This window comes from Papaver somniferum, chromosome 5, assembly GCF_003573695.1.
Source record: "Papaver somniferum cultivar HN1 chromosome 5, ASM357369v1, whole genome shotgun sequence".
NCBI classification, from domain to species: Eukaryota; Viridiplantae; Streptophyta; class Magnoliopsida; order Ranunculales; family Papaveraceae; genus Papaver; species Papaver somniferum.
The window spans coordinates 131,712,548-131,784,636 of NC_039362.1; the positions used below are offsets into that span (position 1 = coordinate 131,712,548).

Below are 72,089 nucleotides of genomic sequence, written 5' to 3' on the forward strand. Positions count from 1 at the left end.
GATAGTAAAGTCTCGATAAACGCTTCACCATGATTTAACTCTGATCTTAGAGAAAGTTCTGAAGAGCTGGTTATTCTCCACAGGAAGTTGGATGAACAAATCCGGATCAATTCTGATTTTATTGCAGAAATTGCAAAGTATAAGGATTTGAAGCCTGCCAAAGTTCCTTCAATGGATTTGAATAACCCCTTTAATTCTTCTCTGAAGAATTGTCGCAAGTCAGTGGATAAGCGAGGTTTAAGCTTTGTGAAACCTGATGGGACTCAGAACTACTCAGATGAGATTAAAGATGTTGGTCCATGTATGTTCTGTGATTCTCAAAATCATTTTCAACATACATGTACATCTTTAAGGAAAAGTTTAAAGGTTGCGAGTAATCTTCATAAGAAAGCTGAACAACTGTTTACTTCTCTAAAAAGGTGTAGAAGTCTAACAAGAAATTCCAAACGGGATAGTATTGTTAGTATGGGAGCTTTTGCTCTAAAATCAACATCACCCTTTCAGTGGTTTTTTGATAGTGGATGTAGCTGACATATGTCTGGAGATTTTTCGTGGTTTGTGAGTTCAAACAACTTTGAAGGGGGTCCTGTAACATTGGAGTTGTTGCTATACATAAGCAAGAAGGGGACGATCAAACTTTCTGGCGTTCCTGAAATCCATGATGTACTATACGTTAAAGGTATGACTGCAAACCTTCTTTCAGTTAGTCAAATTTGTGACAAAGGCCATAAATTTGTCTTCAATGCGAATGGATGTGACATTGTAGACAAAACTGGAAAAGTAATTTTTCAGGGAACTCGTGGTAAAAATAATTGTTATCTTCTAGATACCCAGTTTAGTAATTGTCGCAATTTGACTAAGATGGAATCTACACATCTTTGGCATGAGCGTTTAGGTCACATCAATTGTCGCCTTCTAACTAAGATCATTAACAAAGAACTTGTTAGAGGCGTTCCCAAAATCAATGCAAAGATTGATGGTGTCTGTGGTGCCTGTCAAAAAGGTAAACAAACGAAAGTTCCACATAAATCATCTCGAGATTTTCTCACTAAAGATCCATTTGATTTAATTCATATGGATCTCTTCAATCCTATTCAACAACCTACGGTTGCTGGGAAGAAGTATGTTTTAGTTATGGTAGATGATTACACAAGATTCATTTGGGTGGCATTTTTAGCTCATAAGAATGAAATCCTTGGTGAATTCAAGATTATTGTTAAATAGAATCCAGAATGAACAAGGTCGCAAACTAAAGAAAATTAGAAGCGACCGTGGAACTGAATTCAAGGACACTAAGGTGTTTGAATTTTGTGACAAACTGGGGATTATTCAACAAAACTCACCACTCATTACTCCTCAAGCTAATGGAGTTGCATAAAGGAAGAATAAGAACATTCAGGAAATGGCCAGGGTAATGCTCCATAACAAAAACTTACCATTAAGGCTTTGGGGAGAAGCTGTTTTCACAGCATGTTATTTGATCAACCGTGTATACCTACGGCCGAAAACCCTACACACTCCTTATGAGTTGTGGTACGGTAGGAAGCCAACTTACATTATCTCAGAGTGTTTGGAAGTAAGTGCTACACTCTGAAAGATCGAGAACAGAAAGGGAAATTTGATTGTAAAAGCGATGAAGGTATCTTTCTTTTCTATGCTTCTGATAGTCGTGGTTTTCGAGTATTTAATCTCAGAACCCAAGTTATGATGGAATCTGCAAATTTCATCATTGATGATCTGAGCAATTTTCTTCATGATAACCCTCCTGCTGAATTGCCTCCAACTGAGACAATTGAGAAAGTCAAGAAAATCCCAGAATCAGTTGAAGTTGTTCCAACATTCATTGATCCTGATATTTCCAGTGACAAGGAGAAGAGCACTTATCAGGCTATTCATGTTGAACAAGAACGTGTTCCTCCATGACACCTCTGGGTTCAAAGGAATCATGATACTAACAGTACTATTGGAGGAAAAGATTATACAGCTAAGACAAGAGGAAAACTACAAAATACTTGCAATTTTGGTTGTTATCTTTCGCAAGTAGAACCCATAAATATTGATGAAGCTCTTAGCGATCCCTTTTGGGTGAATGCAATGCATGAAGAGTTAAATCAACTTCAAAGACAAGATGTATGGGAGCTCGTACCTTGTCCCTCAAATATCAATATTTTTGGTACCAAATGGATATTCAAGAATAAGTCTGATGAATTTGGCACCATTGTCAGAAACAAACCCAGACTTGTCGCTCAAGGATATTCACAGATTGAAGGTATTGACTTTGACGAAATCTTTGCTCCTGTGGCACGTCATGAGTCCATTCGATTACTATTAGATCATGCTTATTTTCTTAAGGTTAAGCTGTTTCAAATGGACATAAAATCCGCGTTCCTAAACGAAAATTTAAACGAAGAGATCTATGTTGCTCAACCAAAGGGATTTGAAAATCCTGACTTCCCATATCATGTCCTTAAGCTCAAAAAGGCATTATATGGGTTGAAACAAGCACCTCGTGCATGGTTCGAAAAAATAACTACTTTTATTCTTACGAAAGGTTTTTCGAGAGGTAGAGCTGATAAAACTTTTTTTTCCAAGTGGAGTGGGAAAGATGTTGTCATTGCTCAAGTTTATGTAGATGATATCATCTGTAGATCGATTTCAGAGAAACTTGCAAAACATTTTCAAGTCTCTCTTGGTAAGGAGTTTGAAATGAGAAATGTTGGTGAATTATAATGCTTTTTAGGATTACAGATTCAACAACATATGGATGAAATTTACTTATCTCAAGAAAAATATGCTAAGGATCTTGTGACAAGGTTCGATATTGATAAGTCAACTCCAAAACTGACATCTATGCCCACTACTGGTAAACTACATCGAGATGAGAAATGAGTAAATGTGGATCAAAAACTTTATCGATCTATCATTGGAAGCCTCTTATATCTTACAACTACTAGACCTGATATTGCTTTTAATGTTGGTTGTTGTGCTAGATTTCAGGCGAATCTAAAGGAATCTCATCTTGCAACCACAAAGTGGATCATGCGATATATCCAACACACTATCGGGTATGGTCTATCGTATATTTTTGATACTAGCACTGATCTTACTGCCTATTCAGACGCAGATTGGGCAGGATGTGTAGAATTCAGAAAGAGTACTTCATAGGGATTTTAATATGTTGGATTGAATCTTGTGGCATGGCATAGAAAGAAACAAAACTCATAATCTATGTCTACATGCGAAGCAGAATACATTGTTGTGGGTTCATGTTGTACTCAACTTCTATGGATGAAACAAATGTTTGCTGATTATGAAATTGATACTGGTGTAATGAAGATCTTTTGTGATAACTCAAGTGCGATTCGCATCACTAAGAATCCTGTTGAGCACTCAATAACTAAGCACATTGACATAAGGTATCATTTTATTAGATATCTCTATGAAAATGGTATCATCAATATGGAATTTGTGCCTTCAGAATAAAAATTGGCTGATATTCTCACCAAACCTTTAGATACTGCTACGTTCCAACACTTGCGACAGTCTATTGGTGTTATTTTGGTTCACTAGTTCTCCAACCTTTTGCCCCTGGACTCATTCATATCTTTTGGGCAATCAAGGCTTAGAACGTCAGTGTAGTGTTGTTTCAGTTTCGTATTTGTTTCTCCTTAGATAACAGTTCTGTTAGGAATCAAAGTATACTTTTAAATCCTTCTTTTCTTATAAAAGTAAGATCGCTCTTGTTGTTCTTTCGGGAATGAAATTTTATGGGGGAGAGTTCTTAATTGAACTTATGCTTAATTGCCAAATCTTTGTGGGGAGTGCGACTGTGGAATATTGTAGGAGTTTTCTTTGTATCTTTATTAACTCCTTGATAAATGCATTTAGTTTCGACTATATGATTGCATCTAAACAAAGTTGATATGTTTTCTTTTAGTCATGAAGTATCTCTATGAGAATTTCATTATGATCCCACTAGTTTTCGTATCTTTGCCAATTTATATTGACAAAAGGGGGGAGAATTATTGTGTAGTTCACACTAGAAATACATATGGTTTACAGATCATTATGTAAGGGGGAGTGGTTTTCATGTGAGATGAAGTATTGACTAAGGGGGAGTGATACATATCACCATAAAATTGTTGTCAAAGTTGTGATATAAGAACTTTGATGATGTGTAATAATACTATGACACCGTATAACAATGATTGAGAGCTACTGTTCTCTCATTGTTATAGCTACGGATCTTCAACAACTATGATGCTGAGTTGAACACGTTCAGAATCACTGAATTACTTGGAAGTGACGAAGATTTCGAGTAATGCTGAGGAACCAAGGAAATCAAGCATTGGGATGAGAAGCTACAAATTTTTTATTTTGTAATGCATATGTATTGATAGTTTTGTCACTAAAATTGACAAAGGCGGAGATTGTTAGAGCACTCGAACTCGCAAGCGTTGCTATCTCAAGCTTGTTTGTCAAGTTGTTTCCAAAACTATAAGACTTGATTTTTAGTCTACTTATAGCTAATTCTCGGATTAGGATAGTAAGTTTAGTTGAGAATTAGACTTCAAGACGTTCATCGATCGAAGATGAAGAACTACTAAGGAGAGCTTGTGGAACTTCATCAACAAAAGGTATGTGGAGACTTGAACTCATCTATCACTCAAAAGTCTATCTACTCTATCTCCTATTTGAGATAAAAGTCGTATAGCTATATAGACTTCAATTATACACATTTGATATTCCGAGATGAGTTTAACTCGTTTACATATTTCTCGAAATATGTGTTGGTAAGCTTTTACTTTAACCAAGTTCATCTTATATTCTTGACGAAAGTCAAAAGATGATCATGTGAAAATCGCCTTGTAACATCTTAAATGATTTGTGTAAGATAGTCATTTGATGTAGGATCTGAATGTTTCGTATTAATCATTCGATCACTTGAAAAGTGCTTTGAAGCTAATACTTTATGTGAGACAACTATTGTCGTCTTCTAATAATGTTTCAATGATTGAAATGTGAGTTAAGAACAAATAACCATGATTGGATATAGCAAAATATGCGTACTTGTATGCTAACTGTTGCAAGTTATTCCAAGTCCGAGAACCATAGTATGCGTACCCGTATGCGTACTGGTTGGTTAATGAAAGTCCGAGATTTTAGTATGCATACCGGTATGCGTACTGGCGTGAGTTTCAAGTTCCGGAAATTCAACTGAGTTTGGAAGGTATGCATACTCGTTCGCATACTGGCAAACCCAAACTTAGTCCGGCCACTTAGGTATGCGTACCCGTTTGCATACTTGGGTAGGTTATATTCTAAAATCGGTTTGTTCATGAACTAATACATTTATATATTAAGGAATGCAATCTTTTGCAAACTGTGATTATAATATTCATGAATTTATTCGAAAGAATCAAAATCGATTTTGCTTCAATTGTGTCTTGTATACTTCTATGAGAATATAAACAATTGAACAACTCTATAACTCGTCTCATTTGAGTCATTTGAATTAGTTATGGTTAAGATGGTTATGGTTGATATGAAAGTGTTCGTATGGCAACTCCGGTTAACTATTGCTGAGCCAACAAGGTGTACACGTTTAGGTACGGTTGCTCATATATAAATGAAGTCACTTTTCATTTGTGTGTAACAAGCTAAGTTCGATCTAACAGTTGAAAGATATTAACTTGATTCTAATCAGATTTTCATCTAACGATGAATATTGAATGCTTTGTTACCAAGGTAACATTGATTGCAAACCCTGATTAGAAGACTATAGAAAGGAGAACTCTAACAACTGGGAAACCTAATCCCCAAACCTCATGTGTGATACTAGTTGCGACTCGAGTCGATTCTCCTTTAACCTTAGGTTTTTTCCAAAACCCTGTAGGTTAAAGACTTGAAGACTTCATTGGGATTGTGAATCCAAACCCAACTCTTTTGTCTGTAGTTGCGTTGTTCTGATGTTGTTGTTTATATCGTGTTGAGTACTATCTTCTCTAAGATTTCTAGAGATTTAATCTCCGATAGGCAAGATAAAAGTAGTCACAAACATCTTCGTCTCATCATTTGTGATTCTACAATATCTTGTTTCGCTACCATACGACTAAGATTCTTGTGAGGTGATTGATATACTAGGTTATTCTTCGGGAATATAAGTCTGGTGTATCAGTTGGTTCATGTTCACCTTGATTTATCAAAAGACGGAACAAAACTCATAGGTATATCTGTGGGAGGCAGATTTATCTATTCATTGGACTTTTCTATGTGAGACAAATTGGTTTGTCAAGTCTTCGAATTTGGGTCGTAGCAACTCTTAGTTGTGGGTGAGATCAGCTAAGGGAATCAAGTGCGCAGAATCCGGCGTGGTTCTAGAGGCGTAATGAACGCGACTGTACCTTGATCAGTGTGAGATTGGTTAGGGCTCAACTACATTCCATTCCAAAGTTAACTTGGAGTAGGCTAGTGTATGTAGAAGCTTAATACTGTGTGGTGTTCAAATCTGGACTTGGTCCCGGGTTTTTTTTTTGCATTTGCGGTTTCCTTGTTAACAAAATTTCTGGTGTCTGTGTTATTTCTTTTCCGCATTATAATTTTTTAATTGTTTATATAATTGAAATATCAAAGGTTGTGCGTAAGTTCAATCAATTGTGAATCCAACCTTTGGTTGTTGATTAAATTGATTGACACTTGGATATTGGTTTTTGATACCGTCCAAGTTATTTCTTATATTCAATAGGGCTCGCAAATTCCTATTTGTTTGATTGCATATTGAATTAAGAAATTGAGATATAACTTTTGGATATACTTTTTTTAAGATTGAGTCTGATTGTATATTGGAGTTAGTCTATACAGATTGCTAAGCGAAATATTGGGTGTGGTTGTTAGACCCACGCTTTTTCACTTAGAACAAGTCTAAATGAATTTTGTGGTATTTTCAAATTTGACTTTTGATAGATAAGCGTTATACGCAGTCGAATTTTAGTTCTGTCAATATTCTATTTTAATCAATAATTCTTGAATGACCTTTTAGCAGAAGAGAAGGACCTATATAATAGATAAAAATTATATAACATATCAAATCAAGATACATGTCCCGTTGCTATCAAAAGAAGATGTGTAGTTCTACACGTGCTTAACAAATCTCCAAGTGAAGTTTTTCAAAGTCTCACCTTACTTCTCAAAGAACCTTCAATGTTGGTAGACAAACTTTACAACAAGATCCACAACGTGTAAGGGATTAAGATTTGGTCTTGCATGATGTCTTCAATATATAATAATTAATATCAAAGCTAGTTTGTTTTAAACGTAAGCTATGATTTTTCCAACCCAAGTAATTCTCAATGCCGTTTAATTTAAGTTTTATCCTTGGATACAAAAGGATTGTTTCTTTAGTTAGAACTTTACTTGCATCGTTTTTTTTCCCGAATTTTGAAGTGTTGAAACAATTACGAATGAAGCAATTACCATAGGTATAATACTTCCGAATATAACTTTAAACTGCTAAAGTTAGGCATGTGCATTCGAAGATACCACAATTGAGACTCAAACTTGTATCTCAAGTTTGATCAATTCTTGGAAAGAACAATAAAACTTTTCTCGTAAAAGAATTAGCTGAAAATAACAATTACTAAGAGTGATAAAAAAATTTACTTAGAAAACAAAGAAGGAAAGTACAACAATTATCAAAAAAAAAAAGTTTTTGGACGTTTTGTACCTTTAGGTTTACGAACCTAAGTTTTTATATTCATGAACTGAGTTAGAAAAATTGTCAGGAGAAGCTTTTCTAAGTAAGGTTCGGAAACTCAAAATTTAGATTCACGAACTTCAGTAAGTTTGGGTTCATGAACCTTTCTCTCTCCACTAGGTTCGCGAACTCAAAACATAGGTTCCCGAGTTTAAACCATTGCCAAGTTCAGGAAACTTTCTCCCTTTTCTAGGTTTACAAACTTAAAACATAGATTCACAACCCAATATGTATAAAATTAAAATTTCAAACAAAATTCTTAAATAGGTTTGCGAACCTATACTTTCAAAACTCATGAGATAATATTTACTTGATTTTAGTTTCGAAAAAACGATAAACTTGAGATTGACATCAAAATTTCACTAGATTTGGCCGAATAACTGATTTGTAACAAGAGCAATCTTTGCGATTCGATTATTTACCAAAGTCTTTGATTTTTCTGTGATAGATATATGGATAGATAGAAGAGATAAGAGACTGAAATGAAAATCAAACTTTGTTACTAAACTTTGATGAAGTTCTTTAAATGATGTCTTTGTGTGAACTTCAATATTTAATCTTCAAGAGTGAACCTAAGATTTTACTACCTAACATAATCTAAACCAAAGTTAACTTTAGTAGGTTATAAATTGAGAAATAATTTTGGCATCTAAATTTGATAACATACTTGTCATATCAATACCTGGAGATTCAACCAAGCATTCACTCTAACAATATCCCCTTTGTCAATTTAGTGACAAAACTTTTGAAATACATATGGACTTTTGAAAGTTTGACTTTCATTACAAATGCCATGATACTTTCTTGATTTCTTGAATATCTTCTACGGTTCTTTATGTATCCGTTGAGTACCTGTAATACAATATTTTTATGATTTTTGTGATAAACATTTTTAAAAAAGATTTTTCTCTACAATTTCAAATAATCCATATAAGAAACAAATATCAATTTGAAATGTTGATTATCTTCTACGAGACGACCCTGGTCCCGTGGGTTTTGATGGTTATATAGTGGTTACATCATTGTGATGTTGGTAATTCCACTAGATCCAAGTATTAGCCATTTTAGAGATCTAGAAATTTTAACGGGTTTTATCCAGTGGATTTCAAAGATTTCTCCAGTGTCAATTTCACTAGAGATATTGAGAATGTTGTTACTTAGAATCCTGCAGAAGATACAGAACACTGAGAATTGAGACGGAATACCACGATCCACAACATTTATTACAAAGCTATGGTTCAAGTATCACAATGAAAAAGTAAGGTCTTACAGATATTTGAGATTCTCCAACTGACCCAAATCTTCCGGGAGCTTCCCCGACATATGGTTGAACGACATGTCCCTATTAGATATATTAAGATAGAATTATAGGATCTGTTTTTACAAGGATGTAATAACTTAACAAAGCTTAATTCACATGAGAAACATAATTGCTTGTCTATAAATATAACTCACGGGATTTGGATATCCCTGAGATCACCAAATTTGGTTGGAATTGGACTATCAAGATGGTTGTTGCTTAAATTCCTATAAGTGAAAATGCACAAGTTAATCCTAAGTATTTTCCCTTGAAAAATACACAAGTTAGCTTCAGAGAAAGGTATTAAAACTAACAAGGTAAGCAGATGCTCTAGATCACCGAAAGAAGACGTAAATCGTCCAGAATAATTATTGTAGAAATATCCCTGCGAATCATTACATAAATATGTTAGGTAAGAGATACTTCGCAGGTGAGAAAAAACATCCTATCTTAATATTTTTCCAACTATAGTAAGGATCATTCCTCTTAAATGATTTGTGGAGAGATTTCTGCATATTACACAAACATACAGTATACTCAAGGAGACAAAAACACTGATTTTAAATAGAGACATATCAATATCTGGAGGTTCAACCAAGCATTCATTCTAACAATATCCTTTTTTTCAACTTAAGTGGCAAAACTTTTAAAATACATATCGACTTTTGCAAGTTTGTCTTTCATTACAAATGTCGTGACACTTTCTTGATTTCTTGAAATTTTAATTTTCATCTTCTACGTTTCTTCATGTAATAGAAGATTCAACAACAATAGATAAAAACTTTAACATCACCCTTCCATTTTAAAATTTGCATGGATGACTTTCATTCTGCACAAAGTTGTTATCCCGATGAATAGTATCGTTTGTCACTTTTAAGAACGATATACTTTTTCAAACATCACCTCCCCCACCCCCATCCCACTATTCTTTACATGTCTATTTTTGCTAGATAAAACGATGAGCACACATATTAATTGACTCTCATTTAAGATAATGCAACGAAAATCCATACGTCATTACAAGTAGACTATTAATTTTTCTCACCTTTTTGTCACAAAGTTGACAAAAGTGATGAGAATTGGGTTCCTCATGAATTAAGCCATTACGAGAACAATTGAGACTAAAAATTCAATCACATCGTTAATGATGATTCCACTAAGTTTCACAACTTATTTTCTTTCACCGTAAAAGGATTATTATACTTTTCTCTACTAAATTCCACAACCATATTCCCCGAAAGATGTCAATTAAGCGCAAGTTCAATTAAGAACACTCGTCCATCTGATGTCATTCTCAAAAGAGAACAACAAATACAATCCTTTTTACTAGAAAAATGATTTTCTCGGATTTTAACAAATCTCACAAGAAGATGTAAACCAAAGATCAATCGTCCAAACTATTCATCCTAAAATGTTCAAGGAAAATCATTAGTGATATTAGCATAACTTTTAAAGATTATCATGAGATCATTCATACCTAAACATCGTACTTACTTGTGATAGGTCACACCAGTCACTAGGATCGGTTACACCAATTACAAGGATCGGTTCCATCTACACATGATATATACTTGTGATCGGTCACACCAGTCACTAGGATCGGTTACACCAATTACAAGGATCAGCTACATAACACTTACGATCAGTCACACCAATAACTAGGATCGGTCACACCAATTATAAGGATCGATCATACCATCTCATGGTATTACTTAGGACACCAATTACCAGCACCAGTCATACCAAATCATAAGTCTAGGCATTGTGATCGGTTATACCAAGATACATAACATGAGTTAAGATCGGTTATACCAACTCACACATATTGGTCATCATGCAATGAATAACTGGACCAATAAACCTATTGATTTCCCTTTCGATTTATGAAAAAAGTTCATGAATATACTTCCTTTAAAAAAAATGTAAAACATTAATGTTTCCAAGGATGAAATCTTCACCATAATCATAAAAATATATATAGTATTATGTCGATGTTATATCTAAAAAGTTCAAAAGATAAGCGTTATACTTCGTAGTCTAATTCTTTAATACTATGATCAAACTATTATGATCATGTCACATCAATAGAGTATTATATACAATATGTACAGTATATACAGCTTCGTAGTTATGTTTTCAATATAACACGACTTGAAGGATACGTTAGGAATGAAATAGTTCAAATCAATATTACTAACCTCAAGTGGAAGGATGATGTAGTCGTTGTAGTTCGTTACTTCTTAACATTCTTCAGGTCTTCGGAGTAATACTTGTATGTCTCAACATTCCTAGACTTTCTAGTCTAACCTAAACGAAGTTGACTCTAGTATTTAATCAAGCGACCCAAGATGAGTTTTGATACTTAAATATGACAACCAAACTTGACATACCAACGCTTGGTGAGTTCAACCGAGTTATACTCTAACACCTTATGTTACTAACCATTGTTATTTTGTGGTAATAAAGGACACTTGCAATGGGGATGCAAAGTTCGTAAGATGCACTTTCTTTTGTGTCAAACGAGTTGGCTAAATTTGCTCCCCTAACAAACTCAGATCGTTATTATTCAAAGTTGAAAAGACGAAGGTACCCAAATACTTTTAAATATCAACCTATAAGTCGGATACCAAGTGTGATCGTCTATGGACAAAGTCGAGACAATGCGACAACTTAATATTCTCTAATTGATAATAGTTACGGTACGAAACCGATTTACTATAGGATCAATATCAACTGATTACGATTTAACGCACAAGTGTATTTACTTTATTATAATATATAAAACAATTATAATGCAGAAGTAAAGTAAATAACACAAAACAAGATTTTGTTAATGAGGAAACCGCAAATTCAAATACACTACAATCTTTTAAATATCAACCTATAAGTCTGATACCAAGTGTGATCGTCTATGGATAAAATAGAGACAATACAACAACTATGGTATACGCTTTGTGTGATCGTCTTTGGATACGAGATCGACACATACAACAACAAAGTGTTCACTTGATAATAAGTACGGTATAAAACCAAAACTCTATAGGATCAATATCAAGTGACTAGGATTAACATACAAGTGTTATTTACTTCAAATTATAATAAACGAATTATAACTACGGAATAATAAACTAAATAACACGGCAAGATTTTGTTAACGAGGAAACCGCAAATGCAGAAAAACCCCGGGACCTAGTCCACTTTTTAATACTCTCATAATTAAGCCACAATACAAAATATAATACCCACTTCGTATAGTTGAGACCAAGTAGACTGCCCCTAGCTACTTAGTTTCCTTAGTGTCCATGTGACTTCGACTTCTAGAGTCACACACGTGAATCACCAATCCTTTTGATCGTATTCCAAACAGTAAAGGATAAAGTTGTTTAATAACCACTATATTCAATCTTTGGTAATAAGATATTATGAGTCATTGACAAAGGCTCTTCCGTTTAATTTAATAAACTCCTTTTGTCTGGTTAGATCAATCTAAAAGTTTGATTACTAAAATAACCAAATTCTAGATTCGCAATCAATCAATAGAGAACTCAAAGAGTAACTATAAAGTGATGCCGATCTCAAGAAACTAGAGAATCAAGTCTATCAAAGATAGACACGGTTTTAGTTGGATCCCTGCTGATCAAGGTTTGTGCACTATATTCACAAGATGTAAAAACTAATAAGAAAATCTTCTTCGTCTTTAAATCTTCAATTGTCTTCTTAAAAACCTGCAAAACATAACTTGAATCCTCTTGTGATCAATCACACACAAAACGGATTCCGTTAACAATGGATTATCACAAGATGTCTTAAGATCCGTAAATGGTTCTAAAGATCCCGTCGATACTTTGTGAAAACGCAAGGGGTACCAAAATACACCTCCAACTTTTTTTGTAGGAAATTTGTATGGACAAACTTAAATATAATTCCGAGAGGTCAACTTAATGAATCTCAATATAAGAATAATATTCAGAGTTATATCTCTTTCTCTCACAATCAGAAAGTTTACAGAGACTAGTCCGTGAACCTGATTATGTGTGAGAGTACTTGGGTGATTCCAAAGGTCAATTTTCCAAGTAATCAATCAAGTCGTACCCAACAAACGAGGATGGATGTATCCACTTTGATTGACTAACGCACAACCTGTGATATTTTCAATTATAAAGATAAACAATATAATGCGGAAAAATTAATAACATAGACACCACAATTTTGTTTACAAGGAAACCACAAATGCAGAAATACCCCGGGACCTAATCCAGATTGAACACCAAACTGTATTAAGCCGCTACATACACTATCCTACTACCAATTAACTTCGTACTGGAATGTAGTTGAGACCGAATTAAACCCTCACACCAATTCAGTTACAGTCGCACTCCTTACTCCACTTGAATCCCAACAGGACTCTGCGCAATTGATTCCCTTAGCTGACGTCCTTTACAGCCTTACAGTTGCTTCAACTCAATTGAAGATTTTAAACCAATCTGTCTACCATAGATAAGGCTATATGTGTGACTTCCTTTTTGATCGTAGATCAAGGATATTGGAAATCGATAGAAATAGACAAAGTCTAGATAATCTCAAAATCCGGATTTATGCAACCCGAAGTGCGCAGCCTAAATTATTATTCACCTCACAAGTATTAAACTTGTGGAATCAATCAAAGTCTGAGATGAAGAAAACTTTGATAATTTTTGTATATCTTGTTCAAGTGAGAAGCTCAACAATCGAACAAGATCAGGATACTCGACCTATTAGATAAACAATAGCTGGACCTTGCTTCACGAATCCTATGAACTCTTTGTAGTCACTAAAACCTAAAAGATTTTTGGAGAGGAAGACTCTAGTTACAACTAGGACACAATAGGCTTGAGATAACAATACTTGTAAGTTCGACCGAGAAATGCTCTTACAATCTCCCCCTTTGTCAATTTTAGTGACAAAACTATCAATACATATGCAAAAAATATAAAGCTTTAAACACTCCTCGAGTATACCATGCTTGATTTCTTTGGTTTCTTCAACTCCTTGAAAGTTGCAATGATTCTGAACGTGTTCAACTCAGCATCGTTGTTGTTGAAGATCTGTGGAGATATCAACTTTGAAAACAAATATTCTCAATTGTCGTTATATATAAACATAGTATTATTATCTTCTTCAAAAGCTCAATTGTATCCCAACTTTGAAGTAATACTTTGGTGATATGTTTATCCCCCTTAATCGATACTTACATCTTTCTCATAATGGGTGAAACCTATATATTATTTATTTACTCCCCTCATATAATGATATGTGGAACCATATGTATTTAGTGCGAAAATACTAAATAATTCTCCCCCTTTTTTCAATAAAATTGGCAAACGTACGAAAATCGTGGGATCGTAATGAATACAACCAAAAGATACTTCAGGATTCCAAGGTGCTTACATATCAACTTTGTTTAAATGATTTCACATAGTAAGACATACTTTGCTCTCATCTAGGAGATTTAAGATACATCCCCTTTAATTTCCACAGCCACACACCCCACAAAGATATAACAATTAAGCACAAGTTCACTTAAGAACTCTCTCCCATTTGATGTCATTCCCAAGAGAACAACATGAGTGACTTTTCTTTGAAAAAGAAGGATTTTGTCAGATATTAACAAATCACATGGATTTGTTTCCTAAACATCGACATAAATTAATCTCAGCGCCAGTTACGAACAAGGAGATAATTTTAATTGGTATGACTCAACATAAGAAAATCTTACGGAGTGTATCATGCATTAATAACACAAAAGTGTGATCACAAGTAGATCGATACTGCGAGAAAATTCTCAAAGAGTTTGTTCTATTTTCAGTTTATAAAAACGTAACAGATTTAACTTCTGAGTATATATGAGATATCAGTTAAATTCACATAAAGTAAAGGACACATATATCTCATACGACATTGAGCAATATACAAGAATATCCATGAGGATTGAGTATTGTGATTATCTTCTAAGATACATACTTGTAAAGAAAATACAAGATTTGACTTACTCTTTGAAGGAAGATCCAATCTTTTCCGCTAGGATTTACACCAAGATTGGCTACCAAAAGCGTATAAAAAGATTTCCTTCACAAGGAAAAAAATGCCCATATATAAATATATAATTCGTTAAGAATCGTGCATCATTTAAGCAATAATAACCATGTTCAATAACCCTTAATGATCAAAAAAGATTTAATGATCAAAGTAGTCTTAGAAGTGTTTTTAAAGAGTTTTTTCTAATGCCAAACATATCGTAAAAATAGTTCGAGTGCATCTGAAAATTTCGGCAGGGATGGTATGCATACCGGGTACCTGTACCGACCCTATTCGTGAACTTTGGTATGTGTACTGGGTACATGTACCACAAATTAATTCACGAACTCAGAACCTTTTTGGTATCCATACTGGGTATGTGTACCAAACTTCGTTCCCGAACTCAGAACTTTCTTGGTATACGTACTGGGGTACGTGTACCGTCCCTGTTCCAGTATTTCAGTAGTAGTTCTATAGACTCTCTTCAATCGATTTGAAACATTCCCAAATGACATCCATGATGAATATCATCGCCCGGGCTATTTTCAAATGATTAATCTTGACTTGAAACTTGGTTTATAAACAATAAATTGTTCTTCACTATATTTGTCAAAAATATGAACAACAATTGCTTGTATTTCGAGATTTTAAACAAGATAAGCTTGAACTCAAAACTTCTTCTTTGCAATTCACCAAAAACATAAATTCATCGACATTGTTTGTTTCTTCAAAACTCGAGCATTTAAGAATCTTAAACACAAATCAAGTTAGGTAAACATGAACGTTACACAAAGTACATGGATCGTTAGCCGCATTGGTTTGTCTATAGTTAATACTTCACCTATGAACTATTAACTCTTAGCAAATGGCGAAAAAAATAAGAGTACAAAAACAAAAACATTTTTGATATCAATAGATCATGTCATCAAGCATATAATAATGAAATCATAAAACTTGCTCAAGTTTATAGATATACCTTTTAGATGAATCCACTCATGAATCCTACGACTTTATCAAATATTCAATGTCTTACCTAGCATAATATGTGTTCCCCAATTTTGTTGCTTCCCTCACCGTATTCATAATAGGGCATTTCTTGGTGAGCATGCACTTTCAACACAATCAAGTTGTGTTGGGGTGAACAGTGTCTTGCTCACCACAGGTGGTTGACAACAATCTTGATATAACAACACTTGTGAGTTCGACCGAGCGATGCTCTAACACACCTTATTAGTATCAATAATATAATCCTCATTATGATGATTTAATTTCCTCAGTGTCGATATTGAAAGTGAATTTATTTATTTTTTTTGCGAAATGATAATAACTGGGACGGTTAGGTACTTAGGTCACGATTTCGTATGGGGCAGAAAAGACAAAGTGAACTCGCAGGTACACTCGATCATCAGAGTTAGAGATGGAAATCAGTATTAAATAGGAAAATGGATAAGAAAACTAAGTCATTGTTGATTTCGAGCTTTTGGATTATGGGCCATCCACATGCAGACGCTTTGCTTTTTAGGTATCAAGGAACTTTCAGTAGTTTATTGAAAAAGATTATTTTAGCCACGTGTATATTACTGCTGACTCAGCTAATCGAGATATGAATGGAAAACTTGACGATGAGAGGAAAAGCTAATTCGAATTCTTTAGGGAGGTAATGAAAATTAACAATCTTTATCGGGGAGGAAATGCAAAATCCGCCAAAAAACTTCAAAACAATTGATTCATCCACCTACGGTCAAAACATATATACATGGTCAAATAGCTAAATGGGTATTTTAATTTATTTTATTTTATGTTTGATTTGGGCAGTTGAATGCTAAAGGATGGGGGGAAAATTATTCAAAATGAACCACGCGCATACAAAATACTATAGCGAAAACACACACTACCTTCAATATTACATCGACAAGAAAATAAAATAAAAGACTTCTCGACTCTTTTTTTTCGAAAATAAAAATTCACGACTCTTAGTTATGGCACACTACCACATATAAATACTACCCAATCAAATAATCAATTATCCTCATCAATAGTTATTATTTAATAAACCATATTCTCTTTTTTCTTATCATTTTTGTAATTTTTTGCGTATGAATGTTAATTTTAATCGTAAAACTGGACTCCTTATAAAAAATGTGAGTTGAGGTGGTATTATAGAGAATACATAACTTGAATAAAATGACTCCTTTTGATTCAACAACGAAGATTACAACTTATATCGTGGATTTCTTGTATTGCCAATGGCATGACTTAACTACTAAATATTTGCAACTATTGATTATCTTCTCTTACTACTACAATGTCATTTTATGATGGCAAGGTTATGGACTCAAAGCAAATTGGGCAAGGAGGATCCGATTTATCAACCTCCGATGTTTTCTTATCCAAACAGTCTCCATGATAAACATGTCCACAAACTAAAATTGCAACAACAGAAAGTTCATTAGATGATTCTGCTTCATCTTGGTAAGGCTTCTTTTTTAACAAGTTCAGACATATACCACATGATGCCTTAATTATATCATCAGTTGTTGTTGTTGCATTGGTCACTGAAGAACTAAATTTCATTCTTCCTGTCTTGTGAGAAATATTTCCAAAACCATCAGTGGTGCTTGGTTGACATCCAGGATGAGTATGCCACCTGTTAGCTAAATTGCAGAAGAATTTCTCGTCGAGTAACGAAATAGTGTTGTTGTTTAGCAAATTTATCGAATCTACATTGCTTCTCAACGCCTGATGAGAGTAGTGATTAATAGGGTGATGTCTTGCATGTCTTAACAATATTGAACGACCCATACCATTTTGGTATACTTGCGCAAGTGAAGCATGAGAATTAAGTCCTGTTGTCGAACTGTTGGATGAATATGGTTTCACAATATCTTCATTAACTGATTTCTGCAGCAGTATTAAATCATTAGAAAGACATATTGTTTACCTTACAAAACTAAACCTAGTGCAATTTTAAAGTGACGAGGAGAATCAAAAGTAAGATTTATCAACTAACCATCTCTGAAGAAATGTTCTTTCTGGAGGAGCATGGCCGTGGAGTATCTGGAAATTTAAAATGTAATGATTAGAATCATTATCCCACTTGTAAAAACTATCTAAAAAACACAGTTTCAGTGAAATAAAATGTAGAGATATCATTCACTTCTACAAGTATGACCGTGGGACCACGGTCTTATGAGCGACTTGCAAATCCTTATCATGAATTAACCAGTTGATATGATTAATGCTAATGTGCAATAACCTAATTTTGGTGTTGATGAGTTCGAACTCGGGTCATTGGTATCATCGCCAATAATTGTGTCATGGATTATATACAATGGCGTTGAAATATTTGGAAAACCATTGATTTGACTATTGCAGGGACATAACTAAACGAAGATTGGGGATAATTGTACCCCTAAAATTTCCGAAATTACGAATTCATGCTTAGAAAATACTACTCCTTCCGTACCACATATATAGGAGGAGGGACCAAATCTCTTATCTTAGATTAAGAAAATTATCTTGAATTCATCATTTTTCATATTTTTTCTTGTTTTACCCTTTATCTTATTACTAACACAAGTTTCCATGTACAATAAATAAGGGTATTTGTGAGAAAATTCATCTTGAAAATAGGACTATCTAGTGGGACAAAGAAAATTCAAAATTACGCCTATATAATAGGTACGGAGGGAGTATGAGTTTTTCACATAATTGGCCGCCTTTTAATTTTAAAAGTTGCTTACTATGTTTGGTATATAATTTACTTAAACATCATAGTAATTTATTCTGGAAACTACTAGTGATAGGCTCAGAACGTATATTAATTAGATGTGATAATCAGAATAATGACGAATTAAAAAAAAATTAAACACGACCATTAATTTAATCGTCTTATAATTGGTGTCTTCTTTTGAAAAAAATTGGGCGATTTTTGAGCTGTATATATTTTTTCCCACACAATAAATTATGGCTTCGTCCCCTAGTTGGTGTTTCTTGCAACATTTAATCAAAGCCATTTCCTTTGACATATGCCCAATATTACGAATAAATTACGAACCTAGAATTTTCAATTTATCTACACTTCAATAAAAAATAAGAGAAGAGAAATTATTTCCAAATGAAATTCAACTGAAACATACCTGAATAACAAAAGTGAGGCTTCTTTTGATATCTCCTTCTCTTTCCCATAACTACTATCGATTTTTCTTTAATTTTACAGTTAATAAAAATAAAAATAGAATACTAAACAATCCGAAATGTGGGATTTTAATTAAAAAAACCTTTATGGTGTAGCTATCTTGATGCAGTGAACAACGGTAATCCTCCATTGTTCCTACGGTTAAAAAAAGCAACAGGATTTTTGCTTTTTAATTTTTCTGTTTTTCATTTCTGATGGACCCTAATAATCTTCCTCAGATTAAAAAAGCCCATTAGTACACCATATCGACGGTCCTTAGAGTATATTCATCCTGAAAACGTGGCACGATCCTAATATTGCAGTATCAATTATTCTACACATGCGCAACATCAAAATTCTGGTTTATCTTCAAAAAATTATTCCCAAAATCCATACCCACAGAGAAATCATGGCTGCTTCATCTTCTTCGTCTTCCCTAATCCATTTCCCAAATCTCACCACAACACGTGTCAGTCATTCAAGTAGACATCTCTCCCTACAGTACAAACCACAATTATCATCATCAGCAGCAGGAGCCAGTAGTCTGAGTTACCAATCTAAAAGAACCTCAAGAAGAAATTTGAAAGCAATTGAAAAAGGAAAAGAAGAGAATTCAGCAACAACAAAATTTGAAAATGTTGAAGGAGGAGAAGAATTGAAGAAAGAAGCATTAGAAGCTGAAGATAAATTGGGTGCAGAAATTAGAGAAGCAATGAAGGTGAAGAAGGAGGAGGAGGAGAAAGAGAATGTGAATTACTGGGATGGAGTGATAGAAGAGATAAAAGAAATTGAATGGCCTGTATTCAGTAAAGTATTAGGAACTACTGGTGTAGTTATTGGTGTTATTGCTGGATCAAGTGTTGTGTTGCTTACTGTTAATGCGTTGTTAGCTGAATTTTCTGATCAGGTTTTTGCTGGTAGAGGTGTTCAAGATTTCTTTGGTTGAAATGCAATTCTCTAATCATCTATTTTTGTTATTGCCATTGTTCTTCTTCTTGCTATACATATTTGGAATTTTCATTCTTTGTTGCATTGTCTTGGAATTCATCAAAATGACAAAAATCTGAAACTAAGTGATGCAGTTTAGCATTAGCAATAGCATTCTCTTTTTTGTTCTCTCATTGTTCTTTATATCATTTTTCTGCACTTTTTTCACCAATTCTCCCCTAAATGTTAAGTACCTAAAAGGTATGACCACCTATCTTATATGCCCAATTTTCCAATAAACATGAGTCAGTCATAGGATGCACACACTTTCGGTTACACTATGTGCACTCTCCTACATGGACATCAAGATTACTTGTATTTGTCATGATGTTTAAGATGATGTTGGATGCTCATGTCATTAGGAGCTGCGGGTTTGAGGATTATGCAGGATTAGATATCAAACCATTCTCATGGGTCGGAGACATGTGTAAACATTCCTTACTAACCAGATACATAGATATGTAGATATCAACGCTTTGTCTCTCACCAGTCTCTACAGATTTTTGGTTAATTCCATGGTGGTAAGAACTAGCTGATTACTGTGTTAGTGAGTAATAAGCTCAACGCTAACTTATAAGCTTAAAAAGGAGTATTAAGCTCAGAGCTAAGTTATGTGCTTAAAAGATGTTCTGCAACACATTAAATGTATGGGCGTTGAGCCAAACAGGCTTTAAGGTTTCTGTGAAACAACATCTTCTTTCATGTTGCTTCAGGAGATTCTTCATTTCGTACTCATGTTTCATAGAATTTACACTGCAGACCATCCTCAAAACTGTAATCTGGATATTGACTCTCGGGTTACTTCCAAGAGAATACACTTTGCTGATAAGTTGTTGAAGAGTCTGGTCCTATATTGCCACTTGTAGTATTTGTTTACATGTTGCAGTAATCGTCACTATGTTCCAGGCTTCCAGCTTGGACACATCCAATTGAAGTGGCGTCTATTGGTATTTCCTCACTGGTAAGGTGTATCCCGTCATTTTTCTATTCTATGATGGTGTGTTCTTTTTCTTTAAGTTTTAGAGCAGTACCACAAGGTATTCAAATCAAGTTCTTGCACACTGCTGTCTTTTTTCTGCATAAGTACTACACGGAACTCTTGATGCAAACTGTCGTGCACACCGTTTCTTGTTTGTTACAGATTAGGGAACCCTTCAACGTTTTGTCCCTTGTAAAGAGCCAGCTGGATGATGGGATTCATGCTGACTGTCGTACTTCTCATTCCCAACTTGCTGGAGAAAATGGGTAAGATTATCATAAACTTAACTTGACTTTTCTCTCTTGTGCACCCAGAACACTCGTGATATCCTTCAAAGATGGCCTCTCTCGCGTCCGTAGCCATCTGTCTCAAATGTTTGGTTTTGATCTTGGTGTTTGTATCACATGTTAGCCTGTCAGTGTGGTGGGCTAGAAGCTGCCAGGGTCTCAGATAAATGGCAAATGTGATTGTGGTTCTGAGTTTATCTTACCAATTTAACAAATGGTTTAACAAATGGTCGTAGCAACCCCTTAAAATGTTTGTTACTCTTTAGTGTCATTTTCTAGATTCTGAAAGTATGATTAGATCTTAAGAAATGAGAAACCAAGAGGTTTTTCCTTGGCCAACTTATTATCCCAGAAGTGGTTGAGACCGCCGTAATAGACCCTTGCTGCAATCAACCTAAAATACATTGCTTATTTAAGCATTTTTAGTTTCTTCCCTTTATAGATGTCGTCTATGCACTTAAACCCCATTTAGCACAGCTTGTGGCAGTGCTAGGAGTGGGGATGTTGGGCTTATTTCTTTTTCTAATTTTGCAGGTAAAGATATTTGGTGGCCTTTTGCAGTTTTGCTAAAAGGCGAGCATATACCTATTCCTAGTACGATCATGTTATTAGTAAGTTCTCCTCCAAACTTGCAGGATGGAAAGGAATTTTCAATCCCATGCTGGTGGGACTTTTAGCTTCAATCTCTACTTCGCTTCTACCATTCAATCCCATGCTGGTAGGACTTTTAGCTTCAATCTCTGTCGGTCTGTCTACCCTATGGCTACTTCGCTTCTACCATAACCAGAAGAAGCTTCACTCCATTAGATCGGAGAAGTTTAACAAATCTAAATGCCATGGTGGTTTAGGCATCAGGGTCTCTTGAGTATATGAATAAGTCCATGATTGTAAGGTGGTTTGGAGGTTCTTAACAGGTGGAGATGCTCTTTGGGTCCACATCCTCAAAGCAAAACATCTGCATAATAGCAAAAGAAATAAAAAAATCAGGTTTGTTTTTATACGTCTGGCTTTGTTTTTTTAATGTGAAGCGCTATTCTCCTCATAAAAGTCAAAAAGTTACCCTTGAGTTTTAAGGATTAGCTACGGACCGTTAAGATCGTGGGATCTAAAGGCTCACATATTCCAGTACACTTATAAATATTCAAGTCAGCTGAATCAAATGTGAGAACCAAAGCAAAATGGACTACCTCACGTCTCTTGCTCTCATTCTTCCGGGCATTTTCATTTTTCATCTACTCTACAGACGATGTCGACCATCTTCCGGCAGCCTCCGCCTTCCACCATCACCACCAAAACTTCCAATCATCGGCCACCTCCACCTCGTCTCCGACATGCCACATCACTCGTTCTCTAAACTCGCTCAAAAACACGGTCCAATTATGTATCTCCAACTCGGACAAGTCCCAACTCTAGTCGTTTCATCAGCAAAACTAGCTCAAGAAATTCTTAAAACACACGATCATGTTTTCTCAAATCGGCCACAAATTATTGGAGCTCAGTATCTCTCTTTCGGTTGTACTGATATAACGTTCTCACGTTACGGTCCTTATTGGCGACAAGCAAGAAAAATATGTGTTACTGAGTTACTGAGTCCGAAACGAGTTAATTCATTTCATCTCATTCGCAACGAAGAAGTCGATATATTAATCAACTCGATATCGAAATTATCAGGATCAGAAGTAGACATGAGTGAGAAATTCTTTGTTGTAGCTAATGATGTTTTATGTCGAGTCGCATTTGGGAAGCGTTTCATTAGTGATGACGAGTCGAATCGGCTACCCAAAGTGTTGACTGTCTCACAAGAATTGTTTTCTGGGTTTAGTATTGCTGATTTCTATCCTGGGTTAGAATGGATTAACTCAGTCACCGGGTTAAAGAAAAAACTGTTAAAGAATTTGAGTGATTTAAGATCGGTTTGTGATGAAATAATATCAGAACACATGAATCGGGATAACAATCAGAATAAAACGGTCGGCGGTGGTGGTGATGGTATTATTCCGGCGCTGGATAGAGAAGATTTCGTTGATGTTTTATTGAGGGTGCAAAAAGCCGGCGACTTAGAAGTTCCAATTACGGATGATAATCTGAAAGCTCTTGTTCTGGTAATTAATTCTATCTTCTTCTCTAGTTTTTGTTTTTGTTCTTTAGGACAAGTGGTTTACATGCAACGTAAGATGACAAATGTTAGTCAAAAAAACTTTGACAACGTGCTGCCACAGGAGTTATTAGATTCTGTGAGAACGGAAAGTTGTCAATTCATCGGTAGACTTAATGACCAGGATTATTTTGTTTCATTACACATTGAATAACCAGTGTAATAGTAAGAGGTGTGTGAAGCAAAAGATGTTTCACACTTCATGTTAGACAATAACCGGACACACATTCCTAATTCAAAATTCATGACTGCCGGTTGGTTACATTTGACTGCCCGTTGGTTAGCATGATAAATGTAAATGATGGTAAGTCACAACTTTGCCCACCATGGACGGTGGACAAAGTTGCATCAAAATCATAGTCGTCGTATCTCATATATAAAGTAAATTCTGATATTCGATGCATTATATAAACATAAAATGTGCACGTATCTAACATGGTTCGAGTTTGATGTTTTTGTCTTCTACTATCCGATTAATATTTTTGCTCTTAATGATTGGACGTGAAACTGCCAGATCAAAAATATGAGAGCAGTGCGCGAGCAAAATAAAATTCCTTATCTGTTGCTAGAAAATAAGAGTGCTCTTTATCTGGTTACAGATCGTGCGTGCTAACATCGAGATATGTTGTGTGTTTAACAGGACATGTTTGTTGCTGGAACAGATACGACATCGGCAACACTAGAATGGACTTTTACCGAATTAAGCAGACATCCAGACATTATGAAGAAAGCACAAGAAGAAGTAAGAAATGCAGTTGGACCGAAAGGATTAGTTGCGCTCAACCATCTTCCGCAACTGAACTACATGAGAGCTGTTATGAAAGAAACCTTTCGCATACACCCACCGGTCCCTCTCTTGGTTCCTCGTGAGTCTATGGAGGATTGTAAGATTGATGGGTACGATATACCGGCAAAGACGCGTGTACTAATCAACACCTATGACATTGGTAGAGACCTGTCATCGTGGTCTAACCCGCTTGAGTTCAAGCCTGAGAGATTTATGGTTGAGAGCCGTGGCAGGGACATTGATGTCAAGGGCCATCAAGATTTTGATTTGCTTCCTTTTGGTGGTGGTAGGAGAGGTTGCCCCGGGTATTCTTTTGCCCTTGCAACAATTGAGCTCACTTTGGCCAGGTTGATGTATCATTTTGATTGGTCGATGCCCGTTGGGGTTCGAGCAGAAGATGTGAATCTTGATGAGATATTCGGATTAGCCACTAGGAAGAAAACTGCATTGGTTCTTGTACCCACCATTAATGAAGACTACATACGTGATATTCAAGGTCAAGGACAATGAATCACGTCGTTGGTTGGAGTGACATGTGTGTTGTATACTTGTATTATAATTTATTTATTTATTTATTCCTTTTTGGCTTCAATAATTTTCTATGAAGTTTCGTTTCTTTTTCTTTTTCTTTTTTTATGTATTTTTCCTCTTGGGCGTTTCAAGCCTTTTGCATTCCTTTTCCCATTAATAAATAGAATCTTTCTTTTATGACGCCAGTTCCTATGAACTTAACAAATCAAGGATTTGTTCATTCCCATTGTGGACTCAACAGAAAAGAAGAATGGCTGGACAAACGGGCAAATTTAACAGTTTGTCTACTGCAGTTTTTGAGCAGCTGTGCGTCCGCGCAGATCATCAGTAGTCGCCAGCGGTCTAACTTAATCCGCACGGCCCAATCAAACCCAATGGCGGCTCAAGTTAATTTCCGCAGGATCGTCCGTCGCCAACCGATAAATCTGATTTTGATCATTCAGTGGCTCTAATTCTTTTTCCTATAAATTCAACTCATTTCAACTTAAAATTCACACAATTTTTTATCTCTTCACTCACTATAATTTGTAGAATGATGTCTCGATCCTTGTTAGTTCCGTGAGAAGAAGATTTAGCTATTTGTAGAAACTATATGTTGTGATAAACTCAGCTTGCTGAAGCACACTATCCGGATGAGAATTTTTGGGCGGTTATTTACGAGAAGTTTTGTAGTGACACTTGTAACCCGAGTCGTCGTATTATATGCAACGTACAAAATCGTTTTCAGACAATTAAGAAAGAAGTAAGTGAGTTTATAGCTTTAACCATGATATATAATCAATCGATTTAGACTGAGGGGTGAAACCGATGCTGAGATGGTAAGAAGATCTTTCGATGAATGGAAACGATGGGAAAATATGGTTTTCCGTTTCCATGATTGTTTCGAAATATTTAGGCAGTTGAACACGTTCAATCCCTTCTTGTTAGATGTTGTTTCACCGAGTACATCTCAATGAAGATGGTCAATTACAAGTCTTTCGATTGGTTAATTGAGTTAGTGTTGTTTCACCGAGTATATCTCAATGAAGATAGTCAATTACATGTCTTTCGATTGGTTAATTGAGTTAATAAATGAAATGGTAGTTTCTAACTAGAAGTAATTGTAATACTTAACTTATACATATGTAATCTGATTTCAACAGAAAGCACTACTTTTCATCAATTAAAATTAGAGTTACATTAGTTGTAGAAATAAAAGTTACAACTCTTCTAATATTGATCATCAGTTCCTTCTTCACCTTGATTCCATTCTCCAATACCCGGAATACTCCCACTTTCCAACAAACTTGAGAATTGACCCATATCTCCGTAATTTGAGAAGACATAAGAGGGTGGTTGTAAACTTAAAGGTCCTACGAATGTAGAGGAAGTTGCTTGTAGTGGTGCAACATGATAATAAACCTCATTCGGGCTCCAGGGAGAGAATGATGTTGAAAGGCGTCTCAGATCTAGCGCGGTTCAGGGGGCACTTGAGTCGGTCGATGGCGCCCGGCTGCATCTTGACGCCTATCCAATTTTTGGGCCAATTCCCCCTTCGTACTACCAAAAATGAGATTCTTCTCATTTTGAATTACTTGATGTTGGGAAACGGGCACAACTTGGTTTTCTGTATCCGGAACTTGTGTTTCTTCCACTTGTGTAGTGTCAGGCTCATGTCATGAAGCATTTCACCTAAAATTACTGTCGGAATGATCACGACCAGCATGATTTATAGTTGGTCTCAATCCAAACATGATATTGGTCTGTCATTTGTGAACTGTCTGCATGTGCAATCTCGCCATTTGTTGATTTAACCAATACAAATTGTTAAGATCTTGTTTCTATTAATCTTCACTTTCCTACACATTGTTATATGGATAAGTAAGTTCCATACCTTGAGAAATAATCGGTAACATGATTAGATCGCCTTGTGAAGTTATGCTTGGCAACTCCCAACATATTTCAGGCATATTTGATAAAGATGAAAAAGAACTTTCATCTGTAGTGGAGTAAGTCATAAAGCATGGTTCTTCTGGAGGCGGCTAACTAGGAATGAATTGCCTATTACAACCTGAAAAAGCAGAGGTATAACAACCACACCCAATAATTCGTTCGGCAATCTGTATGGACTAAACTCCAATATAATTCCGAGAGCACCAACTCAAAAGCGAGATCAATCAAGAAATATATCAAAGAGCTTTATCTCTATTTCTCAATCCAATCAGCAAATCAAACAGATAGAAATATGTGAGTCTGATTGATGAGAGAAATAACTTGGACGATACCAAAGACCAGTGCCCAATTGTCAATCAAGTTATATCCAACAAACAAGGTCGGATTTACCAACTGATTGAATTGCGCACAACCTGTGATATTTCAATTATATAAACAAATATAATGCGGAAAAGAAATAACACAGACACCGGAAATTTTTTTAACGAGGAAAACACGAATGCAGAAAATCCCCGAGACCTAGTCCAGATTGAACACTACACTGTATTAAGCAGCTACAAACACTAGCCTATACAAGTTAACTTCGGACTGAAATGTAGTTGAGCCCTAACCAAGTCTCACACCGATTAAGGTACAGTCGCGTTCCTTACGCCTCAAGAACCACGCCAAATTTTGTGCACTTGATTCCCTTAGCTGATCTCACCCACAACTAAGAGTTGCTACGACCCAAAGTCGAAGACTTATAAACAAACATGTCTCACACAGATAAGTCTATTCTGATAGATAAATCTGTCTCCCACAAAAGTACCTATGAAGTTTTGTTCCGTCTTATGATAAATCAAGGTGAACAGGAACCAATTGATAATCCGGTATTATACTCCCGAAGAGCAGCCTAGAAACATCAATCACATCACAATAACTTAACTATATGGTAGTAGAAGAAGTTACTTTGGAATCACAAAGTCTGAGACGAAGAACTTTGTGACTACTTTTTATATCTTACATATCGGAGATAAATATCGAGCAAATCTTAGAAAAGATAGTACTCAACACGATAGAACAACTAAGATCAGAATACGTAACTATAGTAAAAATAGTTGGATCTGGCTTCACGAATCCCAGATGAAGTCTTCAAGTCGTTAACCTAATAGGGTTTTGGAAAAAACCTAGGTTAAAGGATAATCGACTCTAGTTTGCAACTAGGACACAGGAAAGTGCCGGGATTGGATTTTCCAGTTGCTAGAGTTCTCCCTTATATAGTCTTTCAAATCAGTGTTTGCTTATAGTCAAAACTAAGATAGCTTAGTAACAAAGCATTCAATATTCACCGTTAGATGAACTCCAGATTTAAGGTTCAAGCTAAGTCTGCTTTAAAATAAAGTAGTCAATCTTCACTATTAGATGGTCTTAGCTTGTTACACACAAATAAAATATACTTTTATTTGGATATGGGTAACCATACCTAAACGTGTATATCGAGTTGACTCAATAACAATTAACCGAAGTTAACCATATGAACACTTTTATCTTAACCACATTCATCTAATACCTCTAGATCAAATATGATGATCAATCATTCATGAAAGATAATCAAATAAATCTAATTGTGTTTCAAATAGAGTTGTTCAATTGTTCACTATCTCATAGAATTATATATGAACCAACTGAAATAAAATCGGATTGATTCGTGATTGTACAAAATACTTATAAAAAAATCAATTCATGAACATTAAGCCACGGTTTGCAAAGATTGCATTCCTTAATTCATAAACGTTTAATTCATGAGTATGAGAATCATACTTAACCGATTTTAGAACTTAAACCACTGTGTTCGCAAACTAGGTATGCAAACAACAACTCCGGACCTTGGCCTTGTCCAGCCGTTTGCAAACCAGGTATGCAAAGAGTTGTCCCGGACCCAACTCAGGTAGAACCGTTCGCATACTAGGTACGCAAACAAGGTTCCCGAACCTGAATCATAAAAATACAGTTTGCATACTAGGTATGCATACCCTGTTGTATCCAAACATGGTTAATTGTTTTAAACTCCCATTTCAATCATTGAAACATCCTTAGAAGACGAATATGGCTGTTAGAGCACTGCTCGGTCGAACACGCAAGCGTTGCTATCTCAAGCTTGTTTGTCAAATTTAGTTGATCAAAAGTATAGTCTTGATTTCTAGTCTACTTATAGCTATGTCTCGGATTAGGATGGAATGTGTAGTTGAGCTTTAGACTTCACGGCGTTCATCGATTGAAGATGAAGATCTACTGAGGAGAGCTTGAAGGAACTTCATCAACAAAAGGTATGTGGAGACTAAAACTTAATTATCACTCATAAGTCTATTATATTCTATCTCCTAACGAGACTAAGTCGTGTAGCTATATAGACTTTTATGTTATACACATTTGATATTTCGAGCTGAGTTTATCTCGCTTATCTATTTCTCGAAATATGTGTTGGAAGCTTTTTGCTTTAGCTACGTTCATCATATTCTTGACGAGTTTAGTTGGAAACAATTTATTTGTTGGAAATTAATAATATGTCAAAAGATGATCATGTGGAAATTGACTTGAAACATCTTACATGCTTTATGTGAGACAATCATTTGATGTCGACTCGGAAAGTTTCATATTGATCATTTCATCACTTGAAAATTTCTTATAAGCTAATAGTTTGTGTGAAACATCTATTTTCGTCTTCTAAGGATGTTTTAATGATTCAAATGGGAGTTTAGAACAAAAACCTTTGTCTGGATACAACACAGTATGTGTACCTAGTATGCAAACTATTTTGGGATGATTCAGGTCCGGGAACCTTGTTTGCATACCTAGTATGCGAACGGTTTTAACTGTTAAAGTCCGGAAACCTTGTTTGCATTCTAGTATGCGTACGGTTCTACCTGAGTTAGGTCCGGGACTGCTGTTTGCACACCCGTTTGCAAACGGCTGGACAAGACCAAAGTCAAAAAGCTGTAGTTTGCGTACCTGTTTGGAAACTTAGTGGTTAAAGTTCTAAAATCAGTTAAGTAAGTTTTTCATACTCATGAACAAATATATTTATGAATCAGGAGATGCAATCTTTGCAAACCGTAGCTTAATGTTCATGAATTGATTCTTACGAATCAATCCGATTTTGATTCAATTGGTTCATATATATTTCTCTGAAATAGTGAACAATTGAACAAATCTATGTGGAACACAATTAGATTCATTCGATTATCTTTCATGATTGATTTATCATCATAGTTGATCTAAAAGTGTTAAATGAATGTGGTTAAGACAAAAGTGTTCATATGGCTAAATTGTTATAAAGCCAACTCAATATACACGTTTAGGTACGGTAACCATATCTAAATGAAGGTATATTTCATTTGTGTGTAACAAGCTAAGACCATCTAACCGTGGAGAGATATTGCTTTGGGTTTAATAAGACTTAGCCTGAATCTTAAATCAAGTTTTCATCTAACGGTGAATATTGAATGCTTTGTTACTAAGCTATCTTAGCTTTGATTGAAAGCGAACCCTGATTTGAAAGACTATATAAGGGAGAACTCTAACAACTGGAAAACCTAATCCTGGAACACTTTGATATGTTCTAGTTGCGACTAGAGTCGATTCTCCTTTAACCTAGCTTTTTCAGAAACCATTATAGGTTTACGACTTGAAAACTTCATTTGGGATTCGTTAAGCCAGACCCGACTATTTTCTCTGCAGTTTTTGTTCTGATCTTACTTGTTCTATCGTATTGAGTACTATCTTCTCTAAAATTTGCTCGAGATTTATCTTTGATAGGTAAGATATAAAAAGTAATTACAAAGCTCTTCGTCTCATTCTTTGTGATTCCACAATAACTTCTTATACTACCATTTAGTTAAGTTATTCTGAGGTGATTGATGTTTCTAGGCTTCTCTTCGGGAGTATAAGACCGGATTATCAATTGGTTCATGTTCACCTTGATTTATCAAACGACGGAACAAAACTTCATAGGTACTTCTGTGGGAGACTGACAGACGCATTTATGTGTCTAATTTGTCCTCAATGTTTCGTATTGTTGGTACTCGTTTTCGTCCTTATTATGGTGTTTTGTGTATTTTTAGGTATTTTTGGAAAATAACTATTGTTGGAAAAATCGGCTCGAAAAATCACTCGGAACACCCCCGGAGGACACTTGCTATACGGAGCCCAGATTTGGTTAAGGGCCACCTCAATTACTAAGGACACCCCAAAAAGGCAGCTGCTATTCGCACCCCACATCTGGTTAGGGGGACACCATCTTCTTCATTTGAAACTTAAAAATTGGCGGGAAAAATGTGGCAGCTCTCTGAGAATGTTTCGATCGAAATTTGAAGATGTTCTAGGTGGACTAAAGGGCTGAAACTTCATGGGTAGTTGTGATATGTCATAAAAGAGCTGGTATGGGTGTTTGATTCGATCAAATTTGGCTGGAAAATCCGTGACAAGGAATCAGGGCAACTCGTGCATGAGAAGAATAGTTCACGGGTTTTGGAAGATATATGCGTGTTCTGCTCGTGTATGATGACTCTAGAAACACTCTGGACCGTGAAGAAGATAAATGAGGAGATTTTGCAGCTGTAGAAACACGTGAGAAGCTAAAACAGGGAAGAAAATATTCCCAGAATATTTTTCTTCACTGCCGAGTTTAATGAAAATTTGTGAGAGTTATGGCGTGATATTTTGTTGTTGTTGAGTATATATAGGGTGAGGGGATCATAGAGAAGGGACGAAGAGTAAGGGGTGAGAACAGAGTGTAGGAATTAGAGTTGGAGAGAGTTGTTGTTGCTGCCATGAGAGAAGAACACGAAGAACAATAGACTGCAAAAAGAAGTCGTTTTCTAGTGTCGAAAAAACCGTTACGTTTTCTTCCAGATAAGACTGTTGTTTTGCGACAGTTTTGAGCTATAGTTTTCTTGTAACAGCTACTTTGTAACAACTCATTTGTAACAGTAGGTTTTGTAACAATTATAACTGTTACAAACACACTGCTTTATATCTTTTCTTCAATAAAACACCTTTTTGGGCTATGGAAAATTATTTTGAGAGTGTTTTGAGTATGAGGAGCTAGACCCCATCGCTGGGACGACGGAGGAAGCAACTTATCATGATTGTGGTAAATGAATTAATTCTTTTATTGACTTTTTGCATAGATTTAATTGCTTTATGATTTCTATTAATTATTTGTTATTTTTTATTAGATCCGCATGCTTAGTTCTAAATACTTTAGATTCGTCATGCTTTTAACTTACAAATAATATTTTACGAAATCTATTTTTGGCAAAGAACTAGAGTCACAACTTCTTTTGTTTGAGCTATATTGTCTAAAGTTAATGACTGAACCATAACAATATGAAAAGTAGTGGAATCCCTCGTCTCAGCATCTCTTCATCTTGTGACAAATTGTGTATATATATTTTTCCTTATTTTCTTTATCAAGTCTTAAAACAAATTCTCAACAAATCTGAGTGAACGAATCATCTTACTACAACATCATTGAAAAATACCATCAGAGACATATTCATCTATTAGAATAGACTTATCTGTGGGAGACATAATTGTTTATAAGTCTTCGACTTTGGGACGTAGAAACTCTTAGTTGTGGGTGTGATCAGCTAAGGGAATCAAGTGCGCAGAATCCGGCGTGGTTCTGGAGGCGTAAGGAACGCGATTGTACCTTAATCGTTGTGAGACTTGGTTAGGGCTCAACTACATTCCAGTCGGAAGTTAACTTGTAGTAGGCTAGTGTCTGTAACGGCTTAATACATTGTGGTGTTCAAATATGGACTAGGTCTCGGGGTTTTTCTGCATTTGCGGTTTCCTAGTCAACAAAACTTCTGGTGTCTATGTTATTTCTTTTATGCATTATATTTGTTTATATAATTGAAATATCACAGGTTGTGCGTAGTTCGATCAATTGATAAATCCGACCTTGATTGTTGGATATGAATTGATTGGCACTTGGGCATTGGTCTTTGGTACGGTCCAAGTTATTTCTCATATCATTTGGGCTCACAGATTTCTACCTGTTCGATTGCAGATTGTATTGGAAAATTGAGATATAACTCTTTGATATATTTCTTGATTGAGCTGTTTATAAGCTGGTGCACTCGGAATTATATTGGAGTTATTCCATACAGATTGTCGAACGAATTATTGGGTGTGGTTGTTATACCCCCGCTTTTTCAATTGGTATCATAGAAGGAAAACACGTTAAAGACCTCATAAGTCTGTGTCTGTAGCAATCTGACTCTATGGACAGAAATGCTATCTCTATAAACGTACCGCCAGTCTTCGATGGCTCGAATTACTTATGGTGGAAAATATCTATGATTGCCTTTCTCCAAGCACGTGAATTTCAATCATGGGTTCGCGTTGTTAATGGCTATAATCCTCCAATGGTTACAGTAGATGGTGTAACTGTTCCAAAGGATATTGGTGAGTATGAGCATGTCGAGATTCTTGCTACAAAGCAAAATTCTGACGGATTGAATGATATCATCCATGCCATTACCCTTGATCTTCAGCACCATGTGACTACGTTTACTCGGTCTAAAGATGCTTGGGATATTTTAGAAACCGTATTTGAAGGGAATACCTCTGAGAAACAAGATAGGCTTCAAGACCTAAATTCTGATTGGGAAAACCTTCGTATGGCTGATGAAGATTGATGGGTTTAATCACAAAGTGTCTGAAATTGTGAACGCATCTTTTGCATTGGTAAGACTATTCCTAAAAAGGACATTGTGATGAAAATTCTTAGATCGTTTCCAGTTAGATATGATTCTAAGAAAAGTGGAGGGAAATAACCTTGATACACTTTCCAGAAATACTCTTGTTGGGAAGTTAAAGATACTTGATCATGAGGCTAACCTCTATGGGCTAGATATCTAGCTGCTAGATTGGTCATCCACGTCAGCATGGGAAACCTCCTAAGTCTTATGAGCTAGATATCTAGCAGCTAGATTGTCCATCCACGTCATCTGGGACCACTATAGAGCGTTGTTTGGTTCAGCGTTTTAAATCTCAGCCGTTAGATCATAAAATTTATCTCCCAGCGCTGAACCGTTCAGCGTTAAAAACACTTTTTGAGTGCTGAACCATTCGACGTTTCAATCTCGCTGATAGTTGAACTGCGAGCACTTGCTAGGAGAGAGAACTATCAACTGCAAGTGTTAACTTTTTTCCCACACTTTTTTCATGATTTGCAACACTTTTTGGCCAATCTAGCAGTTCAATCTAGCCCATAGGGGTTAGCCTGATCAGAACACAGTCAGAACATCTGTTTTCAATGCTGTGACCAAAACAAGTGATTCATTTTACTTGTGTTGGGCTGATGAATGTTTTCCAAATCATATTGATATTGACAGGTCATTGATTACACAAAATATCAAGGATATTGTGAAGAGAAGCAAAAAATCCGTGAAACAGCTCTCACTCTCTGATATTTCAGATGATTCAATGAAAGAAGAGAAATCAAGTCAGTTTGTCAAGAATATGCAAAATTCTGAAGTTTGCACAAAAAATTCTTCCCTCTCAGCAGAAACTTCTGTTAACTCAAATTCTGATTCAAAATACGAGTCTGATACTGAGATTTTGAATTTCTTAAATAAAAATGAAGTAATTCATCAAGAAAATCTTCAATTGAAGAGTTTTTTGGGAAACTTGAATCATCATTTCAGGTGAAAAATCTTGAGATTGATTGTTTTAATAATGAATTCACCAGAACCATATCTCTAAAAGAGAAAGAGATTGATACTCTTAAGTGTGACCTGCAAAGGTTGTCTGGAAGTTCTGATAAGATCTCAACAATGTTATTTGGTCAGAAGTCTTTTGGAAACACAAATGGTATAGGGTTTAGAAGCAAGTCCTTGAGCACTAAAAATTCTTTTGTTCCAGCTGGTTCTGGAAAAGTGAATGTAGAAGGTTGTGATAAACAGGAGGCCAATCAGCAAAACATAAATTCTTCTATGATTTTTTTGTTTTGTGGAAATTCAAATCATGTTCAAAGTAAGTGTTGGAAATTCAAGAGGAACAACAAAGAATTTTTAAGCTTCAAGGTAACATGAAAAGAATGAATCTGCCTTTGGGTAACCAACAGGGAATCTCTGAAGACAAAAAGAAGTCAAAGAGAACCAGAGTCAGACGAGGTAAGAAGTCTGGTTATACAATAAACCTTGAAATGTCATCATGTGACACAAGAAGTGAACACTCTTCTCACTCCATCACTACCTAATTGTAGTGATGCGTGGATCCTCATTATTAACTTGAGAATGTGAGGATTTGCGTCAAGGTTGCTCAAGTCTTGTATAATAGTTTATCTCTTATCCTAGAATTACTTAAGGTTATATAAGTTATGTTTTGTAAAGTGAATATTTTCTTCACAAAAATAGTTAGAGGATTGTGAACCATGAAGACTTTTTCAAAATGCATCCTGAAAAACTCTTTAGGGTTTGGTATTCTGTGATCTATTTATAGTCCTTTGTGATCAAAATGTCCTTCACTCTCTTTTCTTGAAAGATACAGTATCATGGATCCTGTAACTATAGGTACCACAAAAAGGGATGTAGTTGAAGCAGTTAATGTGTATCTATGTGAAGGAATCCAATCCTCAAGGAAGAAAAATGAGAGTTCTACAAATGATGAAAAAGGTTATACTTCTAATTGTTTTTTGTCTGTTTGTCATCATGATAATAAAGTTAGGGATATGGTGAAGGATTTCATCAATAAAAGAAATGATTTAAAATCTCAAATCATTTTCTCTTTGGAAAAGATAGCTCACTACGAACAAATGTTATCTCTGACAAAGAACACCTTGTGTGAACTGAAAAAAGAACTTAGTGATTTAACTGATATTTCTGAAGATCTGGAGGAATTGAATGATCCCATAATCAATGGGTTTTCAATAATGAGAAGGAATTCTCAGTAGACGCATTGAGAAAGCTCTACAATGTCTAGGAAACTTCTTATGAGAATTTATTCTTGTGTCAGAGAGAGTGACTTGCTATGACACAAAGAAGTACTTCCTGTAGAAGGCATTAATAATTTCTCCCCAATTGTTGATAGTCCCTGGCGCGATGTTGTTATACCAGGTGTATGCTCTGCCTTTCAGAGACTTCGAGAATTCCTTGAGACGAACAACATAATTATGTTCATGTTCTCCCAGGGCTTCGAGAAAACGAGAGACATGTTCCTGAGCATTTCCAGTTCCATCATATAAGGTGAAGGTTGGAGAAAAATAACCTTTGGGGAGTGGAATCCTCTGCGTAGCGGCAGGATAAGGAGGTTGATGACGATGGACATGCGATGTTTTGTATTTTCCACGGTTCTCCAAGAGGTGCTCCAGATCCTCGCGAGTGATGAAATTTGATGATCCCTTCGCTGATGAGTTGTCTGCAGCAGTTTTGCGGACTTCGTCGTCTTCTACTGTATGGATTGGAATTACTTCAGGATCGTCGTCTGAGGATTTCTCCTTCTCCTTTCCCTTCTCTTGAGTTTTCTCTGACATATTTTCAGTAAGAGTTTTGAGATAATCACACAGCTCCTTATGTGTAGCAGCCATGTCAGTCTGATTCTTTGCAAGAGTCTCCCGCGCTTTGATAAGATCAGCAATGGTAGGTGGTGGATCTCCTCTGACTTCTTCAGGGTGTCGTCCGGACAGTGGATGACCTTCGACGTGAGGAGGAGTAATGTCACCACCATCAGTGTTGGAGGTCGAAATTGTCTCCGGGATATTCTGATTGTTGTTGTTGCTAGTGCTAGCACGGTTTGTGTCAGTATTCGTAACTGAACCTGACCTGAGATCAACCATCTCCCACTGTGGTCGCCAATCTGTGGATGGGGAAAAACGATTTGCTGGTTTTTAAGGAATTGAGGAGACGACCGTACGGAGGAGACTCCTCGAACCGAGCGAAATATTAAACCTCACACAGATGCACCGCTGCAAAGGGGGTGCTTTAGATTCGAGAGATCAATCTGTAGTACTCCGCCTAAATCAAGACAATGACCGTTCTAGAGTAAATTCGGTCACAAGAGAGGATGGGTTGATTTGTAGGAGGGAAGATGGGAAATGTGTGGAATCAATGGTAATCAAAGACTGTGGGTATGTGAATTATGAATATGATAAGTTCCGAATGATTGAAATTGCTCAATTGAGAGTAGTTGCTCAATTGATGAGTTGATGATCTCGTGTTTTCGATGAGACGTGAGATTGATGATATTGATGATGATGATTCAATCATGATTCAGAGACTTATTTATATTGTTGGAGTTGTAGACACCATGATCCCATGAAGTGTGACAGTTGATGGAATCAAGGAGTGGGGAAGTGGAGATCGTGTTTGAAACCAGTTGCTCAACATGTGGAGACTTGGTCGATTTTTCACCCACTACCTCGTGAATTCCTTCAACTGATTGCACGACTTGCTCACATTCCATCGTGTGTTTGAACACACGTGCCGTAGACCGCCATACCAAAACCCTAAGTGATATCCCCCAAAGTGACACGATTGACGTCTCGTGGTTTGTTAGTCATTTGATGACTTCGTGGTTTGATGGGACGATGAGTCCATGTAGTTGCTGAGTTGAACATGATGTTCTGAAACTCATGAATTGAACATGTCATGAGACAGAGGTATAGTTCTTACGATGAAGTGAACAAGTATTGCTCATTCCATGGATCGTTGAATATTGATTGTTGAACCAATATTCCTTGGTTTGAGCAAATATTTATCATCTGAGCAAGTGTTTCTCATGTGATGAATTGTTGAATATTTGATCGTCTGAGCAAGTGTTGCTCATCTGATGGATTATTGGCAGCGTGACCAAAATATTAATTAAAGTACTGGTTGTTGAACCGAGCATAATTAATAAGATTAATGATCAGGAGGTCGTCGTAAAATTATTAAGGTTGGAATATGGAATGATGATCCTTGGATTCAGAAACCCTAATTTGATCAATTGATGATCAATTCATGGTTCGTCAGAATTTTAACCATGGGACGAAGGAGGGAGCGACTACATGGGACCGTGGATCAACCATGTAGTGTCCATATTCTCACGTGAGCAAATACAAATAACTCCTGAAGAGTTGACGATTTGTTGGTGAAAGAATGATTAAATACTGGTTTAATCATTTATTCGAAAATGCTCGTCCGAGCCTTAGGTGAGAAAATATAATTAATTATGACGGAGTAAGGGACCTACCATGGGGTCATGAAATCGGACCTGGGTAGTCATGTGACCGCCTGGCGATCGCTTCATGAAAATCCAAAGTGTTTGGAAGAGTTTTGGACCTAATACGAGCAATTGTGCAAATTAGGTCAAAACTGTGAAAATTGATGGGACCGGCTTCCGTGAGCCAAAGATACAATCTTGGTCGGTCAAGATATCTTTCTCGTGTCCCCAAGGCGTCCGCGTCTCAGACCTGAAAATTTTGATATTTTCTGGTGTGCAATTGAGCATCCATTCGAGAAAATATGCCAAAATTAGGGTTTCAACGAAACTGAGGAAAACACCATGAGATGATGAAAAATAATTATAAAATAAGGAATGAGGAGGCGTGGGACCGCCGTGGTCAAGGCATGGTCATCCGGTCGTGACCACGGTCTCGTGGTGCCTTTTCCTTAATTTTATAATATTTTGATGATTTTATGAAAAACTCATGAATTTTGAGAAATTTGATGAATTTAGGGAGTTTCCATGAATTGAAGGAGTTTTCATGAGTTCATGGAAGCAAAATATTAAAATAATAAAAACACGGGCGTGTGGGACCATGGAGGCATGGCCGGCCGGCTATGGCCCGGTCCCACGAGTTTTTCATAATTTTTTAATATTTTTGATGATTTGAGGGAATTTTTCCTAATTTGAGAGAAATACCATAAAATCAAGGAATTTGATGAATTCAAGAAAAAATAGGATAAATAATAATAAAATAATAAAGCAAAGGGCGTGTAGGACCGGCTACGGCATGGCCGGCTAGTGGCCCGGTCCCACAAGTTTTTATTATTTTATTTTATTTTGTTATTATATGATGATTTGTGCAAAAAATACCATGAAATCAAGGAGTTTTTCATGAAATTAGAGAAATAATAATAACAAAAAAAACAATAAGGAAACGTGAGGTGTGGGGCCGGCTGGGACCAAGGCATGGCCGGTTGGCCAATGGTCATGCCCCACACTCCTTTCCTTAATTTTATATTATTTTTTATGGATTTATGGAAGTACCATGAAACCGAGGAGTTTCCTCGAGACGAAGGAAATTTGATCAGATGAGAGAATTTTCGTCAAATCACGGAAAGTAATAAAGATGTATTAAAAATAGAAAACTGGCGTGGAACTGACCACGACACGGTCCCATAGGTCGTGTGTCCGTGTTCCCAGCACTTTGGTCAATATTTTTAATTATTTATTATTTTCTTCCCTATTTTGCATAGGTTCATCGTTTCGTTGTATTTTGAAATACTCGTTCGTACGGTGACTATTGGTGCATCGTCGTTGAATACACTTTCACCATTTGAATCGGGACTTACTTAGAGGTAGCCCAAACGCCCGGTTGTTGATTATTTATTACTAATTGTGGAATTCAGTGAAGAATAATTCGCAAAACTGAGTAATAAGATGTTTATTATTAATTCATAGGATCAGCTGAGGATTCGGCTATGAATTCAGAATAATAAAGTGAGCATTACCATTCCATGGGATCGTAGATTCGACCATAGAATCAGAGTAATTAAGATTTATCTATTACCATTTATGAGACCAGTTGTGATTCGATCATGAAATCGGAGTAATGAGATAATATAGTTATTGCTATTCTATGAGATCAAGCCGTGGATTCGATCATAGAATCAGAAATATTGTTATTTCCATTCCATGGGACCAGTCGTGGATTCGACCATGGAATAGGAGCAATTGTTATTGCCATTCCATGGGACCAGTCGTGGATTCGACCATGGAATAGGAGCAATTGTTATTGCCATTCCATGGGACCAGTCGTGGATTCGACCATGGAATAAGAGCAATTGTTATTAGGACTAATTAACTTTGTGGCTCTATACTAGCAGAGCAAGCTGTCTAGGAGCATTAATTATCCCGATATGAACTTGTCGGTAAGTCATATCCTTTACGTAGTCAGGGTAAACTCGTTGTTTGTTCCTGAAGACGTTATCGCTCAATACTAGCAGAGCAAGCTGTCTAGGAGCCGTCCATCTCGTGATACTATATAGAAATAATCACTGAAAGTATTCAGTATTCATGAGATATGTCGTTGTCCAGTCGTAAGACTACATATCTACATGTACTCTGAGAGAAAGTACTCTCCGTTGATAATTTGATGAGAGACCCGTGTCTCAATACTCACGTCTGATTGCTGGATCAGAGCTTCGTATAATTATGAGTTTACGGTTTTAGCCCTTGTCGAAAATCCACCATCTACATTTTGCAGTATTAAACTTTATTAGTTTTATATCTTGCAAAAATATTTTATGGGATATGTGTGTTTACGTCCGTGAACTATGATTATCTCATACATGTCAAAGTTAAGTCTATTATGTCTTTATGAAAATATTGATAAAAGATAGAATGAACTTTTGAATATTCCACAGTGTAGTTGCAGGAAATCCTACACTACATCCCTCACAAGATTTCATTAACATTCAACTCATTTTAGATTACCTATCTTAATTTTATTGATGAATCTTTAAAAAATCTTACAAGAAAAGATAAAGGAATCAAGAATAACCACTGCTCTAGATTTTCTCTCTCCTATTTACTTGCTTCTCACTCAGAAAAGATCTCTCTCTTTTCCTTTACAACTGAATGGCTATTTATAGGGAATTACATAGTAAATGACAGCTAATCTGTCCTTTATTTTCGTATATGGCTTGCGACATTCTCGCAACCTTACAAATGTTAATCTCGCAAACTCTCTAATTTTCGCAGGAGTCAGGACCATCACATTTTTCTCATGATTTAGTTGACGTCGTTTACTATGTCATTTCTGAAATTGTTCTGCGACACTGTTGTGTTGTTAATAATTTTGCTGAGGCATTATTGCTGCGAGATTCTGATCCTACATCTTGCCTCTTCTCATATATTCTCTGCGAAGTAGAGAATGATGTGATAAATGCCGCAGCTGTCCATCTCTTCATATTCTGCATTTATCACACATATCCTTTCTTTCATCTATTTCTTGAAACGTCTTCTGTAACCGCTGCTTTTCAACCGCTCACGTCTTTTCGCATTAATGATGTTTATTTCTTCGAGTAAAAAATCTTCTTTATATATTCTTCTTACTCTTCTTTCCATTTTCTTTTTACTTTCTCTTCTCTTTTTACTCCCTCATCTCTGCAACTCTATTGTTCTTCCGTAAGTTCTGCTACTGTAATTTTTCCCTCTTCAATCTTCTTAATTCTTCGTCCATACCCATACTCTATATTCAGATATGCCTCTCAGTGGTCAAAAACATGAGAAAACCTTAAAGGACATTCAAAAAGATTTTTCCGAGAAAGGTTTCACACTTTCAACCATTCCTGGTTAAAGTGCCAAATCAATTCTTTATATCAAACTTTTCTCTGATCAACATTGTGATGATCAATCAATCATAATTTCGCTGGGTCAAATTCTCGCAGGTCTCCCCATTCCTCTTTATGACCCATATATTCCTCTGTTCTATGAAATTCTCGCTCACTCAGGATTTTCTCGAGCTATATTCCAATTGAGTGGGGATTGCATCCTATGATGCTGGAGTTCACTAACCGTGGTGCTGGTACTCTTATTCCAAAGAGCTTAGGGATCCTAAATTCGTAGATCTAGAGATAGTCGCTGAGAAATATACATTAGTGAATTTCTTCGAAAACTATGAATTAATATCCATGAAGAAAGAGAATACTCATTGGGGTATTCGCTTGAAAAGGAAAGATAATATTTATGAAGATAAAATACTCATGCAAGACATTGATTGGCACTTTGGTAAGAACACAACTCCTCGCCAATCCAAAGATGATAAATGGTGTGTTTTTCCCTTGATGCTGAAAGGACCTTACATTGCTGGGTCAAATGTTCTTCCTGAGAATCTCGCTTCTTATCAACCTTGGGTATTCTCTTGGACCGAGAAGGAGAAAGAGGTATGTCTCTTCCAGTTTCACCCACTTTATATTTCTTTATTTGTCTTTATTCTTTTGTTCGCTGATTCTTGCGACATTCTACAGATCCAGAAACTGAAAGATAGCTATCACAGGACTGGGAAGGCTAGTACCTTGTTAGCTCTTCGCTCATACACAGATGAGGTAAGAAATATTCTCTTATGATTTTGAACAGTATACTGTTGCCTCGATTTCTTATTTCTATCTGTGTGTGAAGGTTATTGCTGAAATAGAAGAGCCTGCCAATGTTGCGAAGACTGGTGATAAAGGCAAAGGTGCTTTTCGCAGGGAAAAACCAACTGCTCCTCCTTCAAAGAAGAGAAAAATACGTTCTTCCTCTCCTTCAAATATTCCTTCTCATGAAAACTCCGAGAGTGATGAGGATGATGAGGATAATGATGACCTTGCTGCAAATGAAGATTTTCCATCTGAATCTTCTATGGCTAAGCTCTCTGGCATCTTTTATGATTCTTGGCAAGGAATGGGAGATAGTCAATTCGCTAATACCTTCAAATCTATTGCTACGATTTGCGATGTTCCTTTATTGGATGGTCATAATTTTCTTTGCGGAGTTTCTAGATCGGTGACTCCCAACTTCCTGCATTCTCTTAATAGTCTGGTATGCTTTCGTCTTTTTACTTCTTCATTATTGTAACTCAAAATCTCTTTCTATTTTAATACTTTTTACATTTTCTCGCAGGCTCGAAAAGCTTCTTTCGCTGTTGCCTCAGATATGGAGAGGAGACGCGAAATTCTTGAAAAGAAGAATCTTCAATTTCGTACAAAGAATGAGGAACTGGAAGCTGAAGTCAAATGTCTTCGCGAGAAGAACAAACAACTAGAAATTGATTCTAATTCGCACAAGAATAAAATCTCTAGTCTTCAGCAAGCTAATAATCAACTCTATGGTATGTTACTTTTCTCCTTTCCCTTCATTCATTCATCCTGTTATTTTATCTTATTTGATTGATCCTTTTTGCAGACATTTATGGTCTTTCTGATGAAGCTACCATTCTTCGTTCATTTCCTAATTCCTTGGATAATGACACCCTTCTTGATCATCTTAATAAATCTTTAAATAGTTTCTCAAATGATAAAATTTCATCTCTTTCTCTGAATGAACTGAGATCCAAATTTCGCCTCTTAGAGATTGACCATAGATCTAGTTTAGGCTTGGCCAACCAACTTAAGTGTTTCTTTCTTAATTCTAAAGAGAAAATCAATGAGCTAAGAACCAAAATTAGCGGTCTCATAGATGATAAGGATCGCATTCTGATCAAGGTGCTAAGCTTTGGCGAAATTCCAAGAATTCTTCTTGAAGTTCAACTTGAACGGATGAAGCTAACCGCAAAATCGAGCTCTGAGAAAGAAAACCAAATTCGTTCTCGTCTTCTTATAAATAATGAGGATGAATTCGCTTGGGCTGCGAAAATCTTAGACGATGCCAGAAAAGATTTAGGTGTAAATGTTAGTCTCCAAGTTGAGCATACAGCCTTGATTAGAGATATGATTTCTGACAGAGAAGGTTATTAACTGTTCTTCTTCACTAATCTTTTGTTTCTTATGAATTTTCATCAAGTTATTAATTGATTGCCTTTTGCTCGCAGATTCTGAAAGTAGATATCGCGAAAGAATTGAGGAACTTGAAGCTGAAAAAGAGGAACTCGCAAAGAATCTTTCTTCTCGCAACGAAAGTATTCTAGATTAAAGAATCAAATCAAGATCACTGTTGCGAACTTTAAGAACGATGCTCTGCATTTTCGCAATCAAACTATTCAAATGGTTTGTGATGACCATAGTATTCCTCACTCTGATTATCCTTGTCTCTTGGAGGAGATCCCAAAGAACATTCCTAGTCTGACATCTCTGATAGCGAAGCTGATGATGAAGAATCTGATGGTGATGAAGGTTCTGATGGAGATAAAAGTTCTGATGCAGACGAAGAAGGGAACAAGTCTGATGAAGATGATGAAGGATCAACTAAGAAGTATTTGTTTCTTTCTTTGATCTTCTGTAATACTTGTACATTTATTCCTTCTTTCTGTATATTTGCGAATTCTTTTGGTTCCCATATTCCTTAATATATGAGTTTCTTTCATTTTGACCTGCATTCATTAAAACAATTCTTCCTTGCAATATGGTTAATCAACATAATCATTAATTTTTGAATTTTTGCGTAAATCTATCATATGGAGACAAATAACATTTTCTAATTTCATTCATTCCCATACTTGCCTCTGTTATTTGTATCCAAATGAGAGATTTTGCATATTTTTCTTATTTTGTGCCTCAACTTCGCAGTTCTTTATGTATAATTTCGCAATCATATGCGAAGTGAATTTTGATTCTTTTCAAAATCTCATTCATGTGTGGTCTCATTTTGTCTTCCTAGTTAAAGGTCTTATTATGCCACCTCTTGTCATTGCGACAAAATCGCAGGACGTCCTTGCACTTTCATGCAAAAACCCATTGATCTTGCCTTAACTTTTTCTTTTGTATTATGGCCTCTTCAGGAATGTTGCGACAATATGACAGGCCTAAATACTCTTGCGAAAATAAAGCCCCATTACATTGCCGTCTTGCGACGAAATCGCAGGACGTCTTCGCACTTTCATGCGAAAACCCATTTATCTCGTCTTATCTTTTTCTTTTGTATTATTGCTCTTCAGGATTGTCGCACAAATATTATAAGCCTTAATACCCTTGCGAGTAAAAAGCCTCATGACATTTGCATCTTAGGACACTTATCAGCTCCCTAATGGAGGGTGCCGCCCTTATCTTCCCCCTGGTTTCCCCTTCAAGGAGGCGTACCTCTAACATATAAGGTTGGCTCCTCTCATCCGGTCTTAACAACAACCAGTTGTTTTCACAACCTCTTATCCCTTTTACCTATAGGGCTTATGGTTACGAGACTGCACCCTAAGTGGGGTTTTCTCCGGTCCGAGTGCAGTATAAGCCAATACTTGTCAAGAATGGCAAGGTACGCTCCAGACGCCCCTGGAACTCTTGACTCAACCGTGTACCTCGGCGCCTTGGTCAGATTCTGCACTCCTTGGGAGAGTCCTTATTACCTTAGTCGCCCAACCTAAGTCATATGCTTAAGCTGGAAATCCAAGGTGCCTCTCCCGGATGGGCTTTATTGACCCCAAATCTCCATGACTCAGGTTCCGGTGGCGGTGTAGCCTTTCCCTGATCCATGCAACAGGTACCCCCTCATATGACGTACTTTAGGTCTTACATTTGCCTCTTGCGAAATTGTATTCGCGAAATAGGGTGTACTCCATAAAGGTTCGCCCCTTTCTCTTTTGTCATTGTTCTCTGATTGTCTTTTGTAGAATTCATTATCTCTGCGAGATTCTCGCACATCATCATATCGTATTTTCATTTCGCAATCTCAATTTTGTCATTCAATAAAATGTATTTTTGAGAATTTTATTTATTGCGAGAGTATCACAACAAATCAATCATTCATACATTTCTTATTTTTATTACCTTTGCCATTCTCTGCTTCTTTGTTATTTTCTGCTACTGCTTCCTTGGTAGTGGTATGTTCACCATTTTTTATTCTGAGATAGCATTAGTTTCGCAACATCTCTTCTTATTTTCGTTCGATTGCATCCACCATCAATCTCTCACTTCTTTGTGTCTCTTTGATTTTGTGTCGCCAATTTTCCTTCTTGTTTTCTATTCCTTCGCAGGATTCTACCTCAGTTTCGTAACACCTCTTTCCTTCAACCCAATCTCCCTTTATGATTCTTACACCACTAGGGTGAGGGAATTTGATGCACTGATGGAAAGTTGAAGCTACACCTAGAATCCCATGTAGCCAAGGTCGACCAATTAATGCATTGTAGGTTGATTCTACGTCAGCGACACAGAACAAGATTTCAGAAGATATTCCCTTCAATGGAATTCGCATAGTAACCTCCCCTTTAGGCTTGTTGGCAGTACCATTAAAACCATACATCTTATATGTTGATGGTATAAGATCATCATCTCTTCCTCCCATAGTTTTATAAGTATGATAAAATAAGATGTTCACAGAGCTTCCAGTATCGATTAGAATCCTATTAATTGCCCATGAATCTTCAGCTTCATCATCCTCATCTTCTTTCGGTTTTGGATTAATTTCTAATTTTACTACCAATGGATTATCATGTACCTCTCCACCTTCGGGGATTTCTTCTGCGGTAAAAGAAATAATCAGTTTCTGCCATTTCTCTAGTGGCGATATTTTCACAATATTCATAATTTCTCTTCCATCATTATCTCTTGCGAACACTCTACTTAAAACATTATCATGCAAATCTTCAATTCTCTTGTATGAATGTACGATAGAGTGACAGAATAGATTCTTTGCTTTTGCACCAACTTCTATGAAGAATGTTTCCTTCTTTTTCATCGTATTTACTTTATGATGCTCTGGTGGTGGTGGCAATGGTTGATATTGTGGGTTCCCTACCAAAAATTGGTTTAGTTTTCCTTGATCTATCGTTCTCAGAATAATTCTTTTTACATTTCTGCAATCATTTGTAGTATGTCCATGAAAATGATGATAAGAACAGAACTCATGACTTCTGTGGTTTGGAGGTGGTTCCGTTCCCATGTTTCATGGTGTAGGTACATTCTCCATCAAAATTATAGCTTCCCATATTTTCTCCACACTTGCATTTAGAGGTGGCATCTTGATTTCTTCCCATACTGCCTTGTGACCTCCTTGTCCTCTATTATAGTTTTGTCTTTGACCTCCATAAGTTTCTTGCGGCTGATCGAGTCTTTGAATCTTGTTATTTCCACCACGATTGTAGAAATTTATTTCTCTTTCATACTCCTCTTGATCTCGGCTTCCCATAGCCACCCGTTTTTGTTGATTGTTTCCCGTCACCTTCTCTTGTTGTACTTGCGAAGTGCTCGCCACTGTGTTTATTAGTTTGGGAAATAAGCTTACATTCGATGTTTGTGAACTGGTGTTCGCAACTGGGTATGATTCCATTTCATTTTGCCTTTCCTCTAGAGCAATATATTCTTCCTGAAGTTCTCGCAATTCAGTCATTGTGATCGTATTCTTGACTCTGAAAAATTGGATATACAATAGGTTGGTTGCAAACATAACATTGATAAATGATAAGATAAGATATCTCTCATCTACATGGCCAGCCATTTCGCTACACATAGTCCTCCATCTTTTAGTTAGGTGCTTCAAACTTTCTCCAATCCTTTGTTTTAATCCAAACACATCTTCAATACCAGGTCGCGAAGAATTGTTACTTATATATTCCCCCAGGAATGTAGTCTGCAAATGATTGAAGGATGTTATTGTATTCTTTGGTAGACCTTCGAACCATTTTAACGCCTCCCCTGTTAAGCTGGATGCAAAATACTTGCATAATACGACATCATGATTTTCCCATTGCAACATGCACCTCACGTAGGCTTTAGTGTGTTGAATTGCACAAGTTGTTCCATCAAAAATGCTGGTTAATGCGGGCAAATTGCATTTCGGAGGTATTCCTCCTAGTTGTACTTCCCTTGTAAATGGAGTTTTCCCAGCTTCTTCTATAGCTTCATATAATTGTCTTCTGCCTACTTCTCCTCTATTATTTAGCATTCCTCTCATTTATTCTAATTCTTTTAAGATTTGTTTATTTACACCTGAATTTTGATCCATTGGCCTTTTTAATTTCGCCTCCCTTCTTCTGCGTTCATATCTTTCTTCTCTCGCGAAATTTTGCATTTCTTCTTCATCATCCTCATCTTGTCTTCTTCTGTGATTCTCTTCCTCATCTCTATCTTGAATTCGCATATGATTATGTCTCTCATTTTCCCCTCCATGATTTTGTTCATTTCTTATCAATTCCATTCGTTGTCTTTCAGCCATCCTCTGTACTTTATCATACTCTTCATTGATATTACGGTTATTCTGGTTTTGTGTACGCCTTCTTTCTCGATTGTCGTAATTGTTCTGGCGAATTGTCTCCTGAAGCTCTTGTTCTTCCATTTCCGCTCTCAATATTTCACGTTCGCAAATTAACCGTGCTTGTTCAGCATAATGTCTTTCAATTTCTTCTTCAATCGTTTGTTGATTTCTTTGAGCTTGTCTCTCATGTAAAATTCTCCTTCCTTCCTCTCGATTCCCTTCGCCATCTTTATTATTTCGTCCCTGACGTTGTCCATTCTCTTGATTTCTATCATTTTGCCTATCATCAAAAGTTTCATTTTGTGGAGCGTAACGATTATCAGTCCTTTCTCTATTTTCGCGATGTTCTTCATTAGGATTTGATATTTCTTCTCGAATATTTCCAGCATTAATTGTGGGTGAGTTTCGACTCATCTCTCTTCTAGTCGATCTTGAATATGATTTTGTAGTACTTCTCGATCTTCTACTCTGTAGTCTCATACTTTTCATCCTCAATTCGTGATTTTGCCTTGTTAGATTTGCACGTTCTTCTGCCTCAGCTCTTCTTTCTTCATGTATTCTTCGTATCAACGTTTCTAACGCTCCAATTTCCTCATCTCCATGAATTATTCCTTCATCTGCTTCTTGATTTCTCTCTACCTGTCTATGGTTTCTGGTTTGCTGCTCTTCTTCTACTTCTTCTACTGAATTTGATTGCCAAGTGTGTATACTCACCCTATCATAATCTGTATTCCTTCCTTGTACTAGTGTTTGTTGAACTGGTGGTTGAATTTTATTTTCTCCATTATTTCTCATTCTAGTAGATTCTCCCATTTCACTTCTTTCCCTTCCAGTAAGTCTCTTGCTTCTTCTAACAGTAGTTGGTTGTTCCGATGTATTTCTTCTTCTAGCCATTTCTTCAATATTAATGAATTGCAAGAGATTATGTAAAATTCTTAACCAATTACTCCAAATCTTCACAAATCTCAATATTAATCTTCAATTTTTTCTAGAATAATCTTCAATCTCTCCCTGTTTCTAGCGCCATTATGTAGTTGCAGGAAATCCTACACTACACCCCTCACAAGATTTCATTAACATTCAACTCATTTTAGATTAACTATCTTAATTTTATTGATGAATCTTTAAACAATCTTACAAGAAAAGATAAAGGAATCAAGAATAACCACTGCTCTAGATTTTCTCTCTCCTATTTACTTGCTTCTCACTCAGAAAAGATCTCTCTCTTTTCCTTTACAACTGAATGGCTATTTATAGGGAATTACATAGTGATGACAACTAATCTGTCCTTTATTTTCGGATATGGCTTGCGACATTCTCGCAACCTTACAAATGTTAATCTCGCAAACTCTCTAATTTTCGCAGGACCATCACATTTTTCTCATGATTTAGCTGACGTCGTTTACTATGTCATTTTCTGAAATTGTTCTGCGGCACTGTTGTGTTGTGTTGTCAATAACTTCACGGAGGAATTATTGCTGCGAGATTCTGATCCTATACACAGTATTAATCTTTCCCTGATCCATTTTTATGTGAAAGTACTGTATGGCTCCGTAAATTTTCTTATGTTGAGCATTTCCGATTAAATTAATCAATAAGGTCTTTTTGTGGTTAATTTATTCGAGTTTTCTGGATACAAATTCATGTTTCTTGTAATTTGTTAATGTCCAAAGAAATCCTTATTTTCTTTTAAAAGTAAGGTTGCTCTTGTTGTTCTTTCGGGAATGACATTTTATGGGAGAGAGTGCTTAATTGCCAAATCTTTATGGGAAGTGCGGCTGTGGAATATTGTAAGAGTTATCTTGTATCTTTATTAACTCCTTGATGAATACACTAAGTTTCGACTATATGAAATCATCGAAACAAAGTTGATATGTTATATTTTAGTCATGAATTATCTCTTTGAGAATTTCATTATGATCCCGTAATTTTCGTACCTTTTCTAATTTATATTGACAAAAAAAAAGGAGAATTATTTGGTAGTTCACACGACATACATATGGTTTATGGATCATTATGTAAGGGGTAGTGGTTTTCGTTGTGAGATGGAAGTATTGACTAAGGGGGAGTGATACATATCACTGTAGTATTATTGTCAAAGTTTTGATACAATTGGACTTTGATGTTGTGTAATAATACTATGACAATGTATAAAACTGTTTGAGAAAATATGTTTTTCATATGTTTTCTTATGGCTACGGATCTTAAACAACAATGATGCTAAGTTGAACATGTTCAGAATCACTGGAGTACTTGGAGTGGCGAAGAATTCAAGGAATGTTGAAGAACCAAGGAAATCAAGCATAATGGATGAGAAGCTACAAAGTATATTTATTTTGTAATCCATATGTATTGATAGTTCAGAAGCACTGCTCGGTCGAACTCGCAAGCGTTGCTATCTCAAGCTTGTTTGTCAAATTTAGTTGATCAAAACTATAGTCTTGATTTCTAGTCTTGTAACACCCCAAAATTAGGATCACAGATTTAACCCGAATTCTAGAGGTTACGGGCGTGTAAAACCCCGTAATTTTCTTAACATGATTTTCGCGTTTAAAACCCTATCCATATTACTAATTCAGATTTTAATCTAAAGATTAATTTGTAAAGAATAAATATTTAGTTATGAGTATGCTTACGGTTGTGAAAAATAAATAAAATAAATAATAAATGTTTTGATTATGTTGTATATCTTGAAAATATAAGATTATGACAACAATTGGTGCATGTTTGGTAGTTATGTGTAATTAATTTAGATATTTTTCTTAATGTTAGTAAAACGATTTTTTTTATCTAACTAATTATAGCATAAATTTTAAATACATAAGAAAAATAAAAATGGAAGATTTGATCTATTTTGGAAATTTAGCTATTTGTCTCTTATGAAAAATATGTGTGCATATGGTAAGTTAAAAATATATATTTGCATCTAAGATAGATTAGTAAATTGATTGATTAATACTAATGCATGCACATGATAATACAAAATTAGAGGATTTTTTCCCTATTTACATGTCTAATCAACGTCAGCAAAATTAAAAGGATTTCCTATGATATATAAATGTGAAATTATGTTTAGATGTACGAAAGATATATTTGGATAAAATAAGAACATCATTAATAACAATTTTAAGGAAATTCTTTGTGTTAGAAAGTAAAGAATTATTTAACTCATAGCGTATTAAAGAAGTTTCTTTATTTCTTTTATTAAGTTTTAATAAATAGCATGCATGGATTGCCACGTTATTATAGGAAATAAACTTCAAATCAGGAATTAAAATTTAAATCAATAGCTTTTATTTGCATGCATGTGTTTGTTTGGTTAAAAATGTTGCCTAGGATAAATGAAAGTGTTGGCTTTATGAGTTTTATTGTCTAAATGTTTTAATGAACGTTATTTATAACAAAACGTAAACAAAACAAAAGTTACACATCACTTTCTTCTTTCTCTCTCTCTGATTTTTCTTTTCAAACAACAATAAGATTACCTTCTTCTCGTAGTTTTATTCATGCAAGAAAACAAAAAAAATGAAAGCATCAAGGTATTTGTACTTACAACAAGATTTGTGGATTGCTATGTGAGGTAGGGGGTTTCTACCTAATATCAAAATCAAAACTTATTTTAGCATTAAAATTATATTGGTTTCTTTTTGATTTTCAAGCTAATAATCATGATGTTTGTTTTAAATTTATTGCGTAATTTTATTTGTACAAATTGATTTATTTGTGAGTTCTATATAATGATTATTAACCATTATTGTTAAATTATTCTGGATTTTTATTTTAACATTTAATGTACGTAGTAATATTTTTCTCAAAATAGGAAATATATTAGTGCATACTATTTGAGTTTTTGGGTTGTGAAAATTGATTTGATGCATTATACTACTAGCGAATGAAATTGAGTTTTGGTTTGTGAAAGTCACTTTGATGCATTACATTAGTGAATGGAAGTGGATTTAGATTGGCGAAAGTGAGTTTAATTCATTAGTGAATGGGGTTTACTTCGGTTAGTTCTTTGGGATTCGGTTTGGTACACGTAGGATTAAATGCGGTGATTTGAAATGAGTTCTAGAAAAAAAAAGTATATATATGCTGTTGAAATGTCAGGCCTTTATGGAATTCCACCACTGATGGCAACCCTGGGAAGACTGTTCGGGGAACAGTAATAGTTATGTCAGGCCTTTATGGCATCCCACCACTGGTGGCTACCCTGGGAAGACTGTTCGGGGAACATTAGGTTTGTTTACCGGAATAACTCTGACAATTAGATTAAGAATCTAGAATTTTAGATTGAAGATTTTGGGTAAGAAAATATGTCAGGCCTTTATGGCATCCCACCACTGGTGGCTATCCTGGGAAGGGAAGACTGTTCGGGGAACAATAGATTTGTTTACCGGAATAACTCTGACAATTAGATTAAGAATCTGGAATTTTAGATTGAAGATTTGAGTAAGAGAATGTTGATTATTTGTGGCTGATAATAGCGTAAGTACTATTGCGAGTAAGAAAATGTTGATTATTTGTGGCTGAGAATAGTGTAAGTATTATTGCGAATTTTTATGCATGGTTTTAATTATCGTATCGTCTGCATGTGTTTGATTATCGATGCACTCTATTATTTTTGAAACTTCCTACTGGGCTGTGGTTTGCTCACCCCTTTTTCCTCCCTTTCCACAGAGAATGAAGAAAAACTAGCCGTAAAAGAAATTATTATTATCATGGGGATTTGGGCTTTGGGCATTTTGAATTAAACCAGAGTGTTGAATTGTTTTAATTTACTTTGATTTTGAAATTATTATTTTACAGTTTTGTCATTTTAAACGTAATATTTTATTTCATTTTATAAATTTCATTTGAGTTGATTTTTGTATTTTATTAAAATATTTTGGAACGGAAAATATGGTCCTACACGAGTGGTGGTTCGGAAATTTGGACTTACTAGCTGGATCGGACCCGACCCACAAGGTCGAATCCGTGTCCACTGGAAGTCCGAAAATCCGGGTTGTCACAGGGCGGGTATTGAAACTTATATCTATATCATTCACTTAAGTTCCAGGCTTTCAATTCAATAACCAGGTCCACTAAGCATGTTTTTAAAGAGTTATTATCAACCTAACATGTGGGAAGATCAAAACAAAACAAAACTGAATGATTGCCAAAAGTACTCAGCAAAAAAAATGGACAGAAGCGTAGCAAACTGGCGTCTCTTACATCCTGACTTGGTGAGACTCCACAGACTTCGTTAGAAGTCGAAATTTAGAGCTTGACCCCAATTTAAAAAGTAGAAAGACCCGCCTTTCATAAGCATTTTAAAAATCCAAATTCCGAGTTCAAATGGTTGGTGAAAAGTATATGCAAAGTAGGTGACAGATCTGTGAACCTACAGTTTTCAGTTTTACGGTGTTCTACCTCAAAGGCCAAATCTCCTAAACGAAAAATCAAAACACCAAACCCTTTAAACCTATTGTAGAAAAGATATATATGGACATTTAAAAAAAATAATATATGGTCTAATTCCCTGCCAATTGGTGTCGGCACTCATGGGAATAAGTTACAGTAAACTGTCAGAAAAACAAGAAATTTCAACATTTGTTTTGATTCGAACTTTCAGAATACAATCTTTATTCAAAAAAGCCTTTCAACTATCAGTAATTTAACCTGTAAGACAGTAAATTATGTTCTAAGTATCTAACATTCAATCCTCTCAAGTGAAAACACCAAAATACATGAAAATGAAAATAAAAAGCAAAGCATGCTTAAACTAACAACTCTTCACCTGGGTTGCACCAATACTTCTTAGGGCTCCCCGTATCGTGTGTCCCCGTACGGACACAGCCACACATACTCGGACACACCTAAAATACTTTTATCTTACTATAAAGTAGGAAACAGCTGAGAACTAAAGGTCACCTACCTCTAAGGAAGATTATAGTCGAAAACATGCATGTGCTAGCAGAAATACACTTGTGTAATTGTAAACAAGTGCCAAAAAAAATACAATGGTGTGGTTTTCTCGTTTACATTTTTATATATATCTTAAAAATTGACGGTACTTCAACATTTACCGTCGTGTCCCCCATATTATAGTTTTTCAGAACTGTCGTATTGGACACGCGGACACACCGCTGTGTCAGACATCCATGGTGGTATTGGTGCAACCCAGCTCTTCAGTTGTTCCGCCCTCCGATAAAATCTGCAAAACGTCAATCGGGGTGAGATGACGGCTCAATAGGCTTACGTTCCCATCCTCAAAGAGATGTGAAAGAAATCTCAGAAAAGCACAATGGATTAATTATAAAGAGACGACAATAGAACTTAGAAAAGTAACAGTATATTCAACAAATAAAATTCGCAATAACAAAGAAGTTTTCAACAAATCCATTCATTTAGATTTCGATACATTGAGTCCACGACACGAAAACCTTGGTTCGTACACCCACCTATCGTTTCTCGGCACGGACAGCCGTCATTGATGGTCGGGAAGCTACGTTCCCATGGGTATCATTACCCATTTTTCTTTATCGGGGATCATTACCCGGAACAAGATGGAACTATGTTCCAACTAACGGAAAACATGAACTCAATAAGTTTTACTCATTTGCAAACACACATAAAAGGTTCATTCTCATAAGAACTCAACTGATATCATAATCCTTAAACAATCAAAAACAACCTTTTCGAATATACTCCTATGGAGTTGTCTGTCATTCAAAAACAACAAGGCTTCATATAAATAAAGTCACCGCTTTCGGACATAAATTAAGCAAGCTATTCATTAGAACAAAATCTTGAATAAACTCTGCATGTCAACTGAATTCAGAGCTGCGGGTTCATGAGTACAACAATGGAGACAAAAATAGTTGGCTTAAAACTTGGTTAAAAGAAATCAAAGTTCTGACAAGCATTTTGACAAACACCTTAAATTCCAAAAGAACACAATGAGAACAAATATTTGAAGTTAGGTATTTTCTTTTCAAAACCAAGCATTCCCATTTCATAATCATAATAACGAAACACAAACAACCATTTCAATCTGTAACCAGCAATTCAATAATAACCATAAAATACCAAATCAGACAATTTAAATCTTAAAATTGGAAAGAAATAGAGCTATAGAAATGAGAAATTTCTCAAAGAAGATGAGTAGTAAACCTACCTCGAATTATCACAATCCTAGCAACTTTCCCTTAGAATTCTTCCCATTCCCTGACTCCAAATCCTAATATCATACAATAGAATTCATATACGTTTTGGACTCTTAAGCTTTCTGGTTTCCTAACACAGGAGTCATTTCCAATTCTCACCCTTGTTTTCATCTGTTTCTTTTTTTCTTAACAAAACTCCTAAGTTTGTTTGCACCCATCCAATACTTAATAGAGTAAAAGGGTGGAATAAGACTATTGAAATTCCTAAGCCTCTACTACCTAATCAGAATTTATGGAGTTAGTCTAGAAAGAGTCGCGCGTCAACACCCTAGAGTGAGAAAATGTATACATCTACTAGCAATACACAGAAAATATTAGAAGTACACGGCGAGACCAAAGTTCCCATTGGTTCTAACTTAACAGTTTTATCGAATCCGGTTTAACCCGATCCGTTACGCATATTAAACGGGTGGAGGTAAATGCAGGGTATCACATCCTCCCACCCTTATAGGAATTTCGTCTCGAAATTAAAATTGGTCATACCTTTAAAAGATTCAGATACTTCTCATTCATCTCGTACTCGGGTTCCCAAATATAGTTGTCACAAATGAAACATCACAAACCAAGTTCTTAAGATCATATATCCATAACCAAACATTGGCAGTATTCATGTAATTAGTTACTAAGTTCTTACTGAATCACGATAACTCAATACGATATCGAAGATCACTTACATGAAGTGGAATACCAAACAATATGCAAAGCAAGGATTAAGCTTAGTAAAGCGTTCATTTGCAAGATGCACAAATTATGAAAAATTCTCGTACAGAAACTAACAGACCTTCTGAATGCCGAGAGGAATAAGAAGAGAAAAAAATTCAAAATAAAGTAGTAATACAACCAATTCTTTCTTTTCGCCTGAAAATCATATGTGCAAGTAACAGTGATATTCCTAAACAAGATTAACACAAAATAGGTCGAGGTTCAATTCAAAACGTGGTCGTGGGAATCATTTCAGTAATAAGGCTTGAAAGATTAAGTTATAATTCAAGATAATAAAGAGAAACAGATCCCATAAAATGATGGCGAAGGGGTTGAAACAAACAAGAGCATCATATGAATGCTAAAATATATACTATGGAATTGCAGTTCCACAGCTGGTCTACAAATCAAAAATTTGTCAAGATTCATTAGGCGATGAAATTCAACAAACTATGGTTCGTTTGAAAGCTGAGAAGTCCCTCTTTCATATAGAAGTTACAAGAAAACACATTAAGGTTTACAACTATGTTGAAAACACTCCTCAAAACAGTACAGGAGTCACATTTTTTTCTTCTTCAGAAACTTGCAGTTTCGGTAGTCCGTAAATAAAAATTGATATAAAATTCATTAAGCAATGGAATTCGGCAAGTTTGGTGTCATTGGAGAGTTGAGATAGCCCCCTTTAACATAAAAGTTATAATAGAATATACTAAGGTCCATAGATATGTCCAAAAGACTCATTAAAACAGAACAAAAGTCATGTTTTTTAGAAAACTGCAGTTTCGGTAGTTTACGATAAAAAAATCGTACAAAATTCATTAAGTGATGGAATTCAGCAAATTAGGTCTCGCTGTAAAGCTTAGAAATCCCATTTATAACATGAAAATGATAGGAAATCATAACAAATTTCAGAGATATGTCGAAAAGTCTTGGAAAACTGGACAAAAATCAGTTTCTAGGAAATTTCAATTTAGAAAAGAAAGACAATATGAAGATGCATAAGATTTATGAAGTACATGACATAAAAATACAAGTTTTCACAACCACCACACGTAGAACAAAGGATTTGTTCCTGAACTTAAGAAAAATATCAAGTCAATTAAACCATATATAATCACGAAGATGTGTATCAAGTTTTCCAAACAAATTATCCACATTATCAAGAACCAAAGTTGCACTAGAAATCCAAATGTACCATATTAACACAAATTTGAAAGGAATCAAAAGTTATTTCACTCTCGGCAACAATGACAGGATCAAACAAAAAATTTAGGATTTTCATAATCAAAGTCCAGCTTAACTCAAACACTAGTATAATTCATAAATACCCATTTAAGTAAAGGCATGCTTCATGAGAAAACAAGAAGAAAAAAATATCAGGTTAGTAGAGATACAACAGCAAACCAACTTGGCTAGGAGACTTAATTCGACTATAATTAACGAATCAAGAAGACATTGCATGGTACAAAAAAAACGCTGTAAAATGAATAGATTGAAATCAATTAGCACAAGTATAAAGAAGAGGAGAAAATCAGGTAAAACCCCTTCTTAATACTAGGGATATCAGAAGGACTCCTTACGACATCAAAACAAAAAAGATACATCATCCTTGGAAAGGAAAATAATCGTTTCTTATAACAATCCATTACTACTGGATGCTTGGAAAGTCAATCCCTGTCTAAAATAACATCCAACGAAATTTTTCTTAAGATAATAAGTTCTCTAGATAGTTCTTAGTCACTAACACGATAAATACGACATAAACTAACACTTACAACTGGAGTTAACAAATGAACAGTTTCTATAACGTTATGCAAATATAATAAACATGAACAAAAAAATCTATAGCACCCACAAACATCCCAACAAGGTACCTAGGTTTACAACTATCAATTCAAATGGGTTCGGTTAATATCACAAAAGCAACGATCAAGTCAAGCAATTCAAACAACTTAACAAACAATCAATCAAAGAGTTTTTTATAAGAAAAAAAACGTACCTAAGGTCCCATGTAAGATCTAATGCTCTGATACCAACTTGTTACACCCAAAATTCGGATCACGGATTTAACCCGAATTCTAGAGGTTACGGGCGGGTATCGAAACTTATATCTATATCATTCACTTAAGTTCCAGGCTTTCAATTCAATAACCAGGTCCAATAATCATGTTTCTAAAGAGTTATTATCAACCTAACATGTGGTAAGATCAAAAGAAAACAAAACGGAATGATTGCCAAAAGTACTCAGCAAAAGAAATGGACAGAACCGTAGCAAACTGGCGTCTCTAACAGCCTGACTTGGCGAGATTCCACAGACTTCGTTAGAAGTCTAAATTTAGAGCTTGTCCCCAATTTAGAAAGTAGAAAGAATCACCTTTCATAAGCATTTTAAAAATCCAAATTCCAAGTTCAAATGGTTGGTCAAAAGTATATGCAAAGTAGGTGACAGATCTGTGAACCTACAATTTTCAATTTTACGGTGTTCTACCTCAAGGGCCAAATCTCCTAAACGAAAAATCAAAACACCAAACCCTTTAAACACATTATAGAAAATAAATATATGGACATTTTAAAAAATAAGATATGGTCTAATTCCCTGCCAATTGGTTCCAGCACTCATGGGAATAAGTTACAGTAAACTGTCAGAAAAACAAGGAATTTCGACATTTGTTTTGATTATAACTTTCAGAATACAATCTTCATTCAACAAAGCCTTTCAACTATCAGTAATTTAACCTTTAAGACAGTAAATTATGTTATAAGTCTCCAATATTCAAGCCTCTCAAGTGAAAACATCAAAATACATGGAAATGAAAACAAGATGTAAAACACGCTTAAACTAACAACTCTTCACTTGTTCCGCCCTTCGATAAAATATGCAAAACGTCAACCGGGGTGAGATGACGGCTCGATAGGCTTACGTTCCCATCCTCAAAGATATATGAAAGAAATCTCAGAAAAGCACAACGGATTAATTATAAGGAGACGACAATAGAACTTAGAAAAGTAACAGTATATTCAACAAATAAAATTCGCAATAACAAAGAAGTTTTCAACAAATACATTCATTTAGATTTCGATACATTGAGTCCACGACACGAAAACCTTGGTTCGTACACCCACCTATCGTTTCTCGGCACGGACAGCCGCCATTGATGGTCGGGTAGCTACGTTCCCATGGGTATCATTACCCATTTTTCTTTATCGTGGATCATTACCCGGCGCAAGATGGAACTATGTTCCAACTAACGGAAAACATGAAATCAATAAGTTTTACTCATTTGCAAACACACATAAAAGGTTCATTCTCATAAGAACTCAACTGATATCATAATCCTTAAACAATCAAAAACAACCTTTTCGAATATACTCCTATGGAGTTTTCTGTCATTCAAAAACAACAAGGCTTCATATAAATAAAGTCACCGCTTTCGGACATAAATTAAGCAAGCTATTAATTAAAACAAAATCTTGAATAAACTCTGCATGTCAACTGAATTCAGAGCTGCGGGTTCATGAGTACAACATTGGAGACAAAAATAGTTGGCTTAAAACTTGGTTAAAAGAAATCAAAGTTCTGACAAGCATTTTGACAAACACCTTAAATTCCAAAAGAACACAATGAGAACAAATATTTGAAGTTAGGTATTTTCTTTTCAAAACCAAGCATTCCCATTTCATAATCATAATAACGAAACACAGACAACCATTTCAATCCGTAACCAGTAATTCAATAACAACCATAAAATACCAAATCAGACAATTTAAATCTTAAAATTGGAAAGAAATAGAGCTATAAAAATGAGAAAATTCTCAAAGAAGATGAGTAGTAAGCCTACCTCGAATTATCGCAATCCTAGCAACTTGCCCTTAAAATTCTTCCCATTCCTTGACTCCAAATCCTAATATCATACAATAGAATTCATATACGTTTTGGACTCTTAAGCTTTCTGGTTTCCTAATACAAGAGTCCTTTCCAATTCTCACCCTTGTTTTCATATGTTTCTTTTTTCTTAACAAAACTCCTAAGTTTGTTTGCACCCATCCAATACTTGTTAGAGCATAGCTCGGTCAACCTCGCATGCGTTGTTATCTCAAGCATGTTTGTCAATGTTAGTGATCAAAACTATAAGTCTTGATTTCTAGCCTACATAGCTAAGTCTCGGACTAGGATAGAAAAGTGTAGTTGAGCTCAAGGACTTCATGGTGATTCATCATACAACGACGAAGATCTATACAAGGAACCGTGGAACTTCATCAACAAAAAGGTATGTGGAGACTTGAACTTATCTATCACTCAAAAGTCTATCTCTTCTATCTCCTACTTCTTATGGGACAAAAGTCGTATGCTATATAGACTAGATCATACACATTTGATGTTTCGAGCTGAGCATTAATTGCTTATCTTTTATCTTGAAATCGTGTGTTGGTAAAGCGTTTCGCTTTGATCAAGTTTATCTTCACCTAGTGACGAAAGTCATGAAAAATTTCAATCGCTTTGAGAATTTCTCTGACGTGAATCGGTCTGTGAATAACGGCTACATAGCGTCCTCTGAGAATGTCACAATGACTGAAATAAGAGTTTAGATTACATAACCATGTATTCCTTGAACCGAAGTTTTCGAACTTTGTTGATCAAGAGAAATCGGGAGGATTGTGGAATTGGCTTGCCAAGTCCGCGAACCCAGTCCGCAGACTCAGTCCGCGAATTTTCGGAAGTTCTCGGCCGAAAATTTCTGCTGGATTTTCCAAAACTCGTTTGTGTGCTAAGTCCGCGAACTCAGTCCGCGAACCCAGTCCGCGAACTGACAGAAGTTCTCTTTCCGAGAATTTCTGCTGAGTTTGGAAAACTCAACCGATTAACTTAAGTCCGCGAACTTGATTGTGAACTTAAGAGGTTATGATCTAAATATGTGGTCTGAACATGAAACATTGAATGCTTTATGCAAACCGTGGATATAATGTTCATGAGCCGATTCAGTCGAATCGAATCATCTTTGTTTCAATTGTGTCTTGTGTAGTTACATAAGATCTTGTAGCAATTGAACAACTCTTTAACTAGTTCATTTGAGTCAATTGAACTAGTTATGGTGAATAAGAACAAGGTTAATATGAAATGCTCATATGGTTGACCTTTTTGGGTTACTATGTTGAACCAACATACAAGTACACATTTGGGAATGGTTTTCACAAACCCAGTAAACATCTACCCAAGTGTGTGTGTGACAAGCTAGGTTTTTCGATCTAACGGTTGAGAAATATTAGCTTGAATCTAAATCAGGTTTTCATCTAACGGTGAATAAGGATTGCTTTGTAACTAAGGAAAAACCCTGATTTGAAGGCTATACAAAGGAGACATCTAGCACTGTGCAAAACTAATCCCCACACGTATGTGTGCTAATAGTGCGCCCGCTAGAGTCGATCTCCATTAACCTTTGATTTTCTCCTCTAAAATCAGGTTAACGACTTAAAGACTTCGTTGGGATTGTGAAGCAAGACCGATACTACTTTATCGTAGTTGTGTGATCTGATCTTGCATCTTCTATCGTACGAGTACAATCGATTGATTGGCTTGAGATCGTGAGAGTTCTATGATAGGCAAGATAAAGAAGTCACAAAGATCTTCGTCTCACTGTTTGTGATTCCTCGACAATCCGCTTGTGTAGTCAGGAAGGATTGTAGAGAGGTGATTGATTAATCTAGGCTGTTCTTCGGGAATATAAGACCGGATTATCAATTGGTTCCTCTTCACCTTGATTTTATATCAAAAGACGGAACAAAACCTAAGGTTAATCTGTGGGAGACAGATTTATCCTTTGATAGACTTTTCTGTATGAGACAGATCTGTTTATTACCAAGTCTGTGATTTTGGGTTGCAGCAACTCTTGGTTGTGGGTGAGATCAGCTAAGGGAATCAAGTGCGCAGTATCTTGATGAGATCAGAGGAGTAGGAGTACAACTGTACCTTGAATTAGTGGGAGACTGATTGGGGTTCAACTATAGTCCAGTCCGAAGTTAGTTTGCAGTAGGCTAGTGTCTGTAGCGGCTTAATACAATGTGTATTCAATCTGGCTCACTAACAAAATTTCTGGTGTCTGTGTTATTTCTTTTCCGCATTATATTTTATATAATTGAAATAATACAGGTTGTGCGTTCGTGATCATCAATTGGAAATCCAACCTCTGGTTTTTGATTGATATTGATTGATCCTTGGACATTGGTCTTTGGTACCGTCCAAGTATTCCTTGTATTTGATAAAGACTCGCTATTTTTTTAGCTTGAGTAAAAATCAAATCAATAGAGAGATATTAACTCCTTGAGATAGTTTTATATATATTGAGTCTGACTGTCTAGTTGATTCTCTAGGAAAGTATTTCGGAGTTAGTCCATACATATTGCTAAGCGAAATATTGGGTGGTGTTGTTAGACCCCCGCTTTTTCAATACTTATAGAGTAAAAGGGTGGAATAATGCTATTGAAATTCCTAAGCCTCTACTACCTAATCAGAATTTATGGAGTTCGTCTAGATAGAGTCGCGCGTCAACACCCTAGAGTGAGAAAATGTATACCTATACTAGCAATACACAGAAAATATGAGAAGTACACGGCGAGACCAAAGTTCCCATTGGTTCTAACTTAACAGTTTTATCGAATCCGGTTTAACCCGATCCGTCCGTTACGCATATTAAACGGGTGGAGGAAAATGCAGGGTATCACAAGTCTACTTATAACTATGTCTCGGATTAGGATAGAATGTGTAGTTGAGCTTTAGACTTCACAGCGTTCATAGATTGAAGACGAAGATCTACCGAGGAGATCTTGGAGGAACTTCATCAACAAAAGGTATGTGGAGACTAAAACTTATCTATCACTCAGAAGTCTATTCTATTTTATCTCTTAATGAGACTAATTCGTATAACTATATAGAATTTTATATTATACACATTTGATATTTCGAGTTGAGTTTATGTCTCTTATCTATTTCTCGAAATATGTGTTGGAAGCTTTTTGCTTTAGCTACGTTCATCATTTTCTTGAAGAGTTTAGTTGAAAACAATTCATTTGTTGGAAAATAAACAATAAGTCAAAAGATGATCACATGGAAATTGCCTTGAAACATCTTACATGATTTGTGTGAAACAATCATTTGATGTCGACTCGGAAAGTTTCGTACTGATCATTCGGTCACTCGAAAATTACTTATAAGCTAATAATTAGTGTGAGACAACTATTGTCGTCTTCTAAGGATGTTTCAATGATTTAAATGGGAGATTAGAATAAAAACATGTGTCTGGATACATCACAGTATGCATACCTAGTATGCAAACTGTTTTGGTATGATTCAGGTCCGGGAACCTTGTTTGCTACCTAGTATATGAACAATTTTAACTGTTAAAGTCCTGGAACCTTGTTTGAATACTAGTATGCGAACGGTTCTGCCTGAGTTAGGTCTGGGACTGCTGTTTGCATACCCGTTTGCAAACGGTTGGAAAAGACCAAAGTCCGGAAGCTCTAGTTTGCGTACCTATTTGCAAACTTAGTGGTTAAAGTTCTAAAATCGGTTAAATATGTTTTTCATACTCATGAATAAATACATTTATGAATAAGGAATGCAATCTTTGTAAACCGTGGCTTAAGGTTCATGAATTGATTCTTATGAATCAATCCAATTATGATCAAATTAGTTCATATACATTTCTGTGAAATAGTGAACAATTGAACAACTCTATGTAGAACCCGATTAGATTCATTTATTATCTTTTGTGATTGATTGATCATCATAGTTGATATAGAAGTGTTAAATGAATGTGGTTAATACAAAAGTGTTCATATGGCTAACTTCGGTTAATTGTTATTAAACCAATCAAACAGATATATCAAAGAGCTTTCTCTCTATTTATCAATCCAATCAGCAAATCAAACAAATAAAAATCCGTGAGTCTGATTGATAAGAGAAATAACTTGGACGGTACCAAAGACCAATGCTCAAGTGTCAATCAACTGATTGAACTACGCACAACCTGTGATATTTCAATTATATGAAAAAATATAATGCGGAAAAGAAATAACACAGACACCAAAAAATTTGTTAACGAGGAAACCGCAAATGCAGAAAACCCCCGGGACCTAGTCCATATTGAACACCATACTGTATTAAGCCGCTACAGACACTAACCTATTACAAGTTAACTTCAGACTAGAATGTAGTTGATCCCTAACCAAGTCTCACACCGATTAAGGTACGGTCGCGTTCCTGATGCCTCTAGAATCATGCCGTATTTGCGTACATGATTCGCTAAGCTGATCTCACCCACAATTAAGAGTTGCTACGACCCAAATTCGAAGACTTATAAACAAACCTTTCTCACACAGATAAGTCTATTCTGATAAATAAATCTGTCTATCGCAGAAGTACCTATAAAATTTTGTTCCGTCATATGATAAATCAAGGTGAACAGGAACCAATTGATAATCCGGTCTTATACTCCCAAAGAGCAGCCTAGAAATAACAATCACCTCAAAATAACTTAATTTTATGGTAGTAGAAGAAGTTACCGTGGAATCACAAAGCCAGAGATGAAGAACTTTGTGACTACTTTTTATATCTTACTGTTGATGGTGGATTTTAGTTCAGGGCTAAAATTGTGAAACCAAATTTATGCGCCGACATCCTGAAAAGGATAAATCCGCTGATAAAATGATGAATACTTCTTCACTTCGATAATTTACCTAAAGTGGAGCATGTGGCAACAATCCCATGTACCCTGTGAATTTATAGCATTATTAATGCATCCTTAGCCTTGTAATTCCTGCAGAACTCTCATTATTAGTGCAGCATGATGACTGAGTGTTGCTCTCAACAGAGTAACACGAATCTCCAAGTGTTAATGATGAAGCATACACGAAATACCCATACAGGATACATCTCTCGGTGTGTTATACTATCCCGATTGAGCATATATGAATCTGGACTGTCCATATCAGTCTCAGAAATAATCACGACCACGTAAGTTGGCCGCATAATTTAACCAGCCTAGACGATCCTCAGCAGGAGCAGGTGATGTGTTTTCAAAGTTGTTGTAGATAGTGATAAAAGGGTTGTTTTAAGACTTGTGAAGGCAATGAATTTTAGACTTAATAAAAATTAAAAAACAAAGAAAACTTATTACAAAATTGACTTCAAGATATTAGAAAACAACCAAGACACTGATTTCACTATTACACATGAATAAATTATGGTAAACAATCCAAAACTCTAATTATATTTTGAGACTCTTATTTCTTAATTCACAAATAATCTGGAAAATTCTCTAAAATTAATTGTATCCCTAAGCATAGATTATCTAAACAAAGCATAACCTATCTAATTGAATCACAACTAATGAATAAATTTTTTGCAAACAATTAAAAACTCTGCAAAAGCAGTGATTGAGTGAATTATAAATTATAAATTAGAGGAAATAAATGATTACCAATTATTCATGCGTAAATAGCTTCCTCACTGCCTTGGTTGTGGGAGAATTAGCTCATCATCATGTTGGAAAACCTCTCAAAATATTTCATTGATGCTCACAAGTGTTTTACAAATGATGAAAAGGAAAATAATTGAGTAAATCGGGTGTTTGCAACACTTATAATTGTTGCAGAACACTGTTACAGAAACGATAGAAATAAACTGCTGCTGACGGTAATTCTAAGACCCTCACGTGTTAGTCGTTATCACTGTTGAAGAACGACTGCCCTGGTCTGTCCGTTCTTCGTGTTCTTCAATGGCAGCAGCAGCAGCAGAAACTGTCCTGTAACTTGATTTTCTCGCTCTGTTAATGCTCTATACTTATCCCAAACTCTCCATCTCCCTTTCTGCTCGACCCCAATAGCCTATTTATACACCTTTGGACTAAGAATCTTCGCGCATTACTCCAGAAAATCTTCCCATATCTCGACAGTAAAGAAAAAATAATAAAGGAAATTTTCTTTCCTTTCTCGCCTCTTCACACGCCTGCTGATGTCGATATACTCTCAGGGCATTGTTTTCACGTTCCACCAGAAGTAAAACTCTATCAATCCACACGCCAACTACACTGAACTCGTGATGGAGCAACCAAAACCCGAGCAACCCTGTTTTCTTCACTGCCGATTATCCAACCAAATCCGGATGATTTTGAAGCCCATACCACGCCTGTATATCTCAGTCAAGTGTTCCCGTGAAGTTTTAGCCATTGAATCACACTATAACATCTTCAAATTTCGATCGAAAATTCTCAGGGAGCTGCCACATTTTTCCCGCCAATTTTCAAGTTTCAAACGAAGAAGATGGTGTCCCCTAACCAGTTGTGGGGTGTGAATAGCAGCTGCCTTTTGGGGGTGCCCCTTAGTAATTGAGGTGCCCCTTAACCAAATCTGGGCTCCGTATAGCAAGTGTCCTCCGGGGGTGTTCCGAGTGATTTTTCGAGCCGATTTTTCCAACAATATTTATTTTCCAAAAATACCTAAAAATACACAAAACACCATAATAAGGACGAAAACGAGTACCAACAATACGAAACATTGAGGACAATTTAGGCACATAAATGCGCCAATCAAATACCCTCAAACTTATTATTTGCTAGTCCTCGAGCACAACTAAAAAATAAAACCGAGTTGGTCTCGGGTGGGTTTAACAGAGGTGTACCCACAAAAACCATGACTTCTAATTGGTCACAAGTATCCAAAGAGCTATGAGGACATACATATTCTCAACCTATCTCCAAGTAACTAGAATGCCAAAGAAATTAAAGGTGTCGGCTCTAAAGCTGACTGAAGAAAAGGGGAGACACATCCACACGACTGCTAGATAAAGAGATATCCGCTACACAGCTAGATAAACATTGTAAGATGCGTCCGCTGCTTTACAGCTGGATAAGATTAGGAGAGAGATAAAAATGAGAGGGACATCTGCTACACAGCTGGACTAATTACGTGTGATGAGTTAAACCAGTGCTAGAAATATTTTGTGCCAGATTCAAAGCAGACTAACAAAGCAACCAAAATGCATCTTTCTTCGACTCTCTCACAGTGCTCAGTAGAAACAACGCCTTCTTCGGTCTTCAACTGTTGATGATAAACTCTCGAACCTCACAGAACCTTGACAATTAACTCTTCTCTTCGATTTCTTGCTTGACTTATAAATTTCTTCTTCCCTATGGCCTTATTGAACAAAAAGAACGTAATGATGTTTCATTTTTTTTATCTTTTTTTTTCATTTTTCATTTTTTTTTTTTTGAAAACAAAAAAAAATTACAAGACAAAAATTTACATGTCCATGAGAGAAGGACTTTCAAAACTTGGATCTTCGGAACTTGTGATGTCTTGGTATCATGGATTCTAACAACTTATATCATTTGCTCTTATAACTTCAACTTTGATTTTTGAATTATTCTCTTCTATTGTTGCTTCTAAACCTAAAACGTCTTCAACTTTCTTCATAGATTTTGATGTCGCTCCGCTTGTTGATGATGATAAGTTTCTACTGAGAGAGAGTCGCAATCCAGTAACTAAGACTACATTGTGAGGTTGCTTTGTCTTTCTGGCATTTCCTGACCTACTTGCCTTTCCATCATGTATGGTTAGGTCCATCACGGTTACCCTCTAAAAGGAACAAGTTCTCTTCTGAATTTCAAGGATGTCAATGTCTTTTCTCTAATGTCTCAAAAGGTTGTTATCCCTAGCATTCCAATTCCTATCTTTTCGGTGAGAAACAATATGTAAACTTAGCTAACCGGATACCATGTGACGCTAGAAGTTTCAAAAGTGCAACTAAAAAGTTCTTCCCCACCCCCAAACTTAAATCTAACATTGTCCTCAATGTTTCTAATGAAAGAGCAATACTAAAAAGTAAAGTAACATGAGGAATCAGTAAAGAGAGAAATCGGAAAGATAGTACCTGGGTGAAGAGAGAAATCAAAAACTAATATACAACATACAATCACCTCGATGGTCAATCAAGGGTAAACAGGGTCCTGCAGAGGGACCTCCTCAACCTCACCTATTGGAAAGGGCTCTAAAAAGGGTTTCAATCTCTGACCGTTAACCTTCGAAGAACTACTACCATCCGGTGTCTCGATCTCAACAGCTCCATGAGGAAAGACAATGCGAACAATAAAAGGACCCGTCCACCGAGAACGTAACTTCCCAGGGAAAAGATGCAAGCGGGTATTACAGAAGAACTTTTTGACCTGGAGAAAATGAATTCCTTAACATATTTCTATCATGCACAAGTTTCATTTTGTTCTTATACTCCTTCGCACTATCGTAAGCATCTATACGAATCTCGTCCAACTCATTGAGCTGGAGTTTCCTATGGGCTCCTGCCTTGTCAAGAGAAAAGTTTAGCTGTTTAACAACCCAATAAGCTCTATGTTCTAACTCGACAGGTAAATGACATGCCTTGCCATACAATAGCCGATAAGGCGACATTCCAATGGGGGTCTTAAACGCAGTACGGTAGGCCCATAAGGCATCAGTAAGCCTAGACGACCAGTCTTTCCAATTAGGATTAACTGTTTTCTCTAATATACGTTTTATCTCCCTATTGGAAACCTCAACCTGACCACTAGTATGTGGATGATACGGGGTAGCTACCTTATGTGTAATACCATATTTCTTCATCAAAAGCCTAAAAGGTCCATTACAAAATTGCAACCCACTATCACTAATTATAGCTCGCGGTGTACCAAAACGTGTAAGAATATTATTTTTTAAGAAATCAATCACAACCCTATGGTCATTGGTTTTACACGCAACCGCCTCAATCCACTTAGAGACATAGTCTACGGCGACAAGGATGTATAGGTTACCAAAAGAATTAGGAAACGGACCTATAAGGTCAATACCCCACACATCAAAGACCTCAACAACTAAAATAGGGTTCAAGGGCATCATGTTCCTACGGGAAATGGTTCCTAATTTCTGGCAACGCTCACAAGTAACACAGTAACTATGGGAGTCTTTAGACAACGAAGGCCAATAGAATCCACACTGCAATATCTTAGCAGCAGTCTTCTTAGCACTAAAGTGACCCCCACAAGCATGATCATGACAAAAGTAAGTAATACTGGACTGGTCACTCTCAGGTATACATCTCCTAATAATCTGGTCTGGACAATACTTAAATAAATAAGGATCATCCCAAAAGAAGTGCTTGACCTCGACTAAAAACCTAGAACGATCTTGTTTACCCCAATGTTGTGGAATTCGACCAGTAACAAGATAATTCACTATATTCGCATACCAAGGTGCTTGGGTAACAAAGAAAAGTTGTTCATCAGGAAAACTATCACTTATAGGAAGGGAATCATCAGGGTAATCAACAACTAGCCTAGACAAGTGGTCTGCTACTACATTTTCGGCACCCTTTTTATCTCTAATGTCTGGAGAAAAATCTTGCATACAAACACGCCAACCCGTGGTCACTCGGGTCGGTATTAACTCATTTTTATCATTCTGGACTACAGTAATACCAGATTTCTTGGGAATAACCTGAACGGGGTTGACCCACTTACTGTCTGAAATGGGGTAGATAATGCCTGCATCTAACAGCTTAAGAACCTCGGTTCGAACTACTTCTTTCATATTAGGGTTTAGTCTTCGTTGCATCTCCCTAGAAGATTTGGTATCTTCCTCTAAATAGATCTGATGCATACAAACAGTAGGACTTATACCCTTAATGTTTGCTATGGTCCACCCTAAAGCTTCCTTGTTGTTTTGAAGGACGGTCACTAGCCTACTTTCTTGATCACTATCCAAGTCAGAAGCAACAATCACAGGTAAAGTTTCAGACGGGCCTAAAAACACATACTTCAGGGTATCTGGCAATGGTTTTAGGTCCAACTTAGGAGGCTCTTATAACGAAGGAACGAGGGTAGACTTAGAAAATGGTAGTGGTACGAACTTAGGTTTCCATCCGTTACTAATGTCTAACAAATGGGTTGAATCTAACAAAGCATTCACCTCATTAATCACATTATCATCATCGAAATCAATCCCAAAGTGAGCTAGGCATTTCCCTAACGGATCTTCTAATAAAGTGTTTGGTAATGACTCCTCGACTAATGTTCCTATCATGTTTACCTCTTCTATGCTCGAGTCTTCTAGTTCAGAGGGTAGCTTACTAATATGAAAGACGTTCAGCTCAATAGTCATATTACCAAAAGACAAATTCATAATACAAGTTCGACAATTAATGATCACATTGGATGTTGCTAAAAATGGGCGACCTAAAATCACTGGTATCTGGTTCTCTGGGTCAGGGATAGGTTGGGTATCTAGGATAACAAAATCCACTGGATAAATAAACTTGTCGACCTCAATAAGAACATCCTCGATCACATCACGAGGAATTTTAACGGACCTATCAGCTAACTGAAGTGTCATCTGGGTAGGTTTCATATCACCAAGTCCTAGCTTGAGGTACACATGGTATGGAAGTAAATTCACACTGGCTCCTAAGTCAAGCAAAGCTTTCTCAACACGGTATTTACCTATTGTGCAAGAAATGGTAGGGGACCCTGGGTCTTTATACTTAGGAGTAGTGGTATTCTGAATAATGGAACTCAAGTGACTAGTTAGGAAGGATTTCTTTTGGACACTAAGCTTGCGATTTCGTGTACACAAGTCCTTAAGAAACTTAGCATAAGCGGGGAATCTGCTTAATCGCATCCAACAATGGTAGGTTGATAGTAACCTGCTTAAAAACCTCCAATATATCATTAAAGTTCGACTCGCTCTTAGTTGGAACTAGCAGCTGGGGAAACGGGGCTCTGGGAACAAAGCCGCGCTCAGCAGGACCCTCATTGGTCTTTTTAGAGACTCTATCAGTCTCCTCATTTTCTGGCTCAGAAGGGTGAACTACAACATGTTCACTATCAGGCATGGCAACCTTATTGTCAACTTTCTTTCCACTCCTAAGGGTTGTAATAGAGTTCACATGATTGTACGATTTCTCTGCTTTAGGATTGGGTTGATTTTGACTAGGAAACTTACCTTTTTCCCTCAAAGATTCATTTATCTGTCTAACCTGGTTTTTTAACTCAGAAATAGCTTGGGAGTTAGCATAACCTATATTTTTACTTTCTTCTATCCCTTGAGAAACCATTAGGTTGATCTTATCAGAGTTTTTAATAAACGAGGCTAGAGTGTCTTCTAAACTTGTGATCTTTTTATCCGAAGGGTTCTGAAACTGGGGTTGACCTGAAGAGTTATTAGCATAACCAAAACCTGGGGGAGGCTGAGAATTACTAGACTGACCTTGATTCTGGCCCTTAGACCAAGAAAAATTAGGATGGTTTCTCCAACCAGGGTTGTAGGTTTCCGAGTATGAGTCAAACTTCTGACGGTTCTCAAACCTAGCGTTGTTATAGACAACATGGGCTTGTTCTTCACTAACATGACCTTCCCAAAACGAGTTATTGGGCTCTACTCCACAACTAGAGACTTGAGCGGCTCTAATCCTATCATCAGGTTCAACAAGAGACCTATAATTAGTCTGATTCAATTCCAAAGCTTCTAACCTTCTAGACAAAGCAGCAAACTTAGCATCTGTCTCGAAGCTTGTATCTACCACATTGGTGCTACTTCTATTGACCAAGAGTCTTTTAGGGGGTTCAACACAAGACTCCCATTGTTGGGATTTTTCAGCGATAGCTCCTAAGAAGGTAAAAGCATCATCAACATTTTTACTGGTGAACTCACCAGCGCACATAGACTCGACCATGGCTTTGGTCGAATAGTCTAAACCATTATAAATAATCTCAACAAGTTTCATTTTATCAAATCCATGGTGGGGACACTGGGATAAGAGATCATTGAATCTCTCTAAAAACCTATAAAGAGACTCTCCCTCTTGTTGCACACTATCACTAATTTTCTGCCTAACAGCTGCAGTTTTATGCTTAGGGTAGAATTTCATATAGAAAGCAACAACAAGTTCTTTCCATGTTTCAATGGACTCAGGTGGTAGGTTGTTCAGCCATGTCTTGGCTTTATCCCTCAAGGAAAAGGGAAACATCTTAAGTTTCAAAACTTCATCAGTGAGGTCTTTTATTCTAACTGTCCCACAGATTTCCTCAAAGTCCCTAATATGAAAATAAGGGTTCTCATCATCTTTTCCTAAGAACATAGGGATCAT

General features: G+C 36.1%; 3 protein-coding genes across 3 annotated transcripts; 2 read left to right on the top strand and 1 right to left on the bottom strand.

Annotated features, from left to right (window-relative positions):
• Window positions 1-17,278: 17,278 nt before the first annotated feature.
• LOC113277816 lies at window positions 17,279-19,356 on the bottom strand. The gene is made up of 3 exons (XM_026526806.1): window positions 19,247-19,356; window positions 18,118-18,164; window positions 17,279-18,008 (listed from the first exon to the last, which is right to left on the bottom strand). Exons 1-3 carry the CDS (start codon window positions 19,293-19,295, stop codon window positions 17,421-17,423), a joined length of 684 nt encoding a protein of 227 aa, XP_026382591.1. The 5' UTR covers window positions 19,296-19,356; the 3' UTR covers window positions 17,279-17,420.
• A 306-nt stretch (window positions 19,357-19,662) lies between these two features.
• Window positions 19,663-20,398, top strand: LOC113282739 (preprotein translocase subunit SECE1-like). The gene has a single exon (XM_026531804.1). The coding sequence runs from the start codon at window positions 19,694-19,696 to the stop codon at window positions 20,228-20,230; it is 537 nt and encodes a 178-aa protein (XP_026387589.1). The 5' UTR covers window positions 19,663-19,693; the 3' UTR covers window positions 20,231-20,398.
• Window positions 20,399-20,742: 344 nt separating this feature from the next.
• Window positions 20,743-25,106, top strand: LOC113282738 (tryptamine 5-hydroxylase-like). Its single transcript, XM_026531803.1, has 4 exons — window positions 20,743-21,232; window positions 21,413-21,516; window positions 22,072-23,639; window positions 24,333-25,106. Exons 3-4 carry the CDS (start codon window positions 22,716-22,718, stop codon window positions 24,987-24,989), a joined length of 1,581 nt encoding a protein of 526 aa, XP_026387588.1. The 5' UTR covers window positions 20,743-21,232; window positions 21,413-21,516; window positions 22,072-22,715; the 3' UTR covers window positions 24,990-25,106.
• Window positions 25,107-72,089: the final 46,983 nt, after the last annotated feature.

Excerpts from the sequence above, each read along its gene's own strand:
- LOC113277816 (XM_026526806.1), bottom strand. The coding sequence starts at position 19,295 with ATGGGAAAGAGAAGGAGATATCAAAAGAAGCCTCACTTTTGTTATTCA. Across the intron at positions 18,165-19,246 it reads GCCTCACTTTTGTTATTCAG|ATACTCCACGGCCATGCTCC; the intron begins GTATGTTTCAGT and ends TTAAATTTCCAG. Across the intron at positions 18,009-18,117 it reads AGAACATTTCTTCAGAGATG|AAATCAGTTAATGAAGATAT; the intron begins GTTAGTTGATAA and ends ATACTGCTGCAG.
- LOC113282739 (XM_026531804.1), top strand. The coding sequence starts at position 19,694 with ATGGCTGCTTCATCTTCTTCGTCTTCCCTAATCCATTTCCCAAATCTC.
- LOC113282738 (XM_026531803.1), top strand. The coding sequence starts at position 22,716 with ATGGACTACCTCACGTCTCTTGCTCTCATTCTTCCGGGCATTTTCATT. Across the intron at positions 23,640-24,332 it reads ATCTGAAAGCTCTTGTTCTG|GACATGTTTGTTGCTGGAAC; the intron begins GTAATTAATTCT and ends TGTGTTTAACAG.